Genomic DNA, 72,089 nt, shown 5'->3' with positions numbered 1-72,089 from the left:
TGACTCGTCTTTTGCTTGAAAAGAAGGGCGAGTGGTTTTTTGTGCGATTTTTGTGAAGTGTTTTTGTTGGTTGGGTTTGGGCGGGTTTGCCCTTATTTTGTTTGGTTTTGCATTTGCAGGTGGTTTGTTTTTTTGGATTTGTCCATTTTGTGCCGTCGTAATGCCGAAATTTCGGCTGACGTTTTTGTTTTGTCCCGATTGCAGGGGACAATTCTGGGCCTACTGGGTCCGTTGCTGAGACTTTGAAGGAGAAGGATGATCCTGGAGGAGGAGAGACAGCTGTTGCCTTGTCCTTGTCGAGTTGTGTTTCTCCCTGGTGGCCTTTGTTCGACCTTTGATCGAGTATCGATAATTGGCTGTTGTTTGCAGAGGTTCGGACGTCTGATGATTGGGGGTCAAGACGAGTGCATTGTTTTACGTTAGCGTCTTTGATCGTTGTTGAATTCCGATGATTGGGGTTCAACATCGGGCTGGTGCACTGAGTCACAATTCCTGATTGTCACGTTGTCTAAGATCTGCCAGGCGTTGTTTCCCTTTTTGTCACGGAGTAGGAATTAGGTGTTACCGTCATGGTAACCACCTCTGCTTCCGCTGTTACTCCTTTATTTTTTTATGTTGCTCCTTTTCTTTTCCGATCAGAAGGATAGGGAGTACTTAGTTCGGTCGGTGGCGGATAACCCGCAGTTCATTGTTTTAGGCAAGTGTCTGTATGATAAATACTTGTACCAGATCCTGTTTGTATGGTCAGTCGTTTGTATCGAACGTGTGTCAATATATTTTGCGTGAGGCGGTTTGTATATATGTGTTTTTGGATTGTGGTTTATTTGGTTTTTGGCTTTTGTGTGTTGTGTTTCGGAAAAGCACGGTCAGATGCTAGTTCCCCTTTGCTTTACATTTGTTCCTGCATCGTTAGTGTAGAAAACAAGCACGTACGCATAAACGTAAACACGCAAAAGCATTTGATGAAAGCAAAAAAAAACCACGATGACTCGATGTTAAAATTTGAAAATTAAATTTTGAAAATTCCGCGACAGGTCGTCTCGTTTGGTTTTTCAAAAGAAATTGATTTAAAATTTTGATAAAATAATTCGTGTTTGAATTAAATTGCGTCGAACTTGGCTAAAATTGATTTGTAACTCGAAAAACTAAAACTCAAACCGTCGCGGATGAATTAAAAGAGATTTTTGCGAGTGTATTTGATTTTTGTGAGATCAAGACTCGGATTTGCGAGATCTTGAATTTTGAAGAAAACTGCCGTCGTGTTATCAATTTTCGATTTTTGTGGAAAATGCGAAAAAGTAAATTTTTTTTGGAATTTTCGACTGACATAGAACGATCCATCGCGGATCGGGGCTACTAGCCCTTCCCCCCTAAACAAAGAAGAGAAAAACTTGTATGCTTAAAGCTGCATCAATGAAACCGTGTCGAATTTCGTAAAACGCAAAAACAAGGAAATGTGCGTGTGAGAAAACACAAAAATTCCTGGATAGGCCCGAAGAGGCACGAGTCCTATGGCGGGAGGATTTTGGTTTCGGGAAGAAACACAACTTGATAGGGACAAATCAAGGTGCGGATCCTGAGGACTAACCCAAAGAGGCGAGAGGCCGTGGGTGATGGAAGGGAGGTTCCCCTTTTTTCGGAAAAAAGCGCTGATTGTTTTGTAAAAATAGGCACGTTTTTGCTTCATTGTTTCATCATCCGAAACCTGAAAAACATCAACACAAAATTATTCATGGATGCCTTTGAAAATAAGTTGCGACATTGGTGTCGGAATTTGTCGCCTCCCGAGAAGTATCAACTCGTTGTAATGGGAGTTGGTCAATTGTTGGTGCTTCGTCAAGTCAAGGTGCAATCCTCTTTCCTTGAAGCATGCTCTCGGTTTTGGGATTAGAAACATCATGTTTTCATTTTCCCGAAAGGTGAAATTTGTCCTCTTACCGAAGAAGTAGGCGCCATTGGTGGGTGGCCGGGTTGTACTCCGGTGCTTCCCCCGACTCGGTTATGTTACAAAGAGAAGTTCGTTCTATGTTGGGCTTGTCAACAAGTCAAGTCATCTTACTCCTTGCTCCTCTTGGTGTGGATATGTTGGCTCTTATCAACATTTTCTCAAACCGGTTGGATGTCAATGTCTCGGAGGTGGCTAGGAGAAGGGCTCTTGTCGTTTGCCTAGTGCATGCATACCTCCTTGTTGATGCCTTGAAGAAGGAGGGGTCCAAATGTTATGGTAGTATGACCCTTATGCATGTGGTTGAGCAAATGGAGCATGGAAGGGATCCATCATGGTTAGTGCTTGGCGAGATTATCCAAACATTGGACAATGAGGGCTCTTGTGGAGAAGCTCCTTCGTTTGGATCTCCAAGGATCCTCCAAGTGTGGCTATTGGAGAGGCTAAGGTATGTAGAGCCTCCGGCCGATTATTCTTCTTACTCCTTCCGTCACCTTACTATGAGGAAGATGTTTTCCTCGGATAGATTTGCATCCACTGAGGCCTATTGGACCTCGAGATTGGTGGAGGAGGGTGGTCCTCATATCCGATGGGTGGTGCCATGGTGGCACTTGAGGTCCTTCCAGGGTTGCCCGCTTTGGTTGCTAGTTCTTGTTCTTTGATGGTGGTGGGTTTGAAGGTTGCTTCCTTCATCTATCCCGAAAGACTTATGAGGCAAATGGGGCGTCAACAAAAGGTGCCCGCTCAAGATACTTTCGTCCAAGAGAGTGTTTTCCGGAACTCCGAGCTCGTCGAGATCTTCGAAAGGTGGTGGGCCACTCGGCCGATTTGGGAGGTACCAAACCCCGTTGCCACGACATGGGTGACTCCCGCTTATGTCAAGTGGTCAAGAGCTCAAACCATGGAGGAAAAGTCCAAATCTCGTAAGGACGAGGTTGTTGATTTGAAGTATAGAGAGGTTGGCAAGGCCAACCGTGCCTTTTTTGATGACTTTGTTGATGGAGCTAGCCCGGATGTGATGAGGCCACCAAAGAGGAGAAGCTCGGGTCCCAAAGATGTAGTGGGCCGTGCATGGGCTCGTCTTGGACCGAGTATGGGGTCATGCAAGAGAAATCGGAGGTCGTCGTCTTTGTAGATCCGTTGAGGATCCGTTCCGAAGAGGAAGTTTGTTGGAAAATGTGTCCTCCGACAATAATGCGATCACGACTGTTGATCATGATGATCACATGTTTAAATCTCATTATAAAGAATACAATTGGGAAGTAATTTTGTTACTGTCAACTGGTCAACATATATCGGTAATGATTGGTCGACTAGAGTTTGACATTCGTCGTCACGACGGTGGTGATCGATTGACCCCTAGGTCATACCTATAGGGCAACACTCTTAATTGATTATTTAATTAATCGTATAATGTTGCGAGTTAATTAAATTACTTGAAAATTGACGGACGATTTTGGAAGTAAAATTTACGTATCAAATTGAAATGTGATTAAATGAGATACGGTCTGAGTAATTGAATTGTATGATTACTCGGATGAAATAATTGTTTAATGTAACAATTAAATTTGAATGAATTGTTATAAATACAATCGGTTGTAATTTATAAATGGTAAAACATTTTGGCACAAGAAATTATGAAATTACTAAGTCGATTTTTGTATGTGACGTATTTTTATTAATACGTTGATTTTTAATATGTTAAAAATACATAACAAATTTATATCACATATGACATGTGACATATTGACAATTGACAAAAATGATATGGAATCCATATTATCAAGTGGGCCGAAAATTAGAGGGTTGTTGAGCTAATTATATGTGGATTGTAATTAGTGGAAGGCATGATGATTACACTAGTCACTAGCCATGCAAGCCTATTGTTCATTGTGAAGAACAATTTTTCCATGCATTGGCTCCCCTAAAGCCCTCCTCTTACATGGTTTTGAGAAGACAAAACCCATGATGGTTTTTCCATAATTTTTACCTAATAATATACAAAAGGTTGTAAAAATATTATTCATTCATTCACTCATCCAAAATACAATTTCTAGAGAGAACTAAATCCTCCTCTTCTTCTCTCTAAAAACCGAAATATTTAAGAGTTTATAAATATTTTTGGTTCAATTTTCTACTAATTAATATTATACTAGTTCTTGTAATATTAATTAAATTAAGAGAAAGATTTGGGTATTAATCCTAAGGAGAGATCCTATACTTGGATCTTTGTTCTTCCATAAGGGAAAGCTCAAGAACAAGAAGAGAAAGGTGATCTCTCTTGTGCCCATTAAGCCGAAATCATCAATGTAAGGACATGATTTCTCCTCTATTTTTATATTGTTTGCATGCATAAAATCCACATTTAATTTTATGACAAATTAATTTGGACATATATGAGTATGTTAGTATGTATGTGAATCTACATTTCCTTCAATCGGTATCATGAGCCACGGTTGTTTGCATGCAAATCGGTTAAAAGTTTTTCCGAGTTATAAGAATAACAAATAAAACTTGTAAAATTTGTGTTATTATGAGATATCACGAAATCCATCCTTGCATGTTAATATTTCTGGTCCTAAAATGTTTTAGGATATTTTGGTTAATTTTTCGGATTTTATTGTTCATAATTTACAATAATGGCATTTAAATGTGATTTTATGAGTAAAAATGTCATTTTTGGTCTAAAATTAGCTATACTTCAAATTTTAACTTGGTTTTTGTATATGTTGTCACATATATTATTTTGCGATAACCTGTAAATTTTCATAATTTTTGGACTTGTTATGCTAGAAAAATGAATTTTTTATTATTAAATTCGGATTTAAGTGAAAAATAGGTTAATATGAGTTAAATTTCAAATCTGATCATAGAAAATTAATATGTTGTCACATGCAATTTTACAAGATGTGTGTAAAATAATTGGCTATAAAGAAGTCTTTTTGCATGATTTATGAATTTTTGAAGAAAAATAGCATAAATAGTGACATTATTAGTGGAAAATTAATAAAACATAATCTATGACTTCGGAAAAATGTCTAATGTTGCATTTTATTATTTTTTTCCAGATCTAAAATTGAAAAGTTAATGAAAATAATTTTTCCATGTTTTTATGATTACTTTATTAAAATCGATAAACCGCAACATTGTTTTTCCGGAAAAATTTCGAAATTTTTAACCTAAGATTTTGAACATTATTAGTGTCATGGTAATTTTCCAGAATGTTCATGAGTTTAAATTTCAAATTTCAAATTTATTTGAAATTTTGTGATTTATTTGAAGTTTAATAGCTTATTTTTGTAATTTTGGTCCATTTATGAACAATTTTATAAAATATGGGTTAATTATGGTCAAATTATTAGTGAAGACTATATTTTGAGTCCTAAGAGGTTAGGGTAATTAACTTATGCATAAATATGAGTTTATGTATTTTTGTGATTATAAAATGTTGAAATCACGCAAATCCGTAAAAACCGAGTAATATACGATATTGGCTAATTAAAAGGCGATTTAGCATAAAATTGAGCATGTTCATACATATTATAATGCTGCATTTTCTTTATGATTGTCATAATTTTAATTTATGTAATTTTGAATTATGTAATTTTACTTAGTATGGCCTTAGATTTAATTGGTATTTCCCGAAATGTATGGGAATATCGATTCGGTTGTAATTTTATTGCGATCTCGTATCACCGTTTTGTAATTTAATAGATTTATTTTATTTTAGTTACAAATGTATAATAGGAAATTATGTAATTTATTATGTAATTTTATTCATTCCGGAGTTCCAAAAGACGGATTTCTTCAAGAATGGCGATACATAAAGACGGTGTTACCTCGAGATGCGTGCAACAACAGAAGTTCAAGGGACCAATGGAGTTGGTTTCCGAATATGTAATAGTTAAATAGTTTTTCTATTTTAGGAAAGGCCATACTAGGATTTATCTATTTATCTTTATGCTTGCATTTTATTTTATGTCACATGCATTGCTAAATCGCCATAACTAAACATGCATTGCTAAATCGCCATAACTAAACATGCATTGCTATTTTATCGAGTTTATCGACCGTGTCAATTAAAATTATCGTAGTTCACCGCTTTAGTTCACTTAAAACGTGATAGATAATAAATTGACATGACCTCTCGCTAAAACAATTAATTGAGACATAGCCTTACCAAATAGTAGAAACCATGAAAACCTATATCGCGAGGGAGTGCGCTCGGCCCCACCGGGGTACAAACCTTGTTACGTAGGGGAAGTGGGTGATGAATGTTAATCCACCGAATTCATGTTGATAAGGGATGTATCGGCCACACCGTGCCCAAGTTAATGTGGGTTTGGATCATGGACACATTTATTCGAAATTTGGATTGAACTCAACAAAAGTATTTGATAAGGGATGTATCGGCCCCACCGTGCCCTTGTCGATGTGTTTTGGGCTATAGATAATTGTTAATGTAATATTATCGACCAAGAGTTCTAAAAGTAGAATCGATTAAACGTTAATCCACCGAGTTATATTGATAAAGGATGTATCGGCCCCACCGTGCCTAAGTCGATATGAATTTGGGTCTTGGAATCATTTATCTAGTTGGGTAGAGGTCACTAGAAAAATGCATAAAACTTGTTTAAATCATACATTTTTACGAGTATTATTAAAACGACAATTGTTTTACTCCTTATATTTTGTTTTGTAGACCACTTCTTTTTCATAACAAATGGCAACACCAGCACCAACTCCTAATGCTACACCTCTCGCTAGTTCATCTTGGCTCCGATCCTTTATGGATCGATGTAAACTTGAAAAGAATGGGTCAAATTTCTCCGAATGGGATGCCCAACTCAAATTAGCCGCCGAAGGTGACGACAAGCTTCGTTACCTTACCGAGGCCTCTCCACCCGAACCCTCCACTAGGTCCACCGCGGCCACTAGGGAAGCATATGAGGCTTACCAAAAGGAGTTCGCCGCAATGAAAAATGTCTTAATATTGGCGATGGAGGCGGACCTCCAAAGGAGAGCCTTTAAAATGGGCAATGCTAATAAGATTTACTCCAAACTTTTTTTTTTTTTTTTTTGGGAAAATGTAAGTATTCTCATTAGAATATAAAAGTGACCCAATACAAGACACATTTCAAGGTAGCCAACCATAAAGCTATCCTTATCAAACACTAAGTTCAGTCATCCACCGTAATACACTAACATTGGTACATTTAAACTTATAATGACCCAACCTAACACTGACTTCCTGTTTAACACCCTGCACCAGATACTCAGGCCTGTGCAATATGCCTTCCAGACGACATTTGTTTCTCATTTGCCAGAGACGGTACACCAAGCAAGAAATGATCAGAGCAATAATCTGCTTCCTGCTTGCAGAACGCTGTCGCCACTTGACCCACCAAGAAAACCACTCAGTCACTGGAATCTGAGTTTTACACCAAGCAGACACCAGACCCAGACATTGAAGACTATAAACACACTGAAAAAAAAGATGATCATGATCTTCTTCCTTAGCTCCACAGAAAAAGCACTGCATTCGATGAATGATTTGCATTCTAACCAGACGATCCTGAGTCAACAGTCGTTTGTGAGCTACCAGCCATACACAGAACCCATGTCTAGGTACAATACACCTGGTTAACATCCAAGGGAACCAGCTGACTTGCTCCATATCAGGGACCAGGAAGGAATACCCTTTAGTACAAGAATAGTCTAAAGGCTTCCCCCTACTGTCAAACATAAGACTCTTTAGTATATTCTTTACCTGGCAAATCTTGCGCCAAGACCAACTAGAATTGATGCTAGGTACAAAATCCACCCAACTCTTTTGCTTTATATAGACAGCATGCACCCACCTAACCCATAGGATATCAGCTTTACTAGCAATCCACCACACATATTTCCCCATCAATGCAACATTCCAAGCATACTGATTTTTCAGTCCTAACCCCCCCTGCTTCCTAGGTCTACAAATAGCCTGCCAAGAAACAAGAGATGGACTCTCCTTATTGTCAGTGCCATGCCACAGAAATGCCCGACAAATGGCCTCAATTTTATTAGTAACAGTCTTTGGGATGATGAAAATACGAGACCAATAACTATGTAGACTACTGAGGACAGATTGTATAAGCACCACCCTACCAGCATACGACAACTTCCTTGCCCCAAGCCCTCTGATTCTATCCACAATCCTATCCACCAGACAAGTACAATCCTGTACAGACAATCTCTTAGGAGAAACATTAACCCCTAGATATTTGTATGGCACAGAACCTCTAGTCATTCCAGTCAACTTCACCACCTCATCAATGAGGTAGGTATCAACTCCATTACAGTAAAAGCTTGACTTCCCTTTGTTCATAAGCAGTCCAGAGGTCTTTGAGAAATAGTTGAAAGCATTTAATAACAACTCAATGGACCTCCTCTCCCCTTTGCAGAACATCACCAGATCGTCAGCAAAGCACAAGTGCGTAAGTTTAATCCTCTGGCATAAAGGATGGAACCTAAACTTTTTACTTTCTTGAATCACCAACAGCACTCTACTCAAATACTCTAAGCAAAGTGTAAACAACAGGGGGGAAAGAGGGTCCCCCTGTCGAAGACCTCTTTGCCCCTTAAAGAAGCCAAATGTCTCTCCATTGAGGGAAAGAGAATAAGAAGGAGTGCTGACACACAACATAATGATCTTACAAAAATCATTAGGGAACCCCAAAGCTGAAAGCATATCCCTCACAAACGTCCACTCCACCGAATCATAAGCTTTTTGCAAATCAAGCTTCAACATGATTCTAGGAGAACAAGACTTTCTATTATATAACTTTATCAGGTCCTGACAAATCAGGATATTCCCCACAATATCCCTCCCTTTGATAAATGCACTCTGAGAAGGAGAAATGATATCAGGAAGTATCTTGCTCAATCTATTGCAAATGACTTTTGAAAGACACTTGTAAACAGTATTACAACAGGCAATTGGCCTAAATTGTAGCACTGAATCAGGGACCTCCACTTTTGGCACTAAGGTAAGGATAGTAGCATTGCATTGCTTGAGAAGCTTCCCAGATAAGAAAACATTCTGGATGGCCTTAACCACATCAGAACCAACCAGATGCCAAGCATCCTTAAAAAATTTACTCGTATACCCATCTGGGCCAGGGGCTTTATCCCCTTCAATACTGAACATAGCTACTTTTATCTCCTCTGCAGACACAGGAGCATTGAGGAGAGCATAATGGTTATCATCCAAGCATTTACCAGCCTGCACAACCTTCACATTTACAGGCCTGACATTTTTTGAGGTACCCAGCAACGACTGATAAAACTGCACAAAAGCCCCTTGAATCTCAGCTTCAGTACAGCAAAGATTATTGTTCATATCTTTAATCTGGTAGACCCTATTCCTCCTCCTTCTGCTCTTAAGTCTAGCATGAAAATAGCTAGTGTTATCATCACCTAGCTTCAACCATTCACACTTAGCTTTTTGTCTTAGGAACTGATCCCTAGCCACCCTAAGCTCCTTCAATTCCTAAGCACACTTAAATTCAGCATCACACAAAATCTTATTCAAAGGATCCTGAACCAGATTACTCTGAATCTGGGTCAAAGCAGTCTCAGTAATGTGGGTGAGATTCTCAATATCCCCAAACTGCTCCTTGTCCAGAGTTTTCAAATCACACTTTAACATCTTCAATTTTCTCACCACCTGGAACATAGGAATGCCATTGACCTCCTTTGCCCAACCATTAGCAACCACCTCCTCAAAATCAGGGGAGAGAGACCACATGTTGAAGTATTTAAACGAGTGTCTCCTCCAAACTTGTGACCATGTTTTCACAAACTCCGCGGATCGTCCAATATGAGGCGGCCGCGGCATTCTTTGATCTCGACTTCAAAGAGGGCCAAAAGGTTAGCCCTCATGTGCTCAAACTCATGGAGCTTGTCGAGACCTTGAAAATTCAAAAGGTTGAAATCCCCAAAGAACTCATCGTAGATAGGATTCTACACTCCTTGTCCAAGGTCAAGGCATATGTGCAATTCCGGGTGAATTTCAACATGCAAGACAAGGATGTGTCTCTTGAGGAGTTGCACAAGTTACTTGTGCAAGCCGAGAGGGACATGGGGTTAAATGTGAACCCTCCCAAGGATGTGCTTAACATAAGCACTAAGAGTAAGGGGAAATTCAAGAAGAGTGGAAGGAAGGGTAAAAAGCAAGCTCCCACATTCACCAAAGCTAAGTCTTGTGAAGCTAGCACATCCAAAGTCAAGAAGGGTCCTCTTGATAAATGTCATTATTGTAATGGCATGGGACAGTGGAAAAGAAATTGTTTCAAATACCTTGGTGATATCAACGCTGGAAAGATCACTCCAGTAGGTAAATGACTAACCTTCTTTTATGTTTCTAATTCAACTATGGTATTATGATGCAAAGTTGTGATAATGTATCTCCCTTTTTATTGTAAATAGGGCCTCCACCAAGCAAAGACAAGGGAAAAGAAAAACAAGCATGAGAAACCATGGAGAAGCTAAGGATAGCTTTTATGGAGCTTTGTTTTTCATTGTCTTATTTTAAGATTATGTTTTGGATTTTAGAACTTTAAGTTTCCGTGTTCGACATGGAAAGGCATTTTGGATAATGAGTTGTATCTTGGATGATGGTGACTTGGTTTGCAACCCAAGTCACCCGTTTTATCATTTATCCTTTTAATGTTCTAAATTTCATCTTTAAAATGCTTGCGTTTTGAAACATAAGATTATTCACTTAAAGGTGATCTAATAGACAATTATAATGACGGGTTTCATTATATGTCCACATGCTTAAGGCGTGTGTATGATCATTTATAAAGAGATTTTGAGTCTATGAACTCTCTTAAAGGAATGTCAACCACCAAGTACACATATGAAATCATTAACAATTAGTCAACCTATGAGGTAGTTCTCCTTATACTTCAACATCATTAATTTGTGTCTCATATGCTATCTTTGAATGTTTAATGTATTTATTCTAAAGATAGAGTGGGAGGAAAATGAGGACATAACACACAAGGCAAGATAAAATTGTGTACTTGTGTATATGAAGATCTACACAAGAAAGAATGATTTTAATAAAGGTGTATCTATTTACATAATATGCCGAATAGATGAGATCTATGGTCTCAAGTTAGTTCTATATGACTAAAGAGACCAAGTGTAGTAAACATAAGAGAATATTCTCATGATAACTACACGAGGAGACCAAAAGAAAGTTTTGGAAGAAAAATGACTAATGCAAAGTCTTAACAAGTTTTTGACTAAGTTTATGAAACATTTGACCAATAGTTTCAACCTTGAGATTTACTTAAGAGCCTAAATGAATCATAGTAACATACTAGTTATGATCGAGTTGCAAAGATTGATATACCGATATCTTCAATGGCCAAAGTTTTAACCACGCAAATGTCATTGTTTAACCTCACTATGAAATGGTTAAACCTCCTTCCAAAAGGGTATTTGCGAAGGATGTATTCTAGATATTGTTTATATTTGAAAATGACATTACTACACATCATTACGACATGAGTGTGTTGGAGATTTAAAATCTCTTTCCGTAAGGTTAAGATAAGACCACTTCAAAATAGGGATTTTAGAAAGGATATGATGAGAACATATATGGTTTTATCCTAATAACTTGGCAATGCAATTTATATTTCAATTCTTAATAAAATTTTTGATTGAGAAGTCAATTTCGAAATATGTAGAATTGAGTGGGAGTTTAGCAAATTCTCATGTGAAGACATGGAATTTAGTGGGAGCTATCATCCTTTGAATGTTTACAACTCATCACTCATTAAAGAATGACGAGCTAATACCTTCTTTCATAAAGAAGCTTTTGGGTTTTTCAATTCTGGATGAAAATGGACAATGATGAATCCAATTACATCAAGGGATGTCGGATTAGTATTAAGAGATACACATCGTATCAACATTCACATAGGTTATTCATGTAGATGAAAATGGAATTGCCATTAGCAGTCATGGTCGTTCATTGAACCTATGAACGGTTGATCTCATGATTATTAGCTACTAATGTTTCCGCCATTAGAATAATCATGCACATGTCCAATTATGAATCATATGCATCAGAGCATGATGATCATTGGTAGGCCATAATAGAAACGTCATGAATTCTCAAGTAGAATCCGATGAGCGATTTCGGTGTTTGACGGAATACTCTATTATGTGATAAGAGGTTGCAAATATTATAGAAAGTCCGAGCACATGTAAGGATTTATGAGAATCTCAATTCTTTCAAGCCTAGAAAGAGAAATGAGAAGTTTTTGGAAAGATGCTTGGTTGAATAAGAGGTTATTCAAGATAATCTTTCCTAGTTAAGCTAGGACTTGTGAGAAGTACTAAGCTCATAATCTTGACAAATTGTTACAAGATTCTACAAAACATATACCTAGTGCATTGTGTGTGGATGGAATACTTGATCAGTACAAGTTATATTATTCATCACAAATTCGTTCGTTATGTGATAATCGATAAGAAAGTTCTTTCAAGTTAAAGAACCGAAACCGAGGTCGAGAACCTTGATGTGTACTTGGTAGGATTCATGCTATAAGAGAGAACATGAATGCAAAGGAAATTGCAAGTGCAAGAAGTTTGAACACATGGACACATGGGATGTTAAACTTCTATTACAATCAATATGTGTTTACACTGACGATATACATCACAAGGTTGTAATATGATATTGACTACCCGAGTGTGATGTCGACATTTGTCGTTTGAGTTATTATTAACTCACCTTGTACATTCTTATATCCAAACGGGTTGTGAAGACAATTGAACCCCGTTAAAGTGAACATGGATTAACATTGTTTTTGCCCATAGTTACTTATATGAGGTGACGTCTCGAAGTGACTAGAGTGTGATGCGATTGATGGCAAGTTCAAGTGCCATAGAGTCATGAGAGATGACTAGTCGATCACATAGGCAGACTGTTAGGAACATTTTGTCGGGCCTAATGACCGCTTATAGAGTTCTGGCAAATTTATATAGCCTGGTCGTGGCGAGAGCTACTATAGTATTCAAATGAGTCGATTCTTTTGACTAAAGACTATTCGCCTAAGATGGCACAGTTTCAGATTAACTTTGATTTGTGTTACTACGACCTTCGTAAATGGGGTCAAATGGGCATATTTTGGGTTATGATGGCTGTGGCTAGTCGAAGGGAATGAGTGCGATAGGAATTGTCCACCCCTAGTCAGGGTTATAACAATATCTCAGGGCCACTCGAGGAGTAATGAACTGGAAATACGTGGCCACGCTCGGAAAGTATCTATGATAGATAAGTTCGGTCAATCAGTTATTCTCCAGATCGAGGAAACCACTCTCGATATGATCACTTGCAAGTACGACCTGAAAGACACCTTGCATTGAGTGGGAGATAGTAATAGGACAAGAGAATTGGTGACGCACACTTGTCGAGGACAAGTGGGAGATTGTTGGAATATGTGTCCTCCGACAATAATGCGATCACGACTGTTGATCATGATGATCACATGTTTAAATCTCATTATAAAGAATACAATTGGGAAGTAATTTTGTTACTGTCAACTGGTCAACATATATCGGTAATGATTGGCTGACTAGAGTTTGACATTATTGTCGTACGACGGTGGTGATCGATTGACCCCTAGGTCATACCTATAGGGCAACACTCTTAATTGATTATTTAATTAATCGTATAATGTTGCGAGTTAATTAAATTACTTGAAAATTGACGGACGATTTTGGAAGTAAAATTTACGTATCAAATTGAAATGTGATTAAATGAGATACGGATGCGAGTAATTGAATTGTATGATTACTCGGATGAAATAATTGTTTAATGTAACAATTAAATTTGAATGAATTGTTATAAATACAATCGGTTGTAATTTATAAATGGTAAAATATTTTGGCACAAGTAATTATGAAATTACTAAGTCGATTTTTGTATGTGACGTATTTTTATTAATACGTTGATTTTTAATATGTTAAAAATACATAACAAATTTATATCACATATGACATGTGACATATTGACAATTGACAAAAATAATATGGAATCCATATTATCAAGTGGGCCGAAAATTAGAGGGTTGTTGAGCTAATTATATGTTGATTGTAATTAGTGGAAGGCATGATGATTACACTAGTCACTAGCCATGCAAGCCTATTGTTCATTGTGAAGAACAATTTTTCCATGCATTGGCTCCCCTAAAGCCCTCCTCTTACACGGTTTTGAGAAGACAAAACCCATGATGGTTTTTCCATAATTTTTACCTAATAATATACAAAAGGTTGTAAAAATATTATTCATTCATTCACTCATCCAAAATACAATTTCTAGAGAGAACTAAATCCTTCTCTTCTTCTCTCTAAAAACCGAAATATTTAAGAGTTTATAAATATTTTTGGTTCAATTTTCTACTAATTAATATTATACTAGTTCTTGTAATATTAATTAAATTAAGAGAAAGCTTTGGGTATTAATCCTAAGGAGAGATCCTATACTTGGATCTTTGTTCTTCCATAAGGGAAATCTCAAGAACAAGAAGAGAAAGGTGATCTCTCTTGTGCCCATTAAGCCGAAATCATCAATGTAAGGACATGATTTCTCCTCTATTTTTATATTGTTTGCATGCATAAAATCCACATTTAATTTTATGACAAATTAATTTCGACATATATGAGTATGTTAGTATGTATGTGAATCTACATTTCCTTCAAAGTTCATGCTAGGCGGACCTACAAGAAGGACAAGGGGAAGATGTACCCCGAGGGAAAAGGCAATGGTAGAATGGAAGAATGAAGACCTCCATTACCCACTTTATTATTATGTTGTATTAGTGTTTGTGTATTTTATTATGTTGTACTAGCTATGTATTGTGTGTTTTGCGCTAGTTTTATTATGTGAGGTGTCTTAGTTGACACTCTAGCTTTGACAATTTGTAGACTTGCTTAACTTTATTTGCTGTCAAATTTGCAATCCTTCTCATTATTAATTAAATAAGAGGATTTCTTGTGTCCAAAGAAATTATGAACGCTTGTTTCATCCATCCATTTTGTAAAGGCAATTCGGTTTGAATTATCCTAAACATTGCACTTGGGAAATGGGATTTTTGTGGGAAGGGAGAAAGGCTTATTTATTATATTTTTTGTGGAAAAGGGAAATGTTTTTCCCTTTTTTTCTTTTTTTTTTTTGAATTTGGTATGGGTGATTTTTTTTTATTTGTGGGGATGGTTGTGTCCTTCTTGTGTAAGAAAGGACTGCCTACGTATCCACCTGAAAAGGTGAAATCCAACCATGATCGTAGTTCAAAAAAAATTGTTAATTTTATTTGGGTTTTGTGGTTGTATCCTTATTGTGTAAGAAACGACTGCCTACGTATCCACCTGAAAAGGTGAAATCAAACCATGCTCGTAGTTTAGGTGTTTTTGTATGAGTGCAAATGGATGTTGCCTTTGACAGATCAAAGGATGTTTGAAACGTGGCAAGGTGCCGCAACTTAGACTCGATATAACATGCAATTTCAAATCAGAACGCGTTGAGGAACTTGACTTGAAAGGGATATTGTGGTTGCTAGTTGTAAAACTAGGGCAAAGTTTGTTGGTAGCTAGGTCTCAAGGTTAGTATTTCTTAAGTTGGTCGGGTTTGTGAAATCATCCCCGTCTAGGTCACTCAGTCTCACTGCGCCCCCTGAAAGTATCTTCATAACCAGGTATGGCCCCGCCCAATTGGGTTTGAATTTCCCCCTCAGATCGATGGGTAATGGTGCTTGAACTGACTTGAGGACTAAGTCGCCTTCTTTGATATTCTTGGGTTTGATCTTTTTATTGAATGCCCGTTGTATACCATGGTATAGCTGGACGTTGTGCAAGGCATTGAGTCGTCGTTCGTCTAGAAGCGTGAGTTGTTCGAACCTTCGACGGGTCCATTCCGCCTCAAGAACTTGACTCTCCAGCAGGATACGTAGAGATGGGACCTCTAACTCTACTGTTTGAACCACCTCCATACCATATGCTAGGTAGAATGGTGTGGCTCCGATAGGTGTTCGAATGGAGGTTCGGTATCCTCAGAGTGCGAATGGGAGTTTGCTCGGCCAATCGCGGTAATTATCTTGCATCTTTTTTATGATGGTGATAAGAGTTTTGTTTGCTGCCTCTACTGCTCCTTTGGTTTGGGGACGATAGGGGGATGATCAATGTCGCTTGATTTTGTATTTGTCCAACAAGGCTTGTGTTTCCGCCCGGAAGTGAGAGCCTTGGTCGCTGATGATTTCGTGGGGTACCCTATATTTGCAGATGATTTTGTCCTGGATGAACTTGGCCACTTGTTTGGAGGTCAAGACTGCGTAGGGCTGTGCTTCCACCCATTTGGTGAAGTAGTTGATGGCGACGAGGATGAACCAATGCCCTTTGGTGCCTACCGGGTTGACTTTCCCGATGATGTCGATGCCCCAGGTCGAGAAAGGCCAGGGTGATGTCGTGGTTTATAAAAGAGATGGTGGTATGTGTTGTGTGTTGGCGAAGATTTGGCAGCTGTGGCAATGTTTGACGTAGTTTCGGCAATCGGGTTCCATGGTGGTCCAGTAGTAGCCTAACCGCTTGATTTTTCGGGTCAGCATCATTGTGCTCATGTGAGGGCCGCATTCTCCGTCGTGGACCTCTCCTATGACTTTTTTGGCTTTGTGATTGTCAATGCAAAGGAGAAGAATCCCTTGGGGTGTTCTTTTATATAGTTTTTCTTGGTTTATCATAAATTGTGATACAAGTAAACGGATGGCTGTTTGTCCTCATGTATCAGAGTTGGGAGGGAATTAGTTTTTGGTTTTGCAGTTGAGGATGGCTTGATACCAAGGTTCAACATGGTTTTCCTCGTTGTTGTTGATGGCGCAGATGTGAGCTGGCTCGCTCCTTCTCTCGACACATAAAGGCATCGAGGTCATGTCGTCAGGTATGTTAACGAGCGCGGCAAGTTTTGCCAGGGCATCAGCAAATTTATTTTCCTCTCGTGGCAAGTGGAAGTAGTAGACTTGGTCGAAGAACTCGACCTCGTGATTGATTTTTGCCCGGTAGGGTGCTAAACTGTCGCTTCGGATTTTCCATGATCCGGATACCTGATTGATGATGAGTGAGGAATTGCCGTGGACCCTCAGTCTCTTGATGCCAAGTGTTATGGCTGCTTGTAGGCCGATGAGGCATGCTTCATATTCGGCGGCATTGCTGGTGACAGCAAAGTCCAGTTTGACTGAGATCAGAACATGTTCTCCCTCTGGTGATATTAGAAGGATTCCTACCCCGAAGCCTCTCAGGTTCGATGCACCGTCGAAGTATAGGTCTCATGCGTTGGTGTCGGCACAAAGGATGTCTTCGTCAGGGAGTGACCATGTGTCGGTCGCTGGGTCCTCATTGAGGGGCTTTTCTACTAGGAAATCGACGACTGCCCTTCCCTTGATAAACTTGAGGGGTACGAATTTGAGATCAAATTCTGTTAGCATGAATGTCTTTTGGACTTGCTTTGTTTAGATCCCTGACGTGACCATTATTTGAGCATATTTTGTCCCCGAATTAGCCTTGTTCCCATGCTTTTTAGTGCATATTTGAGTCATTTACTATCTTTAGTCCTTTGTTTTGCATATTCTTTGAGGTTTTCTTCCCTTGGTAGGAAAGGAGTGCAAACCTTGCATTTTCATGGTAAAATAGAGCTAAATTAATTGAATTCAATGACCAAGCATCAAAGAGAAGACAAGACTAGAAGGCCTTTGTACATATTGTAGTAGTTGGGCAATGATGAGAAAAGATCCTTGCATCTCCGACAAGATCCCCGAGGATTGTTGGAAGAAGGAGGAAGAAAAGAAGAAAGTAAGAGGCTGGCCCAGAATCTGAGCGGATTGCCCTCGGGACGCCTGTACAAGACCAAGAATCCGAGCGTCTTTGCCAGAGGGACGCCCGTCCAAAAACGCCACAATCCGCCCGTCCAACCAGACAATCCACTCGTCCAACAAGCCCACAATATAAAGGATGCGCATATATCGGAAAGACCGGCAAAAAGGAGACTCGCATATTTTCTGAGAGGAGCGATTCCTCAAGGACTTAATCGTCATTTAAGCCCTTAGTAAACCATAATTTGTGTACCTAATCCCCAATATAAATACCCCATTAGGCTAATTAGATTATCATGCTCTTCTTATCAATATTAAGTGTAGTTTATATCATTCTAATCTCTCTTTAATCTTGTAATCAACTTTTAATCAAGTCTTAGTACAAATCTCATTTCCTTAATTTCCCTTTTGTTCATCTTTTATTTTGGGTAATTGAAGATTATTTGGGTTATTGTTGGGAGATTGACAACCTTCCAATCACTCATTAAGTGCTTCTATTATTCTTTGCTTTATTATTGGAATCATTAGTAGGTATAATTCTCTTAACCCTTTTTAATTATTGTTAATCATCTTCATCTATTCATCATGTTTTACTTTGATGGTATGATTGACAACCTTGCTAGCATGTTCAACATGATAATGAGTGAGTAGTTTCCTTAACTAGGGTTAATGGGGAATTAGGGGAAACCAACATGGGGAATGATTCATGCTTAATTTAATATGTTTTTATAGTTTATTTGCTTGCTTGTTGTGATCTCAACTTATGCACATGTTATGTTTGATGAAATGCGAGCCTATGAATCCTTACATTTTTTACCCATCACTTACCTTTTCAATGAGACTTGTAAGACATTAACCAACTCGAGTCTCATTAGACCATGCATATAGTTGAGTAGGGAAGATTAAGTGGACTTGTAGGTGTTGTACAATCTAATCGATTCGGCTCCGGGACCCAAACGTTCCTAGGATTGTAAGATATAAACCAACTCGATCCACCACAACAATAATTGCTTGCTTATAATTTGAGAATATGTTTGTATGATCAATTCCCATGAATCCCCTTTGAACCCATGACACCCTAGTGCCTTTTATCAATTGTTTACATCTCATTTCAACCATCTTGCTTGTTTACTTTTATTGTTATTTAGTTTAGTGATCTTCTATTCCAACCTCTAATTGTGACACCCCTAGACACCGCTACTTGAAATCGAAAATCTCACTTCAATACCCGTCCCTTGGAATCTGACCTTTACATACCTCTTTACTAGTAGTAGAGTTGTTTGTGTAATACTTAGTATTTATGAGTCTTGGGGTACTCTATCGAGTAGGCCTTACTCTGTCAAGTAAGGGCGAGTTACAGATTAAAATAGTTTCTGACCTGTTGGGTACTCGATCGAGTATCATGGGTACTCGATCGAGTAAGGGGGCACTCGATCGAGTACCTTAGCTACTCGATCGAGTAACCGGTTTACGGGGGATGATTTCTCGGGTTTTGTTAATATTGAGATTAGAGTATATAATACTTCCGTCATTGTTCTTAAAACACGTTTCAAAACCTAATTACTGTCAAGAGAGAAAACAAAGTACGTTCATCGCTTTAATCGCATGGTTGGCAAATCCCGGAGCTTGGAAGGTCGGATTTCACCTTTCTTTATACCGTTGTGATCCTTGCGTCGAGGGTAAGACCTATATACCGTTTTTATAATGTTTCTTTAAAGTTGGTTAAACCCTAATTTGGGGAATTGGGGGTTTTGTAGTATGTTATGCTTGGTAGTGATTATATGTTTGTATGTTAGGAGGAGGATTCGTAGAGGAAGCTTTTTGTTATCAGCTGTGAGACCGTCTGATTGTTGTGCTTTACAGGTAAGGTTTCCCTACTCAGTAGTATTTACATAATGTGTGGTGATTGTGCTGTAGTTAGTGATTGTTGATTGATTCAGACGGTTGTTGTTGTTGTATTGTAATTGTGATTGTTTGTCTCTGGTTCTCGAGATGCGTTCTCGGCTGAGTGGAGTCACTTGCGGGAGTGGCTTCACGCCCTAGTTTCGCCCTTCGTGGAACCCGCCACGGAAGGGGATGTGCACATTAATGGGTCAGGGTTATCGCTCGGTATGATGAGCGGGGATTTGGTGGGTACGGCTGCGGTCCCCCACTGGCAGGGATGGTCCAGTGGACAGTCGGTGATGGAGATTGATTGGAGTGGGTGATTGTGTGATTTGTTTGAGCTATCTTGATTCTTGTATTGTTGGTTGTATATAATTGTGTGAATAATGCGACCCCGGTTTATTGTTTTAAAATCTGCGGTGATCCATTCGGGGATGGTGAGCAGATAATGAGCAGTATGAGTTGAAATTTGGGATATTTGGGATGTGCCACGATCTGATGATAGAAGTCTTCCGTTGTAGCTTAGTAGTTTTCATAAACATTTCAGTTAGTTCAGTAGACATTTGATTTGAGAACATGTACTCGTATTTTAGTTTGGTTTTTGGATTGTAACCTTTCACTAAAGTATTTCTATTTAAACGTTGTTTCATTATTGTTTATTTGATTATCATTGCCTCGGGTAACCGAGATGGTAACATCCTTATACCAGGTGGTCTGGTAAGGCACTTGGAGTATGGGGGTGTTACAAAATGGTATCAGAGCGACGATCCTGAAACCTGTAACCAATGAACCTAATGAATATAAGGAGTCAATTAAAATGAACCCGGGGTAAAAGTTGTAGGAGCTAATGCAAAGGCTTGGGAGACGTCCTAAAGTCGCGAACTCGCCCTACAATTTTGAACCGGTCACATGGGGGAATATATGTCAAGTCGTATGTGTTGTTTGTTCGTTTGTGTGTGGATGTGATGAAATATGTTGTAATTGTTGGATGTTTGGAGTAGAAATATGACAATATGAATGAAAGATTGATGAGACAGATAGAACTGTTGTTGGAATAAGGAGCATGTTGGATGTTTACTATGTGGCGTTTGATAACATGATATAGTTGTTTCGTTAATCATATGAAGAATTGAGTAGCATGGTATGCTTAACAATGGTATAATGTTGTGTTTATAAAGTTGTTTTATATGTTGGGATATGATATAGCATGCGGGTAGCATATTCGAGTTAGTATGACTCGATCGAGTGGGTCTGACTTGATCGAGTGGGTATTTGACGATTTTGCAACCAGAATCGAGTTTTTGGGCACTCGATCGAGTACCTCGGGCACTCGATCGAGTAGGGGGTCACTCGATCGAGTAGCCTGGCTACTCGGTCGAGTATGTTAGAGATCAGAAGGTCTGTTTAGGGTCTGATATTGAGGCACTCGATCGAGTATGGTGGGCACTCGATCGAGTAGCCTCTTACTCGATCGAGTAGGTTTGGGCACTCGATCGAGTATGTTCTGGGCAGTCCGCTTTCGTGTTTTGAGGTTTTAGTGTGTATGTTTATATCTACCCTTTCTTATATAGTTTCAAGATGCCGCCCAAGAGAAACGCTTACTATGCGAGAGCTGAGACCATGAACATAGATGATGTTGTTAAGATGTTGGAGCACCAAGATGCTCTCACTGAGGCTTTAAAGAAAGTGAATAAGGATAAGGATAAGGAGGTTGATCACTCTAAGATCAGTCTCTATATAGCGAGGTTTAACCCAAAAGAGTACACGGGAACCGGGGAACCAAACCTTCTTGACAACTGGCATCATGATATGGAGAATATACTAGACCTAGTTCACTGTCCTGATGAGATGAGAGTAGAACAAGCTGCGTTCTACCTGAGGGAAGCAGCTGGTAAGTGGTGGGATACGGTGAAGTTGAGTGCTAGGGAGATGTATGCGAACCAGAGCTTACCTGCTATACCTTGGGAAGAGTTTCAGAGGGCTATGAGGAAAGAGTTTGTACCGGAGCATGTGAGGAGTAAGCTGAGGGAGGAGTTTGATGGGTTTAAGATGACATCTGATATGTCAGTTGCTGAGTACTACAAGTAGTTCAATGAGAAGTCTAGGTATGCTGAGGATATGGGTTTGAGTGAGGAGAACCTGGCGCTGAGGTTTCAGAGAGGGTTGACACCCAAGATTATGGATAAGTTACCCGTGGGAGTCTTTACCGATGTTAAGGAAGCTTATGAGAGGGCTGAAAGAGCTCAGAGGTTGGTGGAGATGGCTCAGGAGAGAGAGAGTGAGAAAAGAAAGGCTGAGAGTGAGGGTGGTGGCCAATCAAGTCATAAGAAAGGCAACCACACCCAAGCTAGAGGGTTTTATTCTGGGTCAGGATTCAGTGCTAGGGCTTCTTTTGGGCGTGGCCGTGTGAGTGGTAGTGGTAGTTGGGGGATGACCTGTTATGGCTGTGGTGGTGTGGGCCACAAGAGACATGTGTGCACGAGTGCACCGGGAGCTTTTCAGGGATCGGCTCGAGGGAGCTATTCTCAGGGACCTGCACAGAGTTATGCGAGTAACAGACCAGGTGGGTCATGGTCTAACCGGGGAAGTCAGAGCTATCAGGGTGGAGGTAACCGCAATGGCGGTAATTCCTATCAGAAACCAGCTACGAACAACAACACCAACCAGGGGTCGGGTGCTAAGCCGACCACATCAGCCAGTACTGTCCAGGGAGGTGGACAGAAGACTAGTGGAAAGCTGTTCATGATGGACAAGAAAGCAGTTGAGGAGGATGCACATGTTATCACTGGTACTTTTATTGTTAACGGTATTCATACCTTTGTTTTGTTTGATTTGGGGGCGTCTTAGTCGTTTGTATCTTCGAGTCATGTTAAACGGTTGGGTTTGAGGGTATATGAGTCTGTAAGTGAGAAAGTTTTTATACCTTCGGGTGAGTCTGTATCATGTGGGAGGTTGTTTAGAGATGTATCTATGATAGTTGGGCAAGTTGATCTACCTGTAAACTTGCTAGAGTTTCCGTTTGACGGTTTTAAGATGATAGTCGGGATGGACTGGTTAGGAAAGTATAAGGCTAAGATAGACTGTCATCAAAAGAAAGTGTCTTTGAGAGGGCCTAAGGGTGTTAGTGTGTCTTATCGTGGGTTTCTAGTCAAACCCAAAGTTAAGTTGATTATTGTTGTCACCTTGAAGTCTTATCGAGGAAGGGATGTCCTTTGATCTTGTGCCATGTGAGAGATGACCGGATAGAGAGTCCGACAGTTGATCAGATACCAGTGGTGGGAGAGTTTGCAGATGTTTTTCCAGAGGAGATTCCGGGGTTGCCACAGAAGAGGGAGATAGATTTCACCGTTGAGTTGAAACCGGGGACGGGGCCAATCTCTAAGGCACCGTACCGGATGGGTCCTAAAGATATGGAGGAGCTCAGGAAACAGTTAGATGATCTGATAGAGAAGGGATACATTAGACCTAGTGTATCGCCGTGGGGAGCACAAGTTCTTTTTGTGAAGAAGAAAGATGGGATTTTGAGGTTGTGCATAGACTACAGGGAGCTGAACCGGGTGACGGTGAAGAACAAGTATCCTTTGCCAAGGATAGATGACCTGTTTGATCAGTTGAGTGGTGCATCAGTCTTTTCCAAGATTGATTTGAGGTCGGGGTACCATCAGGTGAAGATTAGAGAGATGGACATACCAAAGACAGCCTTCACGTCGAGGTATGGTCATTATGAGTATGTGGTGATGCCGTTTAGGTTATCTAATGCACCGGCTGTGTTTATGGACTTGATGAACAGAATCTTCAGACAGTTTTTAGACAAGTTTGTGGTGGTGTTTATCGATGACATCTTAGTATACTCTAAGACTAAGGAGGAGCATCTGAGGATTGTGTTGCAGACTCTGAGGGAGCATGAGTTGTATGCTAAGCTGTCCAAGTGTGAGTTCTGGTTGGAGAAAGTTGCTTTTCTGGGGCATGTGATCTCTAAGGAGGGAGTAGCTGTGGATCCGGCAAATATTGAGGCAGTGACAAAGTGGGAAGCACCAAAGAATGTTGCTGAAATCAGGAGTTTCTTGGTTTAGCTGGATACTACAGACGGTTCGTGAAAGATTTCTCCAAGATAGCTAGACCTATGATAGCTTTGATGAGGAAAGAGAACAGGTTTCGTTGGGATGAGAGTTGTGAAAAGGCGTTCCAAACATTAAAGGAGCGTTTGACCACAGCTCCTATCTTAGCATTGCCTGAAGGGATCGAGAACTTTGAGGTTTATACAAATGCCTCAAAGAATGGGTTGGGATGTGTGTTGATCCAGAACGGTAAGGTGATTGCCTATGCTTCTAGGCAATTGAAGCCGTATGAGGAGAACTACCCTACACATGATCTAGAGTTGGGTGCAGTGATGTTTGCTCTCAAGATATGGAGACATTACCTTTATGGGGCGACCTTTAAGGTATTTTCAGATCACAAGAGTCTCAAGTACATCTTCACTCAAAAGGAGTTGAACATGAGACAGAGGAGGTGGATGGAGCTGATTGGCGATTATGACATGGATATTATCTACCATGAAGGGAAAGCCAATGTTGTTGCAGATGCTTTGAGTAGGAAGAGTGTACATTCCCTGTGTACAGCTCTATCTTTCATGAGGTTGAGAGATGAGGTGGGGAAGTTTGGGATACATATGATGCAGAGAGGGGATGCTGTGGGAGATTTGACAGTGCAGCCTGATCTTTATGATTACATTCGAGGTAAACAGGCTTTGGATCCTAAGATGGTTGAGTGGAGAGCTGGAGTAGAGAAAGGGACAGTGTCCCGATTCTCTATTCATACAGATGGTAGTTTGAGGTTCGATGGTAGGTGGTGTGTCCCTAATGATGAGAAGCTGAAAAAGACAATCATGACAGAGGCACATTTTACACCGTATTCAGTACATCCAGGTGGTGACAAGCTATACAAGGATTTGAAGAACACGTTTTGGTGGCCTGGGATGAAGAAAGAAACATCTGAGTTTGTGGCCCGTTGTTTGACATGCCAGAGAGTTAAAGGGGAACAGCGACAACCACAAGGTAAGATTCAGTCTTTAGAGGTACCTGAGTGGAAGTGGGACTCCATTTCTATGGATTTTATCGTGGGTTTGCCAAAGAGTCAACAGGGTAATAATATGATATGGGTAATAGTGGATCGACTGACCAAGTCAGCTCACTTTGTGCCAATGAAAGATACATGGACTAAAGCACAATTAGCTATGGCTTATCGAAAGAATGTGCTAAAGTTACATGGAGTCCCTAAGGATATAGTGTCTGACAGTGATGCGAGATTTATCTCAAGGTTTTGGAAAGAGTTGCAGGAATCTTTGGGAACAACTTTGAAGATGAGTACAGCTTTTCATCCTGTGATGACGGTCGGGACGAGAGAACGATCAAGACTCTTGAGGATATGTTGCGAGCTTGTGTGATAGACTTTGGTGGTAGCTGGAAACAGAGGTTGGATTTGATAGAGTTTTCTTACAACAACAGCTATCACACTAGTATTGGCATGGCACCGTTTGAGGCTTTATATGGGAGGAGATGCAGGAGTCTGATTTGTTGGGATGACAGTGCTGAGGCAGTGGTTCTAGGACCAGAGATGGTACATGAGATGGTTGAACAGATAAAGATGATCAGGGAACGGATGAGAGCAGCTTAGGATAGGCAAAAGAGTTATGCGGATCTACATCGCCGGGATATAGAGTTTCAGGTTGGGGACAAGGTTCTTCTGAAAGTGTCTCATATGCGTGGGGTTATGAGATTTGGGAAGAAAGGCAAGCTGAGTCAGAAGTTCATCGGTCCTTATGAGATCTTAGAGCGAGTTGGGGAAGTTGCATATCGGCTGGCTTTACCGGCTGCGTTAGAGAGAGTGCATAATGTGATTCATGTATCGCAGCTGCGGAAGTATGTGACTGACCCGTCACATGTGTTAGAGGAAGAGAGCTTAGAGCTAGATGAGTCCTTATCATATCCTGAGGTACCTAAGCAGATTCTTGACCAGAAGGTTAGGAAGACTAGGAGTGGTGAGACAGTCTTGCTTAAGATCCTTTGGTCTAACCACGAGACTGAGGAAGCTACATGGGAGGCAGAGGATACCATGAGAGAGCGTTACCCTTTCCTTTTTGATCAGGTATGTATGGTTACGGGGACGTAACCTTGTTTCTTTTAGGGGGGTAGGAGATGATCGCAAAGAGTTTTTAAGAGTTTTTAATACTACGTATTTATGAGTCTTGGGGTACTCTATCGAGTAGTCCTTACTCTGTCGAGTAAGGGCGAGTTGCAGATTAAAATAGTTTCTGACCTGTTGGGTACTCGATCGAGTAACATGGGTACTTGATCGAGTAAGGGGGCACTCGATCGAGTACCTTAGCTACTCGATCGAGTAGCCGGTTTACGGGGGATGATTTCTCGGGTTTTGTTAATAATGCGATTAGAGTATATAATACTTCCGTCATTGTTCTTAAAACACTTTTCAAAACCTAATTACTGTCAAGAGAGAAAACAAAGTACGTTCTTCGCTTTAATCGCATTGTTGGCAAATCCCGAAGCTTGGAAGGTCGGATTTCACCTTTCTTTATACCGTTGTGATCCTTGCGTCGAGGGTAAGACCTATATACCATTTTTATAATGTTTCTTTAAAGTTGGTTAAACCCTAATTTGGAGAATTGGGGGTTTTGTAGTATGTTATGCTTGGTAGTGATTATATATTTGTATGTTAGGAGGAGGATTCGTAGAGGAAGCTTTTTGATATCAGCTGTGAGACCGTCTGATTGTTGTGCTTTCCAGGTAGGATTTCCCTACTCAGTAGTATTTATATAATGTGTGGTGATTGTGTTGTAGTCAGTGATTGTTGATTGATTCAGACGGTTGTTGCTGTTGTATTGTAATTGTGATTGTTTGTCTCTGGTTCTCGAGATGCGTTCTCGGCTGAGTGGAGTCACTTGCGGGAGTGGCTTCACGCCCTAGTTTCGCCCTTCGTGGAACCCGCCACGGAAGGGGATGTGCACATTAATGGGACAGGGTTATCGCTCGGTATCATGAGCGGGGATTTGGTGGGTACGGCTGCGGTCCCCCACTGGTAGGGCTGGTCCAGTGGACAGTCGGTGATGGAGATTGATTGGAGTGGGTGATTGTGTGTGACTGTTTGAGCTATCTTGATTACTGTATTGTTGGTTGTATATAATTATGTGAATAATCGACCCGGTTTATTGTTTTAAAACTGCGGTGATCCATTCGGGGATGGTGAGCAGATATTGAGCGGTATGAGTTGAGTCTTTGGGATATTTGGGATGTGCCACGATCTGATGATAGAAGTCTTCCGCTGTAGCGTAGTAGTTTTCATAAACATTTCAGTTAGTTCAGTAGACATTTGATTTGAGAACATGTACTCGTATTTTGGTTTGGTTTTTGGATTGTAACCTTTCACTAAAGTATTTCTATTTAAACGTTGTTTCATTATTGTTTATTTGATTATCATTACCTCGGGTAACCAAGATGGTAACATCCTTATACCTGGGTGGTCCTGGTAAGGCACTTGGAGTATGGGGGTGTAACAGTTTGTGGAGATATAAATATTGTTTTGGTCTAGGTGCTCCTAACGACAAGTACCGAAAACTAAACCTCTCAAGAGGGCCCGACCAAAAATGGCGCCGTTGCCGGGGACGGTGTTAACTTGATTTAGATTTTCTTAGATTATTATTAGTTGTGCCTTTCTTTGCCTTGGGGAAGTAAAATTCCTCAAGGTTTGTTCTAATTATTTTCGAGTTGTTTGATATTTTGAATGTCTAGAAGATCACAAGGTAACTTGTTACCCATTGATCACGAGATTGAAAGAACTTTGACAAACAATAGAAGACTTGTTAGAGGAACTTTGAGAGGTATTGGTGAGGTTGTATATATTCAACCAAATACTATTGAGTTCGTCAACCCTTTTGCAAGAGAAGGTGAGGAGAACCCAACACAAAACCAAACACAAAATCAACCCACAATGCCAAATTTTCATCACATTCCGTATCAAACGAGGAGAACCTACCCAATGGAACTCCCACACCAGAACACTTAACCGGAAACCTCATTGTCAAATCCGCATTTATCCTCATTTTCGAAAGAAGCCAATATGGGGGGATGCCTAGTGAAGACCCTCACTCTCACATGGAGACTTTTTATGACTATTGTGATGCGATTTCACAAACCGGTGTAACTCAAGACCAAATTCGATGGGTCTTATTTCCTTTTTCTCTAATTGGCACCGCAAAACAATGGTTGAAAGGCCTTGATAAGGCTACTCTCGGAATTGACTCTTGGAAGAAATTGGCTCTAGCTTTCTACAAAAAATTCTACCCACCGGAAAAGACTAACATGCTAAGAGCTCAAATTACGGGTTTTAAGCAAAGAGATGAAGAATCTTTGTATGAAGGTTGGGAGCGGTTCAAGGGAACTTGTCGCTCATGTCCTCACCATAGACTTAGTGAATGGTTCTTGGTTCAACAATTTTGGAATTGTCTTTATGAAGACTCAAGAAACATTCTCAACATGGGATCATGTGGTATGTTCACCGAAGTTGACGATAATCAAACTTGGGACAAGATTGAGGAAATGGCGGTCCATAATTCACAATATAGTAGACCTTGCAAAGCTACTAGAGGAGGAAAGCATGAAGTGGACTCTATTACTCAATTGGGTGCTCAACTTAGTGCTCACATTGAAACCATCAATTTGAAGTTCGAAAAAGCTATGGCTAGACTTGAAGAAGCCTCAAAATCACCAAAGCAACGTGTTAATGCCATGACGGCATCTTCATCAATCCCAAGTGGGATATGTGAGAATTGTGGAACTTTGGCACATGACCAAAGTGAATGTAGGGGAACGAATGAACAAGTGAATGCTTTTCAAGCATACAAGAGTGGTACCCCTTATTCCAATTATTACAATGAAAACACCAAATGTCACCCAAATCTCTCATACAAAGCCAAAATGTTCAAAACACTCAACCAACATACACCCCACCTCCCATGAGAAACCAAAATCAAAGACCCTTTTACAACCAAAACCAAGGTTACCAAAACCAAACTCCATACAATCAACAAAATGACCAAGGTTTTGATGTTCAAAAAGCGGTCCTCCAAATGCAAAAGAATCAACAAGAGTTTTTCACTCAAATGCAAAAAGATAGCCAAGCAAAGGAAATCACCATCAACAACATCCTAGCCCACACAAAAATGTTGGAAACACAATTGACCCAACTAGCATCTTCAAGCTCACAAAGACAAAAGGGGAAATTACCACCTCAAAGTAATCCCCCAAGACATGAAATGGTTAGTGCCATCCACTTGAGGAGTGGTACGAGATATGAAGCACCAAAGAAGCAAGTTGAGGATGAAGTTGTGGAAGCTAGTAACAAAGATGGAGTTGTGCAAAGCTCCAAGGAAAAAGAACCTCTCATTTAAGAAGAAGTTTCAAAGGATAGTGAAGAAAAGGCCAAGAAGAAGGAGCCCGTTGTGATTAGACTTCCTTTTCCAAGTCGTCAAGCTAAGCCCAAGTTCGATGACCAACTTGGGAAATTCATGGAAATTGTCAAGAACTTGGAAGTCTCTATTCCATTCACGGAATTGATCAATCACTTGCCGGCCTATGCAAAGTACATGAAGGACATGCTCACGAAAAAGAAATCGATCCGGAAGCTTGAGACTATCGCCTTCACCAAGGTGAGTTGTGCAATTTTTCAAGGGTGTTCACCTCCGAAACTTAAGGATCCGGGAAGCTTCTCAATACCGTGTACCATTAGCGACACAACGATCAACAAAGCCCTATGTGATCTAGGGGCTAGTGTGAGTGTTAAGTCGTATTCGGTGAGTAAAAGACTAGGGATGGGAGAGCTTAAATGTACCAACATCACACTCCAAATGGCCGATAGATCGACGAAGACACCATTAGGGATATGGGAAAATGTTCCCGTAAGAGTTGGGAAATTTTTCATCTCGGTGGACTTTGTAATTGTTGACATGGAAGAAGACTCCAATATTCCGATCATCCTAGGGAGACCTTTCTTGTACACCGCGGGTACAGTGATAGATTTGAAGCATGGAGAGCTCACTCTAGAGGTGGGAGATGAGACCATAACTTTCAACCTTGATAAGACCACGAGAGCTCCCCGCTTGCATGAACCATGCTTTATGGTTGATCATTATAGTCGGAAGGATGAGAGGAAGAAGTCGGAATTTCAATGGAAGAAGAAAATTGATGATGGTCCATCAAAAGAGCAAGGGAATTGTAAGAAAGAGAGCTTGAAAAGCTCACCAAAGTCAAGCAATGAAGAAGATGGCCTTGTTGGCCAAAACAAGAAAGTGGGAGAGTTGTCTCTATCAACTCAAGAGATTTTTAATGATCAAGTAGACGAAGTTTGCGGTCTTTGGGATGATGAGTTTGAAGGGATTTTCAATCCCTATATTGGGAATGCTATCAATCAAGACCAACATGAAGGACAACAAGTGCAAAGATCTATTGAGGATCTTTATCATGATAATGAACAAGCTTTTGACTACTTCTTCAAGGTGTTGAGTAACATCAACAACACCTTGAACATGCCCCCATGACATCTCACATAAGATGAGAGTTCGGTGGAGCCTCTCCAAACCACCATTTGTAAATATTCTAACTCCCTAACTTGCATTTTAATTTTCACATTGCATTTTTGTCATTTTTGGATTTATATTTTTATACATTGATCAAGATATTTATCATTTTTGAGAGAAGTTAAGGAGGGACTAATGATTTTATTGATGTGTAGTGCTTTAACTTAGTGTGGGGATAGCAATTGCCTAGGCTATTCATGCCTTTGTAGTGCCCCTACAATGAAGAACCCGGGATTTGAAGAATGAAAATGACACGGGTTATGCAAGTGCACGGATGGACCTGAATCCGGGTAGACCAGAAGGAATCCGAGCGGCTTATGGGTAATCCGCTCGTCTTACAGGAATCCGAGCGTCCAAGGAGGAATCCGTTCGTCTTTTTGAGCTGCAAAAATCAAAAATTTTGGTCTGTAAGAGAATCCGAGCGTCCCAGCTGAGAAGACGCTCGTCTGAAACTGGCCGCTCGTCTTTGTAGAAAGACACTCGTCTTTATGCTAGTGCACATTAAGCAAAGTTCCTGTAACAGAATCCGCTCGTCTTTGAGGAAAGCCGCTCGTCCTACATTGCAGAATCCGCTCGTCTTCTCTGAAAGACGCTCGTCTTAAGGCGAGTTTTCCTGAAGCCCATTTGAGCAGAATTTGAGCGTCCCGACGGGAATCCGCTCTTCTTTCCCCTGCGGTTTTGAATTTTTTGGGTATTTTAAACCCCCTTCCCACATTCATTTCATTCATTCAAACATTCAAACACTACACATAAACCCCAAAACCCTCATCCTTTACATCACCAAAAACAAGATTTCCTCAACCAAATTCAACAAAAACAAATCAAAACTTCCTCACAACAAGAATTAATCACTCCTTTTGCAACAATAATTTGATTAAAGCACCAAAATCTTCAACCTTTGAGTCGATTTTTGAAATACAGAGCAAAATCCTTTCATCTTAAATCGATTTGGGCATAATTAGAAATTGAAGATTTTCAATCTTTTCTTGGTGTAATCAACAATGGCAAGAACAAAAGGAGCAACAAATGCACTCAAAGCAAAGACAATTTCAAAAAGGCAATAAACTCTTCAAGCAAAGAAAGCTTATATGGCTATGGTGGTTTCTAATGCAAACTTGGAAGTTCAACAACAACAAGATCCTCCCTTGGAAGCTACAACATCAACAACTCCGGAAATCGCTCAATTATCTAACTATCCGGAGGTAATTTTCATTTCCGACTCCCATAGGGATACATTTGCCAAGTATGCTAAGAAAGCCATTTTGCCCACCAAATTCATTTGTGAAGATGCCTTGAACAAATTGGGTGTCCTTGAACAAACAAAAGCTTTCTTTGAAGCCATGGGATTGGGTAAATTGTTTACCATGAGAGAATTGACGTACCCCTCCCTTACCTTGGAATTCATAAGTTCAATGAAAGTTACTAAGGTAGAGACTAGAGAATACATCGAGTTTCGTCTTGCAAATGTGAATAGGCGCATCACTTTTGATGTTTTGAGTAAGATATTAGGCCTTACTGATGCACCATATTATCACAAGATGCCCGAAAAGTATGACCCCGCTCCTCTTTGGGAGGCAATTTTCGGGAAGAAATTTGTGAGCTTTCATGCTTGTCGTGCTCTATTAGTCCACCATTCGGGCATTAGAGTGTGGCACAAGGTCATCGGGAATACTATAATAGCAAGAAAAGGCACTAATCATTTTGCCAAGCTCGATTGTGTTCTACTTGAGTCGGCCTTGAATATAGGAAGGGAATTCGCTAAGCCATACAATGCTGTAAGACTTTTGATGGAAAGATGGCTTAATGTCGATTGTGGTAAGGAAGGCACCGCTCATATTGTAAATGGAGGTCTAGTTACTCTCTTGGCCAAACACTTTGACCCAAATTTCAGCAAAGATAACACCTATGTGGCGATCATAGGGGGCCATCTCATTGATATGGACACCATGATTAACAAGTATAAGTGGGTCAAGCATGATTCTCTTGACACCAACTATGGGTGGCTAACCAATGATGCTAGATCCTTCACTTTGCCTTCAAAGATTTGCGGATTGAGTGTTCACCAAACAAACTACCTTCTTCCACTCTCCAAGGAAGCCGAGTACATCATCCGTCAACAAAGGGAAGAGATTAAAGAGTCCTCCTCCTCCATTGTCACACCACCCTACCCATTCAAATATCAAGAGTTCAAACCCAAAGTTGTTGAAGTAGGAAATGATTACATGACTCTACTCATGAGAAAAATGCACAAACAAGCTTATAATGATCGAGTAGATGCATACTTGGCCCAATATCCACCCCTCCTTCATTTAGCTAGGCAAGTACTACTTGATCCATCATGTCCTTTGCCTAGTTGGGCGGATAGGGAAGTTTTCTTTCCGAGCACATCTAGTGGTGAAAGACCGGGTGAAGATGAGAATATCGATGATGAGGTTGTTGATGATGAGGGTGTTGATGAAAAGGTAGATAAAGAAGAAGAGGCTAATGAAGATGATGAAGAAAGCGAGCAAGATCAAGGAAGTGGAAGTGAAGATGAGAGTGGAAATGATTCCACATCTATGGAGGAAAATGATGACAATGACGATATGATGGAGGATTAGCAAACTTTGGAGGCTCCTATACTCTTGAGGATTGTCTACTTCTTTTACCTTTTATTTTATCTTGATCATAGTCTTGAGAGTCCTAGCAACACGGAGGACTAACACCTTGGCTCCATTAAGGTGTTCTTTTTATTGTTCCCACATGAAAAATCCAAAATGACAATTTATAGTTTCATGCATTGCATTTTGTGTGCATGAACTACCCCGAAATTTAAGACATTAGAAATAATGTCTATTTTGGTTTGGGGAAGTACATGCATACGCAACGGGAGGTAATCTAAATTACGCTCTCCGTTATAACAAAATCTCATGCATCATGTAGTGTAGCTTAGTATAGCTTGCATTTAGTTTAGAAATCATGCATCATACTTGCATAATTTCCTATCATATTGACCATGGAGGACAATGCCCATACTAGTGTGGGGATGGGAAATTCTAACTTGACCAATATACAAAAATCCTAAAAATTTCAAAAATTTCAAAAATTTCAAAAAAATTTGAAAATTTGAAAAACCAAAAACATGTTCATTTCCTTTGTAGTGTAGTCTTGTATATATTGTTTTGTATATATCGGGTTAGTTCATCCTTGTTCACATTGATTGACAACGCCACATCCGAGACATGAGGATATTCAAGACCGCATGGTATGATCTTTCCAATCTCCTTTTTCCTCTCTATGTTAATGACTATGTGGCATTATTTTGATTGATGCGGTATAAACAATGTGAATTTAGGATTGCGTTTAGGTTATTTGGCATATTAGTTGGTAGAAGCATATGCATTAGGATGTATAAATGTTAGTTGCATCATGGCATATAGTTGCATTTAGGGAAACATTTTGTGAAACCGTCTACTTGGGAAGCTTGACAAGTGTATATAGGCCCTAGTAGATGCTTTTTCTTCTTAAGACTTTGCTTGTTAGAATACTTGTAAAACACCCTAGGATGTGTCATATTAGTATTCTTTGACCCATGGTTTAAGGCCTAGTCAAGAGTACCTTGTGGTGTGATAAATCCTTGGCTACCGTTTATTCCAAGGTGACCCTTGAAACCATGCAACCATCATTCATCCATGTTCTACCACATATTTTGTCATCAAAAGGGAATGGGCACAAAAAGAAATTGTTTAAATTTGAGTTCAAGAAAAGAAAAAGTTTGCAAATTGCATCAAAAAGAAAAGAGGAGTAACAAGAATGAAAACTCCTATGCTTCAAATATAAGCCACCCTCGTTACTAATTGGGGTGACTTTGAAAATGTTCAAAAGAAAATGCAAAAGTTGAAAAATTGTCAAGTGTTGAAATGCCAAAAATCAAAAGAAATGGCAAAAGAAAGTGTTCTCAAATGTTATATGCCACAAGAAATTGGGGGGAAAAATAAACAACAAAAGCAAACTCCCAAATGAAACTCAAATACTATCGATCCCTTTATCCATCGAATCCACTTTTGTGAATGGTAGAGAGGGGACGACCCTTCTTCTTGTCTAGGCAAGAAGGAGAATTCCGCGATCCTCCAGTGTTTCTAACACCATGGGGAGTCTGCTCTTGACGAAAGCATTTAACGATTGAGGACAAAGGTACCCTAGCTTGACACAACTTGGAGGTGATTTATTGGTATCCTTCTAGGCTTAGTAGTTTGAAGAAATTGCATCTATGAAGGAGTGTGTACCCTTGAATTGCTTCACCTTTAGATAATTTCCTCCACTTAGATGAGGAAAGTGGTTATTCTATTGTAGATGCATCCATTACTTGATTTTGTGTGCTTTATTAATTGGATGTGTCGCCATTTCGGCAAGACCCACCTTGCCTTGCAAGAAGGCATCCTACCTCATTGTTGTCTTGTTGTGAGTTGAAGGGGCGGAGTGAGACCCGCTAATTGTCTCATATCGGCGGAGCAAAGGTTCGGTTTGGGAATATTTGATGTGACAATTATTTGAGCATATTTTGTCCCCGAATTAGCCTTGTTCCCATGCTTTTTAGTGCATATTTGAGTCATTTACTATCTTTAGTCCTTTGTTTTGCATATTCTTTGAGGTTTTCTTCCCTTGGTAGGAAAGGAGTGCAAACCTTGCATTTTCATGGCAAAATAGAGCTACATTGATTGAATTCAATGACCAAGCATCAAAGAGAAGACAAGACTAGAAGGCCTTTGTACATATTGTAGTAGTTGGGCAATGATGAGAAAAGATCCTTGCATCTCCGACAAGATCCCCGAGGATTGTTGGAAGAAGGAGGAAGAAAAGAAGAAAGGAAGAGGCTGACCCAGAATCCGAGCGGATTGCCCTCGGGACGCCCGTCCAAGACCAGGAATCCGAGCGTCTTTGCCAGAGGGACGCCCGTCCAAAAACACCACAATCCGCTCGTCCAGCCAGACAATCCGCTCGTCCAACAAGGCCACAATCCGCTCGTCCCGTGCCTTGGACGCTCGGATTGTGTTACAACAACTTTCCATTTTCTCCTTGTTCTATGAAGGATGCACATATCTCGGAAAGACCGGCAAATAGGAGACTCGCATATTTTCTGAGAGAAGAGATTCCTCAAGGACTTAATCGTCATTTAAGCCCTTAGTAAACCCTAATTTGTGTACCTAATCCCCACTATAAATACCCCATTAGGCTAATTAGATTATCATGCTCTTCTTATCAATCTTTAGTGTAGTTTATATCATTCTATTCTCTCTTTAATATTGTAATCAACTTTTAATCAAGTCTTAATACAAATCTCATTTCCTTAATTTCCCTTTTGTTCATCTTTTATTTTGGGTAATTGAAGATTATTTGGGTTATTGTTGGGAGATTGACAACCTTCCAATCATTCATCAAGTACTTCTATTATTCTTTGCTTTATTATTGGAATCATTAGTAGGTATAATTCTCTTAACCCTTTTTAATTATTGTTAATCATCTTCATCTATTCATCATGTTTTACTTTGTTGGTATGATTGACAACCTTGCTAGCATGTTCAACATGATAATGAGTGAGTAGTTTCCTTAACTAGGGTTAGTGGGGAATTAGGGGAAACCAACATGGGGGATGATTCATGCTTAATTTAATATGTTTTCATAGTTTATTTGCTTGCTTGTTGTGATCTCAACTTATGCACATGTTATGTTTGATGAAATGCGAGCCTATGAAACTTTGCATTTTTTACCCATCACTTACCTTTTCAATGAGACTTGTAAGACATAAACCAACTCGAGTCTCATTAGACCATGCATATAGTTGAGTAGGGAAGATTAAGTCGACTTTTAGGTGTTGTACAATCTAATCGATTGCTCCCGGACCCAAACTTTCCTAGGATCGTAAGATATAAACCAACTCGATCCACCACAACAATAATTGCTTGCTTATAATTTGAGAATTTGTTTGAATGATCAATTCCCATGAATCCCCTATGAACCCATGACACCCTAGTGCCTTTTATCAATTGTTTACAACTCATTTCAATCATCTTGCTTGTTTACATTTATTGCTATTTAGTTTAGTGATCTTCTATTCCAACCCCAAATTGTGACACCCCTAGACACCGCTACTTGAAATCGAAAATCTCACTTCAATACCCGTCCCTTGGGATCCGACTTTTACTTACCTCCTTACTAGTAGTAGAGTTTTTTGTGGAGATATAAGTATTGTTTTAGTCTAGGTGCTCCTAACGACAAGTACCGAAAACTAAACCTCTCAAGAGGGCCCGACCAATGCCTGAAGTCGATGCAAACCCGAATTCTCTCGTCTTTATTGGGTACAGGAATAATGTTGGCCACCCAGTCAGAGTATTCAGACACTTTGATGAATCTGGCTTTAGATTTCTTGTCTACCTCTTCCTTGATTTTCAAGGCCCATTCAGGGCGCATTCGGAGCAACTTTTGCTTCACGGGTTTAGCTCCAGGTTTAATGGGTATTCTGTGCTCTGAAATCTCCCTGTCGATCGGAGGCATGTCCTTGTATGACCAAGCGAATACGTCCTTATACTCGTGTAAGAGGTCGATGAACTGCTGTCTTTCCGAGGGGTCAAGGGTGGTCCCTATCATAAGTTCTTGAGGTGTGTTGTCAGTTCCAACGTTAATAGGTTCAGTCTCCTCAATGATGGGGGTCCTATCTTCTCGTTTCTCAAGTTCTTTGGTAGGTGAGGTGGGTAGTCACTCAAGTCAAATTCCTCATGTTCGTTCAGAATTGCATTGCAATTATAATGAGACGAGTCATAAGCAAACTTAGCGTTCATTAAGTCGACCTGAGCAAAAAGCTCGGATAGGAAAGATAGCTCATGGGCAGTCAGAGGTGACACTGTGGAGGAGGTGGCCCCTGGAACAAGCTTGTGATAAAACAGTGGAAAAGGGACTTTGACTGGGATATCAGGAGTGCTAGGAGCTAAGACAGACTCTGACTCTCACTCGGACTCAGACTCCTTATCATCTTCACTTTCCTCTTTGAACATACGGCCTTCTCCAGTTGTAATCTTGAGATTCCCTCCTGGACAATCGGTCCACTTGATAGTTTTCCTCCAGCCTTGTATAACTTTCTCTGGGTTAGTATCAGAGATTAAGGCGGTGGCATCAAACTGGTTATCCTTTAGAGCAATGTTGATGATGTCCTCATAGCCGAGGAGCTTGATGTTGTCCTCTCCGAAGAGGAGACTGACAGCTTGTCCTTCGAGTCATGGGGTCGACTCAGATTTGGTCGACGCAGCTTTGGTGTTGTCAAGGATGAAGTAGCAGTCTTGAAAGACGTATACACTCGGGTGTCTGACCTTGGAAACGAAGTCATATAGTGGCTCGGGAAAACCGTTGTAGAGCTCGGATTCTCCCTCGTAGACGAAGTATCCATTGAGAGTCGAATGGTATGGACGTAGGATGACTTCGTGCTTTTTGCGTTTCCGTATTAGGAGGTTCATATCCCGGATGTCTTCATCGGTAGGTTCATAGCCTTGCCCGAAGGGGATGTTGGGGACCTTGGCCTGTTTCAAGGGGGGCAAGGTGCTCTTAAGCAGATTGAGGGGTAAGCCTGCGAAATATCCTTGGCGCATCAGAATGCGATTGACTGTGAGGTTGGAGAATGGGTCACAATCAAAGGATTCTGATTCATCAGTTAGGGCATTCACAGCTTGGAATCCCCAAATTTTGTTATCGTTTTCCTCAATGACTTGGGAGGCTATTCCATTTTTCATGATAGCCTTGATCGGGTAAGCGGGAATAGTAATTATTTTCCCGTTGAAAGGGACCCTGATTTTCTGATGAAGGATTAAGGTGACAGCCTTGACGGCGTGAATCCAGGGCGTCCTAGAAGCATGTTGAAAGAGGCGTCGATGTCGACCATCTGAAAACTGGCTTGTCTTTCCAAGGGTCAAGTTGCAATGGTCAAGGTGATAGGGCTCGCAGCCTTACGATGAGTGCTGTCATAGGCGCGTACTCCTTGGTTGGTTGGGACCAAATCAGCTTCTTTGATACCCAGTTTGTGAGCCGTCTTGAGGGGGATGACATTAAGCATGGATCCGTCATCCAGTAGAACCATAGGCACATTTTTCTTGAGGCATTGTACGGTAATGTATAGGGCCTGGTTGTGGTTGGCTCCGAATGGAGGGATATCTTCGTCAGAGAAGATGACTGGATTGTTCAAGTCGGGGGCATCCCTTGTCATATGTGCCACTACTTCTTCAGGAGAGGAGGTAGAGGGAACTGCCAACTTTCTCAAGGCTTGTAGCAAAGCTTGCCGATGCTCGAAGGATGTGGCAATCAGTTGCCAAATTGAAATTTCAGCCTTTGCTTTTTGCAGTTGCTTAAGGATCGGGTTTTCGGGAACCTTGGGTTGGGTGTCCACGTCTGAGATAACTTATTCATTTGTTGGAAGGACTATTTAATTGTTCGGGTTTTGGTAGGGGCGTCTGGACCGGGTAAGATGACCGATCTCTTTTGCTTGTTTGTCCTTTCCTGGAACCATGTAGACATCCTTTGTGTCGTCTCTCCAGATACCGTTGATTGTGTGGTGCATGTCAGGATGGTCGCGGGAGCAATCCTTCATGTTGAGTGTAGTTTTGGGTGTTTGGAGGACCCTCCCTTGGGCGCGTTGTTGGTATTGGTGGGTTGAAAATCAACCGGTGGTAAGCGTCCTCAAGTCGGGTAGTACTTTCTGAGAGACTGGATATGGCTTCCTCAACTCGTTGGAACATGTTGAGCATGGTCGTGGCGCTGAATATGAATATCCCGTCCGGGGTATCCATCTCCAAGGTGTTCACGTCGTCATCAATTGGCAGGATGAGGTGTGAGGAATCCATGGTCAGCTCGTCATCAGAGATGGCATGGATTCCCAATGGGTTTGTTTCGTTGTTTGGTTTTGTTGGTGGAGGTAGAGGTAGCTGTCCTTTTTCGATCATATCTTGAATGATGTGTTTTAGTTTAAAGCAGGCTTCTGTGTCATGACCCTTTCCCTGGTGATACTGGCAATAGGCATTGAGATTCCAGAAACGGGTTTTCTTAGCCTCGGATGGGTCCGGAGTAGGCCTAATCGGTTGTAGTTTCCCTTGGTTCATGAGTCTCTTTAGGGCACTGGCATAGGTTGATCCCAAGTTGGTGAATACCCTTTGAGGACGCTCAGTTTTCTTTGTGGTTGGTTCGAGGAGATTGACCTCGTTAATTTTGTTCGTTTGACCATAGGGGCGTGATCCGGTCGATGTGGATCCTTGATAGCCTCTACCAGTGGTTTTGGCTAAGACACCCATGCGAAGATCTTCTTCAATGCGGGTCCCGAGGATTTGTAGGTCCTGGAACGTTTTGATGTTTTGATATCTCAGCAGGTTAGCATAAACCGGGCGGAGGTTGTTGACAAATTTCTCCACCAGAGTTGATTCACTCGGCTTACTGACTAGTTGAGGGCTTATCCTCCTCCAACGGGTTAGGAATTCTGTGAACCCTTCTTTATCATTCTGAGTCAGGACCTCAAGAGTGCGGGTGTTAGCTTGGATTTCGACGTTGTCTGCATACTGTTTAGCAAATTCAACGGCAACTTCGTCCCAAGTAGTAAGGTTCTTGGGGTCGAGGGAATAGTACCACTGGCGGGGAATCGGCTCTAGGGATGATGGAAAGATCCAGGTGAAGAGTTCTTGTTTGACCCCCTTGATAGACATGTAATCTTTGAAGGCTCGGATGTGACTGAGTGGGTCCTCCACTCCTTTGAATTTGGGTACATCAGTCAAGGTAAAGTTGTCGGGTAGTTGATCCCCAACGGTTTCGAATCTTCGATTGTTCTCAAGGAAGATGTTGTTACCACGGCCTAAGAGTTGTTCTTCCAAAAGTTTGAGCCTTTTCTTAGTTTCAGTCAAAGGCGGGGTGTTGTGATCTCCGGTTTCCTTGTTTTATAGGGTGTCGATACGGGTCTCGACACGGTCTAGGGTGACCTTAAGAGCGGTGAGCAGGCTGGCTAGCTGAGTAGTTGTAACATCTTTGTTGTCATTGTTGTTGTTGGATGAAGCAGAAGCCGGGGACATGGCTCTGAGGTAGAAAAACGGCTCACATTACATCTCAATCCGACACGGTTTAATGACCAAACACAGACAACACAAAGGACGGGAAAAAAGATCAGACTCAACAAGACGAGGGCGACCGTGTGTGGTGCCTCGGTGCTTGCTCGATTTATAACATGACGGTGTTGACCGGACTTTAACTCGCGTCCAACGTAATGGCGTGGTGCCATTGAACGAGTCTCTAGGTGAGACGACTCATAAGTAAAGACCCATAATAAGTACGCTTGCTTCGACTCGATAGACACGGGGCAGAATTGGAATGGTGGAATGAAGTTTTCGAAAATAGAGATTTTCAAAGATTCGTTGTCGCTTTATGGACGGCTCCCAAAGAATAGGGATCTTCAAAAGTCGGTCAGTTGAAGAGTTGTCTTTAGTTTGTTTTCAGAAGACGGTTTGAGTTTGAGTTGGCTCGTAAAACAATGTACTGTTTCCAAAGCCAGTTTTTGAAATTCAAAATTGTATGTTTTGAAAATCGAGTTTTGAAATGTTTGACAAGGTCTCGGGGATGGTGTATGGTCCTCGGGATTTGAAAATGTTTTAAGAAAAGGGGTGTGTGCCTTTCTCGGGTTTTGAAAGAGCCATTGTGTCGGCGCGAGACGGGTTAAAATCTGTGTCTTGACGCGGCGATTATAATGGCGTAAAAAGGTGTTTTTGAAATGATTGTAGAAAACTGAGTTTGAAAATCGTCATTACGACGGCCTAGAAAGGCGTGTTGAAATGGTTGTAGAAAACCGTGTTTGAAAATCGTCATTACGACGGCGTAAAAAGGCGTGTTGTTTGAAATGGTTGTAAAAAATCGGGTTTGAAAATCGTCATTACGACGGCCTAAGGAGGCATGCTTTTGAAATGGTTGTAAAAACCGGGTTTGAAAATCGTCATTACGACAGCCTAAAGAGGCGTATTGAAATGCAATAGTCGGCAAAAGACCGAGGTTTGGAACGACCATTATAACGACGCAAAAAGGGTTTTTGAAATTACACGGAAGGACTTATGATCACATAACACATAAGCACTCGCAGTTTCATTATATTATGCATAATGCTGACACGGGTTTTGGCTTAAAAGGATGGGTTACACACCAAGCAATCAATGTTGGAGTAAGTGTCCTCAACAATAGTACGGTCACATGATTAAACATCATAATTAAATCTCATAATAAGAATACGTAAGGGATGATTCATTACATAGTCAACTGATCAACATTAATCGGTAATGATTGGCTAACTAGAGTTTGACATTACTGTCGTTTGACGATGGTGATCAGTTGATCCCTTAAGGTCACACTTATAGGATAATTCCCTTAATAGATTAATTAATTAATTGTATAATGATACAAGTTAATTAATTCCTTAAAATTGAACAATTTATATTTGTGAGTAAGAATAAGTATACTATTCTAATTTGATTAAATAAGATTCATTTTAGTAATTAAATGTTTTATCACTAAAATTAATTATTGTTCATGAAACAATTGAGATAACAATGAATGGTTAATTATAATTACACGATGTTGTGAATTATATTAACATGACCCATTTTATACTTGTAATCATGAATTACTAGTTAAACTGTCACATGTAATATTTAAGGGGTTAAATATGCATTAAAATACATATGGACATGGTGTGTGACACATGACCTAATGACAAGTTAACAAACATAAAATGGATGTCCATTTTATAGGTGGACCGAAAAATAGAGGGATTAAGGAGTTAGTGGATGTTTTATTTTATGATAAAATAAACATAATGGTTACCTACACTAACTAGCCTTTACCCTACATTTTATGAGTAAGACCAAGGCAATGCAATGGCCCTTTTCCTCTCACCCTACCTGGCCCCCCTTCGCTCAAAATAAGAGCTTGTGTCTTATTCATTCATTCCAATCTCATGCATAGAGGATGTATGTATGCATTTTCTCCTCCATCTCTCAAACAATTGTTTTTAGACATAAAAATTGTTCATTCATATATTACATATTACATTACTAGAAGTAGTAATAAATAATATAGAATATATTTTAAGGAATATAATAATAACATCTAGTTAATATTATTATTAGATTTAAGGGATTGTTTTGGGTGCATTCAAGAGGATACTTTCTAATTTGAAAGTTTGAGTTTATGGAGGATCATTCCAATGTATTAAGCTCAAGAACAAGTGAAGGTAGGAGACCTTACTTGTGCCCAAAATCCGGTACATTTACAATGTAAGAAAACTCGATTTTCATACTTATTTCATTATTTTGTTATGCATGCATTAGATCCACATAAATATATATTATGGGTAATTTATAAAATGATTAGATGAGTCTAATAGGGGTTTATGAACCTAACAATCAAACCCCGATTTTCGAGAGGGATACCCATCCAAACAAAATGTGAAAGGAGGGTGCCCTAGCCTCGTGCTCGAAGGTGATGAAAGCTCTTTGATGAAACAGAAATGTGTAACGTCAACGGTATGCTTGACTCAACCGGGATTCGAAACGCGGGGATAATAAAACTCACGCCGACGAGACGAGCCAATTGGTCGAAAAGGGTTAGGTTGTGGGCCCGGACAAGGAACCCGACTATGACCGTAATATCAATTAATGCATTCCAACCAAGACCTCATTCGAGTCTCGCCATCTAGGGATCACAAAGACACAAGTGTCCTAGTTCTCCCCAGCGGAGTCGCCAATCTGTGGACATCGCCACCTGCAACGCCCAGCCGATCTGTGGACATAGCAGCGGTCTTTTGAAAGTCACGCTCAGCGGCGTAAAATAATTACATTTTTATGAGTAAAATGAACTTTTATATACTAAAAATAGTTAAACTTCACTACTAGCCGTGATTTTTTAGTAAAACCTTACATGCATATTTTACTTATTGTATGTAAAATTTCGTATTAATGTGATTAATATTGTATGATTTATGATTTTTATGTGATAAAATGTGTATAAATGGAGGTTAAATGACTAAAACTAGTTAAACTTCGAAACATGTCATGAAATTTTAATATGGTGTCACATGCATGTTTCACATATTGTATGTAAAATTTGAGATAAATTTGATTTATTAGGCATGATTTATAATTTTAATGGTTAAAATGATATGAATAGTGACTATTTTTAGCAAAAATAGCTAAATTAAATTTTTATGGCATGCAATTTTTCTCTAATGTTGTATAATTAATTTGAACATCAGATCTAAAGTTGCATAATTAATTTTGATTGATTTGGCATGTTTATTTATTTTTATGTGATAAAATCGATAAAAAGGCAACTTTATTAGTCATAAAAATTAATTCAAAATTTTTGGTTGAAATTTTGCCATTTCCAGGTTCTGGAAATAATTTAAGAATGTTCAAATTTTTGATTTTGGTTTTTCCATAATTTGTATGTTTAATTTGGATTAAATGGTAAAAGTTATGTTTTATACGATTTATTAATGAAATAAATTATCAATTTTTTGTAGGCAAATTTTATTGAGTTTTGGAATCTTGATAATATTCTAGTATATACAAAAATGTGATTTCGAGTTTTTTCAAATTTTTATGATTTATTGGGAATTATTTCATAATTTTATGATTAAAAGAGGTTTAAATAAGCAATAATACAAAACCAAGTTGAATTATTGTCAAATATTTAGTGAAGACTAATATTTGAGTCCTAAGAAGTTTAGGATAATTAACTTGGGCTTAAATTTGATGTAAGTATTGTTTTGTGAGTTTAATAAGTTATTATCACGCATTTCCATAAAACCGGATTATATACGATATAAAGTTTAATTTGGGCGATTTGGCACATTAATTTGGCATGTTATTTGATGCGTGTCCTAAACAGGATGTTTTACTTCCTATTTTACACGCATTTCAGAGCTCAATTATGTAGTTTATGCAACTATTTTCCCTATTTCCGTCTATTTTCGTGTTCTTGTATAATATTGCAGAAACGCGAAGAATCCACATGAAAATGAGCCAAATCCGTCCCCGGGTACTTGGCATATTATTTGACATGAAGAATTTACTCAAGAAACAAACTTGGTGCGCGTTTCGAGGCCTGAAAGACAAATTTACGAGAAGATGGCAGAAGCATAACTCCAGTAGAGGCAGTCGATCGACTGACATACTCGGTCGATCGACCAAGGAAGCTGAATCTTAAGTATCAAGTCAGAAGCTACTGTTCACATCGTGCGTAGGTCGATCGACCACTGTCCTCGGTCGATCGACCGCTATTTTAATCTGGCCCTGACATTTTATAAAAAATACTTCTCTGCATCGAAGACCAATGTGATTAGAGCTCAGATCACAAGCTTTAAACAGGGTTTTGATGAGGATTTTCATGAGGCATGGGTCCGTTTCAATAGACTGGTGCGATCTATTCCGCACCATGGGTTCGAGCAATGGTTCCTGTGTAATAAATTCTATAATGGGCTTTATGATAATCAGAGGGCTATCCTGGGTGCCGCAACTAATGGCATATTCCAGGAGAATAGTGGAGAGACTAAGGGGTGGAATATTATTGAAGATATGGAACCCATAAAGCTAAGCATGGGAATTCTAGAGGAAATCAGAGAAGAGCAGCTGAATCTCCTACTACAGCTGCAATAGAGGCCCTTACTGCGAGATTTGACAAGCTAGATTTTGGGGGATCCCAAAAAGGTGGGATATATAAATTTAATTATGTTTCAGATGGTCCCTTTACATGCAAAAGATGTGGAGGAGAGGGACATGTTTCGGAGTTTTGTACTAGTTCGAATGAAACATGTGCTGCCTTTCAACACTTTAGGCAGACTGGTACTTATCCCGATCCCTCTAATGTCCACCCCAATTTGAGGCGGACTAATCAGAATGTCCTTATTCCGGGTCCACAGCAGCAGCAAAACTATGTGCCTCCTCATAAGCAGCAGCAGTATCAAAAGCCTCCTTATGTGCCTCAGCAGCAGCAATTTAAAAGTTCTGATATTTCCGAATTGAAAGACATGGTTCAGAATTTGTCGGGTTTGCTGCAAAAGGAGTCTCTATCTAGAGAGACTTCTACAAAAATGTTGGAGAGCCAAATTGCCCAATTAGCAAGCAAAAGTGCAACTAGAGCTCCGGGGCAATTACCATCGCAGCCGGATCAAAAAGAGACTCTAAATGCGATGACTTTGAGGAGTGGGTCTACCCTTGATGGGCCCGCTATGGTCGAAGATGTTACTAAAAAATATGAGATAGAACCGAGTAAGAAAAAGGCTGGAATGAACAGTAGCAAGAAAAAGATGATCAGCAGATACATCAGTCGATCGACTAACAAACCTGGTCGATCGACCAGCTCGGGTAACAGTGAAGTTTCTGGTCCTGAGGAAGCAAGTCGATCGACTGACCTACTCGGTCGATCGACCAAGGAAGCTGAATCTTAAGTATCAAGTCAGAAGCTGCTATTCACATCGTGCTTAGGTCGATCGACCACTGTCCTCGGTCGATCGACCGCTATTTTAATCTGACGCAAATTTGGAAAACGAGAAAGCCCAATGTAATTAGGTTTTAGGAATAAAAGTTACGTAAGACTATCTATATAACGTAACCTGAGGTTTCAGAGGAGAATATCGAATTAATTAGGGTTCAATACACAGAAGTTGAATTTTGGATTATTTCATTAGTCTAGATTAGTTCTCATCAATAAACTTTTATTTTCGCATTGGGTTTTGGTCTTTTCTCTTCAATTCTTCTTTACGGTATTCCTCTGTTCCTTTGTTCAATTTCGTTGCTTTAATTCTTCCGTAGTTTAGATTTGCTAGTTTAGATTTCCCAAAGCCAAATCCTCGTTTCATGTTAGTTATTTATTTAGTTAATTCAATTATGAATTCAATTGCTTTATTTGTTAATTTTATTGTTGTTATTATCACCATCATGAGTAGCTAAATCCTACGTGCTAAGATGTAGGGGACCTGTAGGTTAGACGGTTTCGACAATAGGTAACCTGTTATCGGGCTCTGGTCGATCGACTGACTTCATTGATCGATCGACTGGGTCCGTTGGTCGATCGACCGCCCTGCATGGTTGATCGAGTGCCATGTGTTAGATTAGCTTCGACTTAATTAATTTAATTGCTATATTTGATGAATCGAGTGCACGCGACTAGTTGAATGCTTAGGAATTGACCGACCCGATAGATCGAAAGATAGGGGAGAGAAATAGACTATTTAATTAAGACGACTAAATTAATAAGATCGAGAGATAAGTTAATTTAGGCTTTAAGTATCATTAATCAAGAACGAAAGTTAGTATGAGTGAGACTTAGGGACCCGTAGCTTAGGCCGAAAGGTTGTTACCTGTTAAATTGGACCGAGAGGAGTTTTTATTTTCCCGTCTAACATGCTTAAATTAGTTTACTTAGAGTTACTGCCGTCGAAACTACAGTGAACCGCGACCATCTTAGCATCCTTTTAATATTTGAATTCATCTATTTTCATCTACTGCTCATTTATTTGCTTTAGTTTAGTTTTGATTTTATTACCTTTAGTTATAGAATCATTCAAATCAAAACCCCCCAAAACTGTTACTTTAGACTTAAATTAGACAACTTTAAATTACTTGCCTCCTTGTGGTTCGACCCTGACTGCCACTATCTATAGTAGTAGTTTGGATTATAAATTTTATTTTTGATTTTCCACGACGGTATCAAATTTTGGAGCCGTTGCCGGGGAGGCAATTGTTTAATTTTTAGTTGTTTTTATTTTCGTCTTTTTCTTAGTTTAAGGGACATCTGTTCCTTAAACTATTCTCATATTCTACTTGTAGTTTCCTCTTATGCGCAGATCACAGGGTGGTGAATTACGACTGTTAGATCCTGAGATCGAGAGGACTTTGCGTGAGTTGAGACGATCATCTAGAGTATTGCCGACAGAGGAAGAGCTAAGTACTTTGTCCAGTTATTACGAGAACGAGTTATTTGAGGAGGATCCACCTTCGTCTCCTATTTCTGCTTCTTCAGCTGAGACCGTTACATCTCCAGATATGGATGAAGAAGCAAGTATAGCCAAGCACTCTGAGCCAAAAGCTGAGAATCTCTATAAGGGATTCGCGTTGCTAGCTGGGACGGATAGAAAATTCGAAGCGAAACCTTCCTACATTAACTTGGTTGAGAGAAACTAATTTGGGGGAGCTGCAAATAAAGATGGAGCTAACCATATGGAGATATTCATTGACTACTGTTGTTCCATACCCCCACCAGCAGATGTGACCCAGGACCAGATAAAAGAGACGATGTTCATATTCTCGCTCCGCGATGCTGCTAGAGAGTGGTACCGAGATCTGGATCGAGCTGCTAATGGGATTACTGATTGGAATTCGCTGGCCCTGGCATTTTATAAACAAATACTTCTCTGCATCGAAGACCAATGTGATTAGAGCTCAGATCACAAGCTTTAAACAGGGTTCTGATGAGTATTTTCATGAGGCATGGGTCCGTTTCAAGAGACTGGTGCGATCTATTCCGCACCATGGGTTTGAGCAATGGTTCCTGTGTAATAAATTCTATAATGGGCTTTATGATAATCAGAGGGCTATCCTGGATGCCGCAGCTAATGGCATATTCCAGGAGAATAGTGGAGAGACTAAGGGGTGGAAGATTATTGAAGATATGGCCACCCATAAAGCTGAGCATGGGAATTCTAGAGGAAATCGAGAAGAAAAATTTGAATCTCCTACTACAGCTGCAATAGAGGCCCTTACTGCGAGATTTGACAAGCTAGATTTTGGGGGATCCCAAAAAGGTGGGATATATAAAGTTAATTCTGTTTCAGACGGTCCCTTTACATGCAAAATATGTGGAGAAGAGGGACATGTTTCGGAGTTTTGTACTAGTTCGAATAAAACATGTGCTGCCTTTCAACACTTTAGGCAGACTGGTACTTATCCCGATCCCTCTAATGTCCACCCCAATTTGAGATGGACTAACCAGAATGTCCTGAATCCGGGTCCACAGCAGCAGCAGCAGCAGCAAAACTATGTGCCTCCTCATAAGCAGCAGTAGTATCAAAAGCCTCCTTATGTGCCTCAGCAGCAGCAATTTCAAAGTTCTGATATTTCCGAATTGAAAAACATGGTTCAGAATTTGTCGGGTTTGCTGCAGAAGGAGTCTCTAGCTAGAGAGACTTCTACAAAAATGTTGGAGAGCCAAATTGCCCAATTAGCAAGCAAAAGTGCAACTAGAGCTCCGGGGCAATTACTGTCGCAGCCGGATCAAAAAGAGACTCTAAATACGATGACTTTGAGGAGTGGGTCTACCCTTGATGGGCCCGCTATGGTCGAAGATGTTACTGAAAAAGATGAGGCAGAACCGAGTAAGAAAAAGGCTGGAATGAACAGTAGCAAGAAAAAAGACGATCAGCAGGTACATCAGTCGATAGACTGACAAACTTGGTCGATCGACCAGCTCGGGTAACAGTGAAGTTTCTGGTCCTGAGAAAGCCAGTCATTCGACTGACCTACATGGTCAATCGACTGAAGATGCGTCTAATTGTGAACCTTTTCGTCCTCCAATGCCAGATAACTTGAGGGACTACTTATTTCGGGGTACGACGACTCCGAAATTATTGAGGCAATATCCAAATGCTGATGGGTCAGTTCCGGTTCCAAATTATGACCCTACGACGGTTAATGTTTTATTCCTGAGACGGTCTGAAGAAGGTTCGAGCTACAACAAGGACAAAGTAGTGGATTTTCAGCCTAAGTCCACTGATGCCGGTATGAGAGACCTAGAGGAGAGGGCTAAGATGCTTCTTACAGCCTCGTATCCAGAGAGATTGGTGCCGACAAAGGAACAGGTATCATTTAACAAGTTTGAAAATGTTATTCGTAGTTTAAATGTGCAAGTTCCCTTTCTAGAATTAGTTAATCAAGTGCATGCCGATATGAAATTTATGAAGCAGTTGTTGTCTAAAAAGAAGTCACTTGACACTGTGCAATCTGTCGCACTAACTGAGGAGTCATCTTCCTATTTGACTCGTACTGCACTTCATAAGCTAGAAGACCCATGTAGTTTTTCAGTCCCATGTAATATTGGCACCTTTTCTATTGAGAAGGCATTATGTGACCTAGGGGCTAGTATTAGTGTTATGCCATTGAGTCTTGCTAAGAAATTGAGATTGACTAGGTTTGCAGTTACAAAAATGACAGTACAGATGGCTGATCGTTCTCCAGTTCAGCCTATAAGAGTCTTAGAGGATATGCCTGTGCAATTAGGAAAGTTCTTTTTCCCAGTTGACTTCATTGTGCTAGATATACCCGAGGATGCTCACATTCCTATCATTTTGGGTAGACCATTTCGCACACTTTCTTTGGTGCGATTATAGATGTTGGCTCAGGGACATTGACCTTTAAGGTAGAAAAACAGTCCATTGTTTTTTCCCAGACCTATAAGAAGAAGGATGATATGTACCCAGTAACTTCCAATGTAGTTAAATCTTATGTTGTGTTGCCTGATATGCCTGCCCCTATGCTTAATTCTGCTACAACACCTCCGCCCAGATTGGGAGCAAATTGGAGGAAGATCCATCTGTTTTGACTGTTGCAGGAGCTGGTTTGGGGAATTTAGAGCCTCATATTGCTCCAGTTGTTAGAGAGCCCATTGTGTAGAGAGGCGGTCTAGGGTGTCGGAGCTATGCAACTGATGAGGAGCCTGATGAGGAGCCAGTCAAGGTGACGGAGTCCGATTTGGATTTTGATGAGCCAGACGAGGTCAGTGATTGGGAAGATGTTAGAGACGTTGATCCGTTGTGTTCTACGGATATTGGAGTTGTTAGGAGCCCCACTGAGGAGATAAGTACTGTAGAGGCTACCTCTTGTAGCCAGAAGCCGAGCAAGTGGGTCATTCCGTGGCCATTCTTGATCAACTATTAGTTGATTAAGACTTTTTTAAAACATTTAATTGCTTTTGTTAGACTTTTTATTGCTTTGGTGTGCGCGAGACTTCGCTTTATTAAGTTTGCTTAGGATTTAAAGACTTTAGACTGTTACATTGGGTTTTGCGCAAATTTGGGTGCGTTATTATGTGTATTTGCAGGTTCATAGACCATATTAGCTCAATTTATTGAGCTAATTCGAAGAAATCAGAAAGTTACAGCAGGTATCTTAGTCGATCGACTAGCTTGTGTGGTCGATCGACTGTGCTGCGACTCCAGGGGCTTCTGTTCCTGTCACCCTGGTCGATCGACTGTCTGGTATGGTCGATCGACCGCCTTCTTCACAGACTGTTCACGACCATTCCCCTGCTGTGTTTGGTCGATTTGCGGAGTTGAGGGAGTCTTTTCTCCACTTTATTCTCCGATTCATTTCTGTTTTCTTCTGTTTTCTTACTTTGCACATAATTTTGCGTTTCGTAAATTGCTTTCTCGGAATTACACGCGGTACTTTTGTTTCTTTTCAGGTACCTACTGATAAGAGCAAGCTGCCATCGAAACCTCCTAGCTCATGCTTTGGTTTGGGAGGTTTCTCTTTGCGCTTAAAGTCTTGTGAGTTTCCGAGTCCTTCTTTTATGTCAATTTTAGTTATAATTCCGCAAAATCCCAATTTCCTTTGCTTATCTTTCTTATAGGATTTCGCACAATGGGGACATTGTGTGATTTGGTTTGGGGAAGGGTTTTGCGTTGCATTTATTCTGCTTTGCATTCACGTTTACACTTTTGTCTTGCATTGTTGTTTATTTCTTATATATACAAGATAAACTCAAAAAAATTGAAAAAAAAATTCAACAAAATTCAGAAAATTGCACGTTTATTTTATCATGTAGGTCGAGTCGGAACAGTAATAGTCCAATGATGACATTGCATTTTCATCTGTTTACGCCTAAGCCTTGCTAATTGACATGTTATTAGTAGAGTTTTAATGCATATCTACGAGTTTTCGTTAATTTATTTGCTGAATCTTGAGACTTGACTTTGAAAATTGGCAAGCTACATTATATTCTAAGGTTTAGAGCTTATAACTGGTGACATTCATGACCGGTTTATTTAGGAATGTGAGTAGTTACTCCTTATAAGGCATGTAATATCAATATGCATAAATATGAATTTAGTCTGCTTAATACCTGTATGCATTCGGTCTGTGGTTGGTGACACATGTTAGGAGAGGCAATCCCCTTTATTACATTTTACCCATGAGCTCCACATAGCCAAATTGCCTGTTTTGTCCCATATAGCTACAATCTATAATTTTCTACCCTAGTCGAGCTAGTAATGGTAGCCTTTAGGAATGAGTTTATTGCAATATGGTTAATATTGTTTTTTTTTTAGAGGTTGGTGGAAATGTTGAAGGGAATGAAAAAAAAAAAAGAAAAACAAAAGAAAATTCGTGTTGTACTGTGGAAAGGCAGTCGATCGACTGAACCTCACGGTCGATCGACTGAACCCCGTGGAAAAATTCGAGAAGAAAAAAAATCATATGCGGTAAAGTGAAAGATATTGTGTTGATGATTTATACTCCCATGTTATATTTGTATTTTATGGGGAGTTGACGATATTATGGTGATTAGTGAGTTTGTGTGCTTCAATTTGCACTGTTTTGTATTGTTAAATTGAGTATGAAGTTGGGATGTTGCTTAATTTTTGGATCCGTTGTTGCTAGCTTGGCTGTTAACTCCTCATATCCAAATTTATCTTAGCCCCTTCTTACCCATTACCTCACTTACCCAAATGTAAGTCCTCGGCATGTGGCTTGGTCAGTAGTTAGGTTGGAATGCATATGTACGGTTGTAGAGATTTTATTCATGTTAGACTGCATGCATGTTCTTATGGGTCGTAGTTAGGTGAGAGTCATTACAATATTACTTCTTTCTATCTTTACATATATTCACATGTATTTATTGAGTGATTTGAGCGACCCGTGAGACTCCGTTTTGATAAGTCTCTATAGTTTAAAGTTCAGCAATTTTTAACGACTACATAACTCGTTTGCATAGCTCATTTTGATAATTGATTGATAGTTGTGCATTAAATTGGTTTAGGCTTTACAGTTTGCATTTCGCTCTGAGAATGAACGCATTTCATTAAGTTTTAAGATCGAGTCTAGTCTTGCTTGGGGACAAGCAAGGGTTTGGTTTGGGGAAGTTTGATGCGTGTCCTAAATATGATGTTTTACACCCTATTTTACACGCATTTCAGAGCTCAATTATGTAGTTTATGCTACTATTTTCCCTATTTCCGTCTACTTTCGTGTTCTTGTGTAATATTGTAGAAACGCGAAGAATCCAGCGGAAAATGAGCCAAATCCGTCCCCGAGTACTTGGCATATTATTTGACATGAAGTATTTACTCAAGAAACGAACTTGGTGCGCGTTTCGAGGCCTAAAAGACAAATTGACGGGAAGATGGCAGAAGCATAACTCCAGTAGAGGCAGTCGATTGACTGACATACTCGGTCGATCGGCCAAGGAAGCTAAATCTTAAGTATCAAGTCAGAAGCTACTGTTCACATCGTGCTTAGGTCGATCGACCACTGTCCTCGGTCGATCGACCGCTATTTTAATCTGACGCAAATTTGGAAAACGAGAAAGCCCAATGTAATTAGGTTTTAGGAATAAAAGTTATGTAAGACTATCTATATAACGTAACCTGAGGTTTTAGAGGAGAATATCGAATTAATTAGGGTTCAATACACAGAAGTTGAATTTTGGATTATTTCATTAGTCTAGATTAGTTCTCATCAATAAAGTTTTCTTTTCGCATTGGGTTTTGGTATTTTCTCTTCGATTCTTCTTTACGGTATTCCTCTATTCCTTTGTTCAATTTCGTTGTTTTAATTCTTCCGTAGTTTAGAATTGCTAGTTTAGATTTCCCAAAGCCAAATCCCCGTTTCATGTTAGTTATTTATTTAGTTAATTCAATTATGAATTCAATTGCTTTATTTGTTAATTTTATTGTTGTTATTATCACCATCATGAGTAGCTAAATCCTACGTGCTAAGATGTAGGGGATCTGTAGGTTAGACGGTTTCGACAATAGGTAACCTGTTATCGGGCTCTGGTCGATCGACTGACTTCATTGGTCGATCGACTGGGTCCGTAGGTCGATCGACCGCCCTGCATGGTTGATCGACTGCTACGTGTTAGATTAGCTTCGACTTAATTAATTTAATTGCTATATTTGACGAATCGAGTGCACGCGACTAGTTGAATGCTTAGGAATTGACCGACCCGATAGATCGAAAGATAGGGGAGGGAAATAGACTATTTAATTAAGACGACTAAATTAATAAGATCGAGAGATAAGTTAATTTAGGCTTTAAGTATCATTAATCAAGAACGAAAGTTAGTATTAGTGAGACTTAGGGACCCGTAGCTTAGGCCGAAAGGTTGTTACCTGTTAAATTGGACCGAGAGGACTTTTTATTTTCCCGTCTAACATGCTTAAATTAGTTTACTTAGAGTTACTACCGTCGAAACTACAGTGAACCGACCATCTTAGCATCCTTTTAATATTTGATTTCATCTATTTTCATCTACTGCTCATGTATTTGCTTTAGTTTAGTTTTGATTTTATTACCTTTAGTTATAGAATCATTCAAATCAAACCCCCCCAAAACTGTTACTTTAGACTTAAATTAGACAACTTTAAATTGCTTACCTCCTTGTGGTTCGACCCTGACTGCCACTATCTATAGTAGTAGTTTGGATTATAATATTTATTTTTGATACTCCACGACGGTATCATTAATCAAATATAATAATAATGCATTTTTATTGATGAATGTCATAATTTATTTATGTAATTTTGAATTATGTAATTTTATCTTAGTATGACCTTAGTTTTAATTGGTATTACCCGTAATGAATGGGAATATCGATTTGGTTGTAATTTTAATGAGATTTCGCATCACCGCTTTGTAAGTTAATAGATTTAAATTTATTACAAATGTATAATAGGAATAGCTATGTATTTTTATTATTATTTTGTAATTCCGGAGTTTCCTAAATACGGAGCCATTCGGAAAGGAGTTCTGGTCAAGACGGTGTTTTCCTTGGAAGGCGTGTCACATGAAGTTCAAGGGACCAATGGAGTTGGTTTCCGAATTTATAATAGAATATTAGATTTTCTATTTGAGGAAGGCCATACTAGGTAATTTATTTATTGCTTTGCATTTTTCTTTATATATTTGCATGCATAGCCAAATCGCAATAAACAACACATACATATTATATCGAGTATTCAACCGTGTCAATTATAATTATCGTTAGTTTGAAAATTTAGTTCACTTAAATTTGATAGGTTATAAATTGACTCGACCTCTCACGTTTTTAAAAGATTGAGACTTAGCGTTACCAAAATGTAGGAACCCATGAATCTCAATTTCATATGGAGTAAAATACGATTTTTCGGGGTACTTCAATTGACGTTGGGTAAGTGGGGTAATAAATAGTTATTACACTTCGAAATTTGGTTGATCTGAACGAAAGTATTAGAGGGATCGTTGTCCCAATAGATTCAGGCTAAAGATGAACTTAACGTAAATTCATCGACCGAGAGTTCTAATTGTGGAATCGGTTAAAAGGGTTAACCTACCAAGATTATATTAGCAAGAGGTGTAGAGGGCCTGTTGGCTCACATCCAAGATTTAATATGAATTTTGGGTCTCGGAATTGTTTGTATAATTGGGTGGAGGTCATTATATAAATGCTAAAACATACTTAAATGTTTTATTTTTACGATGAATGTTGATTTTTTTTCACTATTTCGTTGTTTATTTGGTTCAATATCATTGCTCCTTGACATTTACGATGTCATTTCGATTTTAATTAATATCTCCATTAACCACTATAGCTAAAGACAAATAGAATCTCTTTTCTAAAAGCCTCAATTGAACCGTTTAAATAAGGCATGGACTAGCTCCATAGGAATCGTTCTATTCTATAGAACTCCATAGGAATTGACCTATGTCATATAAGATTAGCATCTTAAATTCCTAACATACCTATGTATGTTTTCTTGTGAAGAAATATGACTAGAGGTAATGATTAGTCAAAATATGTTTTGATAATATCTTCTATACATCCATGGTTCAAAAGTCTTCTTGCTCAACCTAAACATTTGTCATCAAGCACTTAAGTTGTTAAGAATATGACAATGTTAAATTGGTAAATTAATTTGTTAGAAATTTTGACTGACTAAATACCACAATAGAGTTCATCCTTGTGAAGGATTAACTAGGAATTTATATGAAGATAAGTCTTCATCAAGTAGAAATTCTTGAAGTGAGTGAGAGCAATATGAAGTAATGTTCCTATCTTAATTGTTAAAGATAGAACTAGGCTTGAAAGAAAAGATGTTAGACACTAAAATAGAGACAAACCCCAAATAAGTAAAGATTAAGTATGTTGGTCGTGTGACTCCAACATATTCCTTATTAAATATCTATGACATTGACATTACATTCTTGCCAAAATACCACATCATCAGTATTTGATACAAATTTATGGATTTCATCATATTTGGCATTATCGTGTGACGACAAGCAAGGATAAGTTTAGAAATTTACATGAATGGAACTAGGGTAGTTACCATTTCATCAATGGACATATGACTGTTATAGTGTACTCTCTTTAGTTTTGTATTTAGAAATGTACCTCAATAATTGTTATGATGTACACCAACTCTAAATAAGAATATAATTCAAGTTTTTGTAGAAAAACGCAAAGGGTTTCACTATTGTGCAATTAAAAAAAGCGATGTGTCCTTACATACCACGATTAAGTTTATGGTGAGACCATATAAATCAAGGTAATTATATTCAAGCCAAAAATAAATGTCATATATATAAGACTCAGGTTAGTGACCCCAATCATTTCTCAATTCTTGATTGAAAACCGCATTTAGAAACTAGTTTTGACTAGTGTCCCAAACCATTTGATTGGGAATCTCTTGGTGTGTGCGAATCTTGTATTCAAAGCAAGTTAATTCATGACTTTTTCCTTGAAAAGGATTATGAATAGAGCAAGATATTCGCCCCATTTACACCTTAAAGTGTGTGGTCGAATACAATTTCACTACTACAGATACAGCCTATAACAACGGGTAAAAACCGTTGTAAAATAAAAAAAGTGGACGTTGTTAAAGCGGCCGTTGTAGAAGGTATTTACAACGGTTTGCTTATTTAGTGAAACCGTTGTCTAAAGTATTCACCACAGTTAAAAGCCGTTGTTGTTGGGTGTTCTCCGTTGTGGAAAGTGTTTCAAAATTTTGGAGGGAATAATATAACAACGGTTGTCTTATGTATAACCGTTGTTGTAACTTTCCCTCCAAAATTGTGAAGTCTTTTGACAACGGGTTTATGGCACATACCCGTTGTTGAAATTTTTTGTAATAACGGTTCTTTGTTTAATACCCGTTGTTGTAATTTTATTAACAAAATTGTGAAGACTTTTAACAACGGTTCTTTGATTAAAACCTGTTGTTGAATATTATGCGCGGGTATTTGTGAATGTCATTCACAACGGTGTTAGTTTTATTAACCGTTGTGAAAGGTATTCACAACGGTTTTTTTTTTAGTAACCGTTTTTATTACGAACTCCTATTGTTTTGAAAAAATAAATTTGTTTCATGCCATTCAAAAACCTGCATATGTCAGCAGCACCATATACCAAAGACCAAAGATAAATCATAGTGGGTTCATCGAACTCAATAGATTCAATTCAACCACAACAAAGAAATTTGCATCATATATATATATACTTACAAGGAGTTGAATTTACATGAACTAATCATTCCCTAACTTCAACAAAAAATTTACTAATAAGTTGATCTAAACTCTGAGTATCATGCATTTCTAATATATTCTAAGACGTAGTTGCCCCACATGTCTCTTACCTCGTCTATATCTACACTTGAGTACTGCTCAATCTGTTGTGACGGGTTGATTGCATACTGCGGCAAAAACAAAGAGAATACATTATGGTATATATAGCAGCAAGCAAGACAACATTAGCAACATCATGGTATATATAGCAGCAAGCAAGACAACATTAGCTCTAATTTAAAAAAAAAGTAATAAACACATGTTTAAATTATTACTAACCTTTTCTGGAATAACGAGATATCTTCGCCTAATAATCTCCAACATGAACCGACAAGCGTAGTATCCACATTGTATGCTATCTGGCTGGCGAGGGGCCTATTATTACATAAAAAAAAACATACGAGAGAAGGCTCACATCAGAATCTTGAACTTTAGGTATTGTATTAGTATTAAACACAGATTTTGCACTTAATGTTATTGTATTTGAGCACGTACCCTTGTTATCGTAATAAAATCAGGGCCAACATCAGAATCTTCCGTGGGTTGATCCTGCTCGTTTGCTCTTTTCTTCTTAAAGGCCCTTTTTTTAAAAAATAAAAAAGGAGGCAGAAACTAATTTTTTTAGGGGCAAAAATATGAAAGAGATTTTTTCTATAAATAAAAAATGAAAATGTTATTATAAATAAATCAGTATTATAAACTTACATATTAATCAAGTGCTTAAAAGTCTCGCTTGGTTGATGATGTAAAGAGTCCAACCAGAAAACTTTATTCCTTGTCGGCATGATGGCTGCTAGCACCCAATGAGTCCTACATCAAGAGACATCATCATTATTAACAAGTACATATATTAGGTATGAAAATGCAATTGTAGGGGGAAACGTAATATTAATTTGTTTATTACCCTTTTTTATTATAAGCGCCAAAAATCAGCTTCTTGGTTGTCGCCATTTGCTGAGCAATATAATCTACCCGTTGTTCGAACGAGAAATCCGGAATAAATAAAGATAAAACATAGGGGCACAGGAATCCGTATAGATCAGATGGAATATTCTTCTCGGGGATCACTCTCAATTTCAATATCCTACATTATTACGGTATTAATTCCGGTATTTAAAACACTATCTAGTAGTCAGAATATTAGACTATGAAATTATTTATTAAGAAACTTACTTCATCCAAACAAATATGTGTTGGATATCAATCTGGTCTAGGCCAGCCCATACGGCTAGCACATCCCATGATAGATGTGCTTGGCGCTCAGCCCCTAGAATATCCTCCTCGAGCGGAATAACTATCAATTGCTCGGTGGCTATGCGATGGCCCCTCCTCATGCGATCTCTTCATCGTCACCGTTCTTACTTTTTGCATGTAATCCTTCCCTTTATATTGTGTGGAGTTTAAACTCCTAATTTTAGTCAGGAAAGAATGAGTCTTTGATTTTGTGCTACTACCACCAGCCTACACATGTAGTAGATAATTAAAATAATAAAAAATCCAAAGGTAACATATCCTAGTTGGAGTAATAAAAATAAAAGCGTACTTAATTAAATACCTCGTCAACCTGCTCTTCCAATGATGAGGTAGTAGTAGCAGGTAAGACTGGTGGGGACTTACGCTTATCAATCTTTTTTGTCCCCTACACAAAATTACCATGCTTTTTATAAATACAGACAAAATATAAATAAAGGGAGCGAGGTTAATTTTTAAAAAAATGGAGAAGTTAATTAAATACCTCATCAAGTTGTTGTGAAGTCGAGGTCGTTGGCATGTCTGTGGACTTAGGCTTATCCGCCAAAGCCGTCTTTTTTGTTCACTACAAAAAAAAAAATAACATATAAATTTAACATATAAAAACATTCAACAATTAAAAATGTAACACATATATATATATATATAAAGGTATTTCTTCTAACCCCAACTGCTTTCCGCTGCTCAGGCGGAGGCGGCGGAGACATCTTCGCCAAGTAGATGTGAGTATTAGGCCATTGGATGAAACTTCCAAGCGCATCTCCCAGAATGGTAATGTCGTCACGAACTGGGACAGGCAGTGGAAAGTTTTCATGGCCTGGAAAGACTGTAGTTATCTCTACTATTGTATGATTCGGCAAAAGTTTTTCGCCATGAATAACTACAGTTTCCGCTGCTGCAGATTTGTTTTCTACGAAACCCCGGCCAACACGCACATGTGGCTTTTCGATTCTATTAGGGTCAGCAAGAATAACTGGCCTATTGTTTACGGCCTGAAGAATATACACATACATATACATTATTATATATATCTTTGCAAAAACGCTCAAAGATTCAAAGATTTTGCAAAAACGCTTTCTGTCTCGGCCGATTTTTGCACAAACTTCAGCATTCATATAAATTTAACTAATTAAACACTTCATGCATACCTTAAAAAAACAGGAACCGACTTGAAGGGGATGTATCTTTGTTTTCCATCACCGTCTTCTCAAGTTGCATCTCCTTTTCGGACCCATTATTTACCTAATAAAATTAACCAATTCAATGGCACCATGTCAGAAGTTATAGCATTAGAGTGGCGGTGAACACACCCCCGATCTTACCCAAAAAAAAAAAACAAAAGAAAAATAAGGAAGTATTAGGTACCTGATCGGCTTTAGTTGTTACAACTTCAGAAGCATTATTAGGTACCTGATCTTTCTGAATCTCGTTGACCGATACTTCCTTCTCATGTATTGCCAAGGTAGTAGCGGCCTCTTGACCAATCTGTTGTACCTTATTATTACCCCCTTTAGAAATAACATCCTCCATCATCTTCACTTCTTCTTCGGAAAGCTTTCCTCCAGCATTCAGCTTTAGTAGTACGGATGCCATTAACTGAAGCTGCTTGCCAAGAATATAATATGTCAGCAATTTTTATCCCAACAATAACATGTGAATTGAACTTAAATGAAAATAATAGAATAAATGTTACCATGTCAGCCTTCTCAGACTTAGTCTTCCTTTTCTTCTTTATCGGGGCAGTTTTCCCATAATATTTCGTTACTCCAACCTGTAACGGGACGCCCCTCAAACGACCTGGATGTTCGGGTCGGCCGATCGCTCTAGCAAGAACGTCATTACGACCACTGGGAGTGAATTTCCCTTCTTCTACCTCTTTCAATACGATATCCTATAATATATTAAATAAACTTCAAATTATATTTGTGACTAAAATAATAAAGTTAGTAATGAACTCGTCTTAATAAAATAATGCTTACTATGTTGGCCAAAACTTCCTCATCATATTTGTCACGCGACGACCGGGATCCTTTAGGCGTGTGCCCTTGTTTATAAGTTACATGCCGATCCACCTCTTTCACTCCCTTTGCCACCTACACATTAACATGGTAACATTTATACACGTAAATGTGTATCAATGCAAGTCCAAGTGTGATTAAAAAAATAAAGTCTCACAGGGCAATAATGCATGCTACTTACGAGGTCCTCTTCTATCTTTCTGTAACCGCCTCGAGAACCATAGAATTTCCCCTTCTTGCATGAAATGTTAGCACGATTTCTTCTGCTAACGGCCTTCAAATAATTATATAAAAGCGCAAGTAGATGAGATAATAAAAAGATTATATAAAGGACTCATTAATTAAAAAAATGATAGGTAAATCGTTAAAAGGCGAAGATATTTAACCGAAACTTCTCGTAGTTCTCATCTTTTTGAAAAGATCCCATTCTTCCGCTTGATGGTGGGACACTTGTTTTCGGTGGGCTCTTACGCATCTCCCCCGTTGCCTTGTCCACATACAACCAATCCCTAGCAACGCCACACTTCCACTGCCTGTGGACATCCGCTGCCTTATGCATTAAATACTCATCATGGCTTTTATCGGGTATAATAAAGCCTTCCTTTACACGAGCCAAGTATAACTCCGCCAATTTTGGATTCAAAGTTCTAACATCATCTAAATGGATAGGCACAAACTGTCTTGTGCAAGCACCAATCCAACTGGAGAAAAGACCCGCATTTGGACCAAAGAGGGGAAACCCATCTCACTCCATGTTATTTCGAACTACTTTTAGCGGCTATAGCCGCAAGGACTTTCTTGCACTTCGTAGCACCCCTCTCACCAGGCTTATTATCACCAGGCTCATTATTCTTTTGACTTCTTTTACGTTTTTCACCCATGATAATACTAAAACCCAAATATGAATGATATAGCTGGAAATGAACAACTTAACAACGTACATGCAGAGTATTATCTAAAACCCTAAACCCTAATAGGAATGAAAATTTAAAACAACAGATTGAGCTTCTAAAATCCTAAACCCTGATAAGAGGAGTAAAGTAGATGATGCGGGATGATAAAGATAACAAAGAAGACGAAAAACAAACAGATGCATGAAAAAGAAACAAGATGATCGTCTTAAAACCCTAATGACGAAACACAAAATTAAAGTGAACATACCTGTTGATGATGATGATAAAGAGAACGAGCAGGATGATAAGGGAAGGCAACGGAATCTGGGCTTCGGAAACTGGGCGACGGCCGGCGACGGGAATGTAAAAAGCGAGGAAGAGAGAAGAAGTAACTCAGGATACCAACGGTTGAACTAATAATAATGTTGTGTGTGTTTGTGTATGGCATGCTGTATGGGTTTCTATATTAGTTTTTTATTAAGACAAACTATTGACAACGGGTGCTCAAAGAAGAACCGTTGTTATATGTTAATAACAACGGGTCAATAAAAGTAAACCGTTGTCAAAAGTTTATTACAACGGTTAAAATATACCCGTTGTAATATATTTTCACCAAATTTGCGCCAAAATGAAATATGTCAAAAAAAATAATTGACAACGGATAGAGGTACTACACCCGTTGTTGAAAGTATTAACAACGGGTAATTTAAATATAACCGTTGTTATTGTTGAACCTCTTTTTTTTTTTTAAAATTATCTTTGTAATTCCATTACGGTCAAACTGTAACAATACATCTTGTAATAGCGAAGCACCATATCTTTGCAACATTATTCAAAGCAATTTCAACACCAAACATCCACATCTAATAATAAGATCAAGAAAATAAGACAACACCAACATGCATGCATACGTGTCCCGATGAACTATCTCGGGACCGGGGACGTTTCTTGGATGTCATAGTTTCTTCGTTAACCCAAATACCTTCACCATGGTCATCACGCATATAGATGCTTTCAGTGTCCTCATGATCAGTGTCAACATCGTCGAAATAAGATACAGTGGTAGACTGATCCATTCCTTCAAAAACGACATCCTGATCATCATCACCATTATCGGATGGACTACTCCTTCTTTTCCTTATAGACAGTACAACAGACCACTTCTTATCCATAGGATCGGTGACATAGAACACTTGTTTAGCTTGGGATGCCATTATGAAAGGATCGTCCTTATTATTGCCAACCTTACCCAGATTGACCAACGTAAATCCCATCTTATCCTTTCGGACACAATGGATGTTGTTATCAACCCGGTTACATCGAAACAAAGGCAGTGTGAAATCAATGTAATCTAGTACCAATATTTCTTGAATAACACCATAATAAAGGCATTTTCCCCAAATAGGCTTTTTATCTTTTGAAGTAGCAAAGTGCATTGCCTCAAATTCAGAACTCACACCACTATTTTGCATTGTGCTCACCTCATCTTGCTCGAGGTGTAAAAAGTATATCCATTAATGGCAAAACTGTTGTAAAAGGTGACCCTGGAATTTGGACCTAAACCAAGACGTAGTAACCTAGGAGAGATGTCATCACCGGTTTGATCAAGACATCGTAAGACAATATTCCTAATCCACTCGGAAACGTCTTCGTATGCTCGTTCGCAATCCACTTCTCGGTCTTGTTTTGGTGATCGTATTTGAGCTCATCTTTGTGTTGTTGAATATAAGGTTGCACCTCATCTTCGTTGTTTAGCACATACATGTGTGCTAAATGCAACATTTCACGTGTCACAATTTTTTCAACCCGGCCCCTAATACCTTTTCCGGTCATCCAGTCACTATGACGATTCTTAGGAACGCCAATCAACTCCTCAGGGGAGAGATGAGCGTAACAATATGAAAGAGCTTCGTCTAAAATAGCGCGTTCAGCAATACAACCTTCCGGACGATACCGATTAGATGTATAGTCCTTGTAGGCTTTCATCAATCTTTCGAAAGGATGGTATCTCAAGTACACGGGCCCAAGGTACAAAATCTCCCTAACCAAGTGAATGGTCAGATGAATCATGATAGTGAAGAAAGAGGGTGGAAAATACATTTCCAACTCACAAAGAGAGGTTACAACGAGGTCCTGCAATGAATCCGCGTCATCGGGATCGATGACTTTTTCGCATATGGACTGGAAGAAGAGACAGAATCTAGTTATAGCATATCTTACCTTTTCGGGTAAAATGGAACGAATAGCCACAGGTAGTAATTGTTGCATCAAAGTGTGACAATCATGTGACTTTAACCCGGTGAGTTTTAGGTCTTGCATCGACACTAGGCTTTTGATGTTCGACGAATAACCATGTGGCACTTTAATTCCATTCAAGCATGCACAGAACTCTTTTCTCTCATTCCGTGAAAGGGTAAAAGCTGCTGGCGGTAAAAATGTACGATTACCTCTCTTCTGTGGTGCCAACTCTAGCCTAATACCCATCATTTTAATATCTTCCCTAGCTGCGGCGTTATCCTTTGTTTTACCGGGAACATTCAGAAGGGTATTGATAATATTATCACGGACATTTTTCTCAATGTGCATGAAATCGAGGCAATGCTCGACCTCCAGTCAAGCCAATATGGAAGTTTATCAAAAAAATGGATCTTTTCTTATACCCACGAGTAGACAATTTAGAGCCGCTCTTCTTCCCATAATCTATCTCAATATGCTTTACTTTCTCATAAACTTCATGCCCACTCAAAATTCTAGGAGGTTGACGAAGTTCTTGTCTTCCATTGAATGCTTTCTGCATCTTGCGATAACAATGGTCATGAGACAAGAACCTCCTATTTCCCATATACACATACTTACGAGAAGACTTCAAGTATTCAGACTCGATATCCTCCCCACACAATGGACAAGCCTCTTTCCCATGAACTGTGTGCCCAGAAAGGTCGCCATAAGCCGGATAGTCAGTTATCGTACACAATAACATCGCTCTCAAATTGAAAGTTTCGTTCTTATATGCATCAAATACTTCTATCCCACTATCCCACAACAATCGCAAATCATCTAGAAGAGGTTCCAAATATACATCTATATCATTTCCAGGTTGTTTAGGGCCGGAAATTAACAACGACAACATCAAATACTTTCTTTTCATGCACACATATGGAGGTAAGTTATAAATAGCCAACACTACTGGCCAAGTACTATGTTGGCTACTCATGTGTCCGTGTGGGTTCATTTCATCAGTGGACAGCGCTAGACGTAAGTTTCTAGGTTCATTGCCGAACTCGGGATACTTAGCGTCGAACGATTTCCATTGCTTACCATCTACCGGGTGTCTTAGCTTTCCATCATTTATTCTTCCTGTTTCATGCCAAGTTAACATTTTTGCATCATCGGGATTCGCATAAATCCTTATGACTCTTGGTATCAATGGAAAATACCACAACACCTTAGCCGGGATCCCTTCCTTATCCTTATAACGCCACTCCAAACATTTAGGGCAATTGGTTAAGTTTTGATATAATTTCCGATACAATATGCAATCATTTGGACATGCATGTATTTTCTCATATTTCATACCCACTCCTCTTATTAGTTTTTTCGCCTCATATGTCTTAACAGGTAGAACATTACCATCAGGAAGCAACTCCTTTATCAAGGCTAAAAAACTAGTGAAACACGTGTCACTCACCCCATTTGCCCCCTTGATATTATACAACTTCACCACAGCCGACATTTTTGTGAACTTACAACTAGGATACAGAGGTGCTTCAGACTCACACAACTTCTCATACATGTTGTTAAGGTCATCCCAATTACTAGTGTCATCACCTACATCTTCAAAAGCAATGGACTCATCATCATTCTCTTCATTATCTATAGACCCAACATTCAACTTCTCTACTTCCAACTCTTCCAACTCAAAAAACTCGGCAAACTCAGGATCATCAGTTAGCCTTTCGTGTACCTCAACATCATCTTCTTCAAAGTTATTCTCTTCCTCTAATGATTCCCCATGAAAAATCCAAAGTGTATAGGATCGACTAAATCTCCACTTTTCTAGGTGTATTTTAACGTCCGGAAAAGCCATATAGCTAATATTACCACATCTTTCACAAGGACATGCAATACTAGAAGAACCTTTCAAATTGTTCGAAACGAATTCATAAAATTCAGCTAAACCATCCTTGTAGGTGCGGTCACTCATATTTGCATCAATCATCCAAGTTCGAGTCATTATTCTACATTCGTAATAATAGGCAACTAATTCAGAAAATACAATAATAGGCAAACAAATAAACGAAATTCAGGAAAGCAATTAAGCTAAATTATCAACAAATTAGATAATAACCCAAAAAATCCTATATCTAGTTATAAGCGTTGCTAAGAAACATATATATACCTGATTGATAAACACGATGAGGGAGAGAAGACGTGACAACAGTGACGGAGATGAAGACAGAGAGACGATCAGGGAGGAATGGAGGATGATATAGTAGCAGTATTAGCTTGTGTTTGTGTTTGTAGCGTATAGCAGAATAAAGCAATATGTTGTTCTTAAGATTTTCATAATATTAATAACAACGGTTATTGAGTCTACAACCGTTGTTAAAAAGTATTAAAAACGGGTTCTAATATAACCGTTATGATTACTTTTAACTAATTTGGCGCCAAACCATTAACAACGGTTAAAATTTAACCGTTGTTATTAGTTTTTTCATTAACAACGGTTGTTTAAGTATGACCCGTTGTTAAAACAAATAATAACGGCTAACAACACATAACCGTTGTAATTAAGTTTGGTAAAATTCGCGGAATAAATTCTACAACGTGTTTTGATGATTTTCGTGAATAAGCGTTGTTAAAGGGCCGTTGTGGTTGCCTGTATTTGTAGTAGTGTTTTAATCAGAAAAGATTATTACTTCTTCATCTCTTTTACCAACAAACTAGGTAGATACTTGGTATCCACTTAATGAGGTAAGAAGAGAAATTCTTTGAATAAGTTCAATGAATGTTTAAAAAGTATCAAAACCTAGTGATTATAAAACCAAAGTATTAGTACTTTGTTTATATAGGGAACAATAAAGTGAAGAATTTTATTTGCACCAAAAGGAGTGTGATATGGTATCACAAGTTCACCTTCATAAGCACATAATATTAGATAAGGTGTGTTTGGTTCCTCGGTTTTGTTACTCGTCGTCAAAAGTACCTTTGACCAAAACAATATTTAAAACTTCATAAACTACTCTTAGTAAAGACGTAAGTAAAGGTCGGATCCCAAGGGACGGATATTGATGTAGGATTTTCAATTGCAAATGGTTGTGTCTAGGGGTGTCACAATTTGGGTTGAGGTAGGAGATCAACTAAACTAATCAACAATGTAAATAAACTGATGAAAATAAGCAAGATGATTAAAATGAGGTGTAAATAATTGATTAAAAGAACTAGGGTGCCATGGATTCATAGGAGATTCATGGGTTTTGATCATACAAACATGTTTTCTACTAGATTCAAGCACTTATTGTTGTGATAGGATCGAGTTAGTGTATATTGTACCATCCCTAAGAAGGTTTGGGACCCGGAGCCGAATCGATTAGATTGTACAACACCTACAAGTCGGCTTAATCCTTCCTATCCAACTATATGCATGGTCTAATGAGACTCGAGTTGGTTTATGTCTTACAAGTCTCATTGAAAAGGTAAGTGACGGGTAAAAAATGCAAGGATTCATAGGCTCGCATTTCATCAAACATAACATGTGCATAAGTTGGAATCACAACAAGCAAGCAAATTAATTCTGAAAACATATTAAATTAAGCATGAATCAATCCCCATGTTGGTTTCCCCTAATTCCTCATTAACCCTAGTTAAGGAAACTACTCACTCATTATCATGTTTAACATGCTAACAAGGTTGTCAATCATACTAGCAAGGCAAAATATGATAAACAAATGAAAACGATTAACAATAATTAAAAAGGATTAAGAGAGCATTATACCTATGAAGATGATTCCAAATAATAAAGCAAGGAATAATAGAAGTACTTGATGATTGATGGAAGGTTGTCAATCCTCCAAATAAACCCAAATAGTCTTCTAATTACCCAAAATAAATGATGAACAATAGAGAAATTAAGGAAATATTAAGGAATGAGATTTGGATTAATTAAGACTAAATTAAGAGTTCATTACACGATTAAGAGAGTATTAAGATAACACTAAGATTGGATTAAGACTTGATAATAAACTAAGTAGTACAAAGGGGTATTTATACTAAAGATTAGGTACAAAGATTAGGGTTACTAAGGGCTTAAATGATTATTAAGACCCTTAAGAAAATTTGAGGAAATGCTCCTCTCCAAGGAGATGCGCATCTCCGTTTTGCTAGTCCCGCGAAGATATGGTCGTCCCGAGCGTCTAGGAAGGTGGCACGGTGGAGTCTGTCAGGAGATCCGGGCGGATCATGGGAGAGACGCTCGGATTGCTTGGCTTCAAGACGAGCGTCTTGGCATCGGGACGCTCGGATTGCTGGGCTGGGAGACACTCGGATTGGCTGCAATCCTCTCGGATTGTGAGACAGGCACTTCTCCTTTCTTCTTTCCTCAAAAATCCACGGGGATCTACATAGGCCTTCTAGTATCGTCTTCCCTTTGATGCTTGTCATTCAATGCGATCAATTTAGCTCCATTTCGCCATGAAAATGCAAGGTTTGCACTCCTCTCCTACCAAGGAAACAAAACCTTAAAGAATATGCAAAATGAAAAACTAAATATAGTAAATGACCTAATTATGCACTATAAAGCATAGGAACGAGGCTAATTCGGGGACTAAATGTGTTCAAATATGAGTCACATCAAATATCTCCAAACCGAACCTTTGCTCATCCCGAGTAAAGAGGTGACAAAGACTAGGACCCTTATTCATACTAACCTACTAATATAGTCTATGTGAGACAATTAGCGGGTCTCACTCCGCCCCTTCAACTCACAACAAGACAACCATGAGGTAGGATGCCTTCTTGCAAGGCAAGGTGAGGCTTGCCAAAATGGCGACACATCCAAGCATTAAAGCACACAAAACAAGTAATGGATGCATCTACAAAAATTAATAGCCACTTTCCTCATCTAAGTGGCGAAAATTATCTAAAGAAGAAGCAATCTAAGCGTACACATTCCATTATAGATACGGTTTCTTCAAACTACTAAGCTTAGAAGGATACCAATAAATCACCTCCAAGTTGTGTCAAGCTAGGGTACCTTTGTCCTCAATCGTTAAATGCTTTCGTCAAGAGTACACTCCCTATGGGGTTAGAAACACTGGAGGATCGGGGAATTCCCCTTCTTGCCTAGACAAGAAGAAGGGTCGTCCCCTCTCTACCATGCACAAAAGTGGATACGATGGAAAAAAGGATCAATAGAACTTGAGTTTCATGTGGGAGTTTGCTTTTTGTTGTTGTTTTTCCCCCCTATTTTTGGCATTTGACATTTTGAGAACATTTCTTTTGCCATTTCTTTTGATGTTTGGCAATTTCAACACTTGACAATTTTAACTTTTTCTTGCATTTCTTTTGAACATTTTCAAAGTCACACCATTTGTAGTGGGGGTGCTTATATTTAAAGCATAGGGGTTTTTATTTTTGTTACTCCTCTTTTCTTTTGATGCAATTGCAAACTTTCTTGACTTTTCATTGCGATACTTGAACTCAAATTTTGAACAATTTTTTTGCCCATTCCCTTTTTGATGACAAAACGTGGTAGAACATGGATGACGGTTACATGGTTTCAAGGGTCACCTTGGAATAAACGGTAGACAAGGAGTTATCACACCACAAGGTACTCTTGACTAGGTCTTAATCCATGAGTCACAGGATACTAGCATGACAGATCCTAGGGTGTTTTACAAGTATTCTAACAAGCAAAGCCTTAATGAGTAAAAGTATCTACAAGGGCCTTATATACACTTGTCAAGCTTCCCAAATAGATGCTTTCACAAAATTTTTCCTAAATGCAACTATATGCCATGATGCAACTAATATTTATACAACCTAATGCATATGATTCTACCAACTAGTATGCCAAATAATCTAAATGCAATCCTATAATCACATTGTTTTTACTGCATCAATCAAAATAAAGCCACATAGTCATTAACATAAAGAGGAAAAAGGAGATTGGAAAGATCATACCATGCGGTCTTCAATATCCTCATGTCTCGGATGTGGCGTAGTCGATCAATGTGAAAAAGGATGAACAAACACAATATATACAAGACTACACTATAAAGGAAATGAACATGTTTTTGGGTTTTTTAATTTTTCAAATTTTATGGTTTTTATGATTATGAAATAAAAAGACATGTTTTTGTATTTTTCAAAAAAAATTCAATTTTTATCATTTTTTTTAAAACGTAATGTTAGAATTTCCCATCCCCACACTAGTATGAGCATTGTCCTCAATGGCCAATACGATAGGAAATTATGCAAGCTATATGAAAATGCATAATTCCGAAGCTAAATGCAAACTATATGATATATATACAGAAGTGAATGCAAACTAAGCTATGCTATATGATGCATGAATGTTTGTTTGGTTGGAGAGCATAATTTAAATTAACTCCCAATGCATATGCATAAACTTCCCCAAACCAAAATAGACATTATTTCTAATGTCAAAAATTGGGGGAGTTCATGTATAAGGATGCTATGCATGAAACTACAATTGACATTTTGGATTTCAAATGTGGGAACAATTAATTTAGCACCTTTAATGTTGCCAAGGTGAAATAATAGTCCTTCACTTTTACAAGGACACCACAAAGTTGGAACAATAAACAATGAAACAAGTTAGCAAAACATGATATTCTTGTCATGAAAAAGAAATGAGGGGGAATAAGAGAAACTTCACTTTGGCCTTGATGGGTGCCTCGTGCCCGCTCCATCTAGCTCATGAAGTGCTCTTCAAAGGTTGTCATCATCCCTCCCAAATCACTATCCCAAGCTTCCCTTGATGCATCACTTTCATGGAAATCCATAAACTCATCTCCTTCTCTATCTAGCTCCACCGTGTCTCCACTACTTGATTTTTCACTACCTGCACCTCTTTGACCATGTGCTCCATCATTAGCTTTCTCCGAATTTGGGAAAAGGATATGCATTTGAGCCCAAGAGGGAAGCATTCCCTCTTCGCTAATGATTCCTTGCCGAGCCATTTGGTGAAATTGTGGATACAAGACATAATAATTATCCACATTGGCTTCAAATTGTCGGAGATGCATGTCTTGAAGTATTCCCGTCACAAAATCATCCATAGGGAGGATGAATGGATTCGAGTGGTTGTATGGTTGGTATTTGAATGGGTAGGGTGGGATCACAACTTTTTCATTGTCATTCTTTTGTTGTTCATGTTGTTAATGTTGTGTTGGAGGTGCTGCTTGGTTCATACTTGTTGGGATGAGATATGATGGTATTGGAGAGAGAGGGCCTTGTCTTGGTGAAATTCTTGCTAATCCTTCTATTGGTAGGTAAATGGGAGTGTTCCCCTTAGTAAGCCATTTGATTCTCTTTTCATACCCCTCATGGGTCATCCAATGGTGTTGCCCAAGGATTAGCTCTTCATTGATCCTTGTGTTGCCCGAAAGGGGTACATATTCATTGTTTTCATTGAATTTGGGGTTGAAAAACTTGGCGAGCCTTGTGATAAGTCCTCCATTGACAATATATTTTTCACCATAATCGTCCCCATTCAGGAATTTAGCCCATTTCTCTAGAAGAACAAGGGGGCGTTAAAATGGTACCTGCTCCTTCCTTTATTTTCGAGGTAAGAATCCATGATGATAAGGTCAAGCTCATTCACTATTGCGGGATCTCGACGGGCAAGAAGAGTGCCGACTAGAAATCGGTATGTGAGCCTAATGATAGGATTTTGAATGTGAAAAGCCAAGCATTCTTTGATGTAGGAAAAATCTCGGCCCGTTATTGCTCTCCAAAGGGGTGTTATGCTATACTTTCTTGGTTTCGATGTTCAGGTAGGCGAAACATTAAGCCCTAACACAGTAGCGAATTCAACAAGGGTCATCATCCGGGTTTTGTTTTCCAATCTAAATTCCACACATATGGTCTTGTTCAAGGTAGTGATTTTCAAGAAGCTCAAAAATTCAAGAACTAAAGATCGATAGGTACTCTCATGCATGTGAAATAAGGTTGAAAGACCAAAAAATTCAAAGAGAGCTTCGGTTTGATGAAAGATTCCAAGTTTCCTCAAAGTCTTATGGAACATAAATTTAGTGGGTAGAATGTTCTTACCAAGGAGACGATGGAAAACAAACCTTTGGACATCATTAACAAACTCTATGTTGGAAAACTCGTCAAGTTTTGTAAGATCAATTATCTCTTCATGTTCCCTCCTCAAAGTATTAAGGTGAGAAGTAGATGAGCTCCCCATTACCCTTGGTCTTCTTATCTCTCTTTGTAATGATCCTTTTGGCCTCATTCTTGAATGTAGATCTAAAATTGGACTTGTTGAATATGGAGATGTTCCTTGTGATTTAGATCTTCTTTGAAACCCTAGATTTTGGGGTTTTTTGTTTTTAGGGAGTAAATGAGTGCTTGATATATGATTTATGTTATATGAGAGGGGGCTTTATGTTGTAAAGTGGAAGGAACGATGAGGTGTCACGAAATGTGTGGT

The 72,089-nt window shown here is 39.1% G+C and overlaps 1 protein-coding gene and 1 non-coding gene across 2 annotated transcripts; both read right to left on the bottom strand.

Moving 5' to 3' along the window:
* Window positions 1–28,118: 28,118 nt before the first annotated feature.
* On the bottom strand, window positions 28,119–28,225 carry LOC141644610 (small nucleolar RNA R71). The gene has a single exon (XR_012544222.1). It is a non-coding gene; the product is annotated as a small nucleolar RNA R71 (small nucleolar RNA).
* Window positions 28,226–57,136: 28,911 nt separating this feature from the next.
* Window positions 57,137–61,850, bottom strand: LOC141630048 (uncharacterized). The gene is made up of 14 exons (XM_074442937.1): window positions 60,902–61,850; window positions 60,697–60,789; window positions 60,477–60,590; window positions 60,191–60,388; window positions 59,863–60,099; window positions 59,646–59,739; window positions 59,179–59,489; window positions 58,802–58,864; window positions 58,420–58,707; window positions 58,151–58,330; window positions 57,952–58,056; window positions 57,742–57,826; window positions 57,526–57,621; window positions 57,137–57,374 (listed from the first exon to the last, which is right to left on the bottom strand). Exons 9-14 carry the CDS (start codon window positions 58,578–58,580, stop codon window positions 57,267–57,269), a joined length of 735 nt encoding a protein of 244 aa, XP_074299038.1. The 5' UTR covers window positions 58,581–58,707; window positions 58,802–58,864; window positions 59,179–59,489; window positions 59,646–59,739; window positions 59,863–60,099; window positions 60,191–60,388; window positions 60,477–60,590; window positions 60,697–60,789; window positions 60,902–61,850; the 3' UTR covers window positions 57,137–57,266.
* Window positions 61,851–72,089: the final 10,239 nt, after the last annotated feature.

Source organism: Silene latifolia, chromosome 2, assembly GCF_048544455.1.
Source record: "Silene latifolia isolate original U9 population chromosome 2, ASM4854445v1, whole genome shotgun sequence".
Taxonomy (NCBI): domain Eukaryota; kingdom Viridiplantae; phylum Streptophyta; class Magnoliopsida; order Caryophyllales; family Caryophyllaceae; genus Silene; species Silene latifolia.
Note: the sequence above shows the minus strand (reverse complement) of the source record. Positions and strands in the feature narration are given on the sequence as shown.

Excerpts from the sequence above, each read along its gene's own strand:
- LOC141630048 (XM_074442937.1), bottom strand. The coding sequence starts at position 58,580 with ATGAGGAGGGGCCATCGCATAGCCACCGAGCAATTGATAGTTATTCCG. Across the intron at positions 58,057-58,150 it reads GGCGCTTATAATAAAAAAGG|GACTCATTGGGTGCTAGCAG; the intron begins GTAATAAACAAA and ends CTCTTGATGTAG. Across the intron at positions 57,622-57,741 it reads ATTTTATTACGATAACAAGG|GCCCCTCGCCAGCCAGATAG; the intron begins GTACGTGCTCAA and ends ATGTAATAATAG.